Raw genomic sequence first — 72,089 nt, forward strand, 5'->3', positions numbered from 1 at the left:
GGCATGGGTTTCTACCAGCTGAGCAAGTGTTACTTATCCTCCACTTCCTGAATAAAATACAATTCTTTTGTGTGATGGGAAATTTTTTTTCTTTCTTTTAAAACCTGCTTTTCGCAATATCATATCATAATTTTGATTGATTTCTATCCTTCTTTGATCTCAAGTTTCAGGCTCTCACAGTCAGTGTTATCTGAATTTTGAGTCGTATAAATGATTATTTCTATACAGTTTCAAATCCAGGTTATTTTCCTAATTATTGCTTGATTGATTTGAGAAACACATTATTTAACTTCTTGGCATTTCAAACCCTTTAATAAACTGTGGGAAAAATCACATTTACAGTGCCTACTTGCTTAGGCATAAAAATTACATGAATATGTGTCATTCAGTTGGCACAATGCCAGGCACATAATTGGCATTTGAGAGGTGGCCGATCATCATTGTCCCTGTCATCATCACTGTCACCACCATCACCATCGTCATCACCACCCGCAGGTGCTCCAGCAGAGGAGAGGCTCAGACATACCTAGTAGAGCAAGCAAGGAGATTCTTAAACTCTATTACCCGTTCATATTCTGTGTTCTTTTTCTTTTCCAATATAACAGAATTTTAAATGTAACACCACAGAAAAACCAGTTTGGGAAATTAATGGGATACTCTGCATAAAATTATAATAGTTCTGAAAACATGGGTAGTACAAAAGAAAGGGAATTTAAAGGGACCTTACCAGGCAGAGTGCTGCCTGCTCTCCAGGTGTACAACGTGCTCTTCTTACTGCAAAACTCAACAACCTCAGGGTCTTATTACATGTTTTCACCTCGGAAATAACCTTCTTGATTACTTTGACCCCACCTTTGAGGAACAATGGGGATTCCAATGTTTATCTTGATTTACAAACTGACTGTTGCTATGCAGCTTGTTTTCTAAGTGCTTAGCTTACTGGTCCAATAAGCCGTGAAAAGGGATGAGTTTTTTAAGCATACCTTTTCTTGTGCTTAGAAGTAAAGTAGTCAAACATGGCAGAACTGCAGAAGCAAAAAGATGCCCATGTTACTGCTCAACGCTCATCAGACTGTGACCTGAGTGAAAAACCAACACTGATATTTGGAAGTTGTCTCTACTGTAGCTACTTTTATTTGACCTGACATAGAAATTAGTTCTTTGAGGAGCGAAGCTAATGTAACAAATCATAAAACTATGGCATTGGCTTATGTGTCTGGAGGTGGTTAGAAACGAATCTGATATTGGAAGCCAAAAATGTGGTGCTACATGTTATTCAATGGCAAAATGTTTGCAGTAATGGTTGTCCATGGTATCTTTAGGGGCAGACCAAAGGTTGGTCATTTGTTGATTTGCCCACGGTATTTCAGTAGACGTATGTTCAGGAAAAACTTTCTGGGTGACAGGCCAGAAATGAAGAAAATGAAAAAGAAAAAAATACAGCCCAGAAATTCAAAACCCTGTTGAATTAGAAAACTCACCACTTGTAAGTCCTAAAGAGTAAGAGATGAGATTAGCAGTGGTTTAGAACAACAAGTCCAATTTCAGTTGACAGTTACAACCGAGAAAAGAGACAGAAGTTGTATTCTTCCGACCTGTGTGCCAAGGAACCTCATGGTAGCTGTATTATGTTAGGGGGAAAAGCAGTAATTTAATCAGTCCAGAAAATTTCTTCTAGAAAAGGACCTTACTGAGATCTGTAGGACATGGAAATGATTGGACGACTGAATTATATCAGGCGCCTAATAAGTTTTTGAGCGAATTGAGAACTAAACAATCTATGTGCCAAAACGAAAAAGAATGATTTCCAAGATTACTAACGACTTTCCAGACCACCTTTCCCCACATTCCACCCTACCAAATCAGATATGGTCAGTACACGTGACTAAAAGGGAATATCCACTCTGAGATGGGTACAAGGCCCCCACAGAATAATGGATAAAGGAAGCTTTCTCAGAGAATAGTGTCAGATCCTAAGAGAGCCAAGGGGGAGAAGGAACACAGAGATGCTCAAACATTGTTACTCTGTTGTATGATGGTTATTCTTTCATGCTTTCCCTCCGGGTTTATTGAGGTATAATTGACAAACTAAATTGTACATATTTACGGTGTATAATGTGATGATTTGACATATGTGTACTTTCTGCAGTGATTCCCACCATCGGTCACTTAGTACATTAATCACTTCATCAGTAACAATGTAGAGTGTGTATTTCTCTGTGTTTTTGTGTTTGTGTGTGTGTGTGTGTGTGTGTGTGTGTGAGACGAGAATGCTTAAGGTCTAATTTCTCAGCAAGATTCAAGTACACAACTGAGTGTTATTAGCTAGACCACCATGCTGTACTGTAGACTCTGAGAACTCATTCATCATATGATTGCAAGCTTGTACCCTTGTCCCAACATCTCCACTTTTGCACCACCCCTTAGACCCTGCTGACCACCATTCTACTCTCTGTTTCTGTGACATCTGTGAGTTTGCACACACATTCCTAAATAAACAATGGTGCAAAGAAGAAATAACAAACAAATAGAAAAAACTTGAGATGAATGAAAATGAAAAGAAAACATACAAGAACTTTCGGGATAAATGTACTGCAGCACCAAGAGAGCAACCTATGGCTGGAGATATCTATATTACAAAGGATGATCTCAAATCAGTAACCTGATAGACATGTATGTATGTGTGTGGGTTTATGAAAATTGAAAACACGTAACACTAACTACAGCAATATATAAGCAGTGATTATTTTTGGCCGTTTAATAGACATGCTCATTTTTTAAGAGCTTTATGTTTTCCCCATTATGTATTAAAGGATATAGCTTCATTTTTATAACAATGTATCATATTATTTAAAAAATATATAGTAGTCAGTGAAGATATGGCTGAGCTGCAGGGAACGTTTACGTCCTGGCCTTCTGGCACATGCCTAGCTGATGACTCTTTCACAGGTTTCAAGTTTCTCCTCTTTCTCTTCCTCTCCTCCTCATTCCGCTCTTTTTCCTGCTGTCCCATTATAAAACCCCATTCCTAAGAAGCTTCCTGATTATTTGGCCAAGACAAATTACTAGGCCAGTTCTTCTTTCTGACTGCAGGAAGAATTATGAAAGATATGAAAGGACTATTCCTAAATGCATGGGCAATATGTCAAAGTACCAAATTGGACGGTTAAGTGGTAGATATTGGCGGTGAAGATATTATGGCAGGGTGAGGGTTCTGGAACGTGAACAGGAAGACAGAGAATAAACAGTGAACATTTTGTTCAAATTACTGTCTTCAAGGACCTAAAACATTCTTGGAATGAGTAGAACAAAGCAAATATATCAGATGTGCCCTAAGTTCACATTTCATCCGGATGTCAGACCTTTAGTGCTTTGCTTCTCTCTCCCCTCCCAACGTCACTCTGAATCATTTATATGTGATGCTGTGAGTCTTAAATGGTATCTTATATCTAGTTATTTTTCACACAATTGAAACCTGGTATTTACTTATAGAATACAAGAGATTTATTTCCTGATAAAGGAATTTTATGCATAAGACAGCCGTCTAGGGAAGAGTTTGCGTCAGGTGAGATGGGACATCCTGATTCCATTAAGCATGTGTTCCCACATTCTGCAGTATGATAAAGTGAGATTCGCAGCTCTATTCCTAAAGCAGACAGGGGCCTTCACCAACCACGACCCATCACAAGACTCTTCAGTGCCCAAGGGGACAGCATAGAAAAGTGTAGTGTTCGTGTCCAGGATAGAAGGGAGGAACTGTAGAAAAACTGTTGACAGCTAAAGCACTGAAAAGGCAGAAATGAAATCTTTGGAGGACATGCTAAAGCACTGGGCGCTGAAGTTCAGTCATTTGCTAAAAGCTCATGATATCTGTCATAATTCCACACCCCACGTGTCATATTACATTTATATGTTTGGCTTTAACTTCACTTCCTAATAACTTTGAAAATTTTTATTTTAATTGGCCATAGTTAATCATGTACATGAAATGACAGATGAAATATTCAAATGATATATTACAATATGTATGTACATATATACATAGAGAAATAGGTGACAGAAAGAGGGACAAGGACAGAGAGAGAGAGATTAAAATGTCTGGAACACGCAACGTCTGCAGAGCTGAAACTCTGCTGGAAGTCCACCTGAAAGGGGAATAATCTTTTACCTGGGGGAGCGTCAGCCTTGTTCTATTCAGGCCGTCAGTGGATTGGATGAGAACTTCCCACCTTGTAGAGGGCAACCGCCATCATTCAGGCCACTGATTTAAATAATACTCTCATCCAAAATCATCCTTTCAGAAACACGCAGATAATGTTTGACCAGAAAACTGGGGACCTGGGCCAGTGCATCTGACCCATAAATAAACCATCAAACCTTCCTTCCAGCACACTGACAAATTGTATGAAGAAAGTCGAGCAGGAAATAGGTTTATTTGACATATGCTCCACCGTGACCAAAATGGAAAATACAAAAAGTAGGTTAAAAATATAACAAAATTATTAGTAACGATTAAGAAGTTGTATATGAATGGCAATGAATTTCAGTGACTGCATTTTTAATGAAGTGATTTCAACTTTCTCTTGAATTTGATGTGAAACAACATGTGTTTAAATAATTCATAAGTATTAAAAACATATAAAATTAGTTGCGTGAATGGCATTGCATAATAGATTGGGTTTCCCAATAATTTCAAAGTGACAGGAAGCCAGAAAATTTGAACAACCCTCTGAGGTTTCTTCAAAAATTGAAGATATCCAAAGAGTTCAGTTGGAAGAAATTAGTTTGGAGCAAGTTTTATGTCACTTTTGGGAGGTATGAGTAAAAAGCTTCACTTCTGTTGTCAGTCTAGGGTCTGAGTTGCCAGCTCCTCTGAGTTATGGTAGGGGATGCAATGGGCCAGTGAATTCCTTGTGGCAGGAAGTAAAACAGATTTATAGAGGTCACAGGAATCTGACCTGCTGGATGGTCTTTATTTGAAGGAGCAAACAGTGAAAGGAGGACCATAGTGGTCAACACTTTACTACACGTTTCTAAGTATCATGATAGGAAATCATATGAGGTGATCTGCAAATTTCCCTCAGTCCATTTTCGAAGAAGAAAGGAGATTTTGTTTGGCAAGCCATGAATCAAGGGGAAATGAATTGCAAGAAAGACTCGAGGTAAAGAGACATGTGTCACCAGGTAGCGAGGCCCTTTTCAAACCAGTATGTACAACAAAATGGCCCCCAGATCAATGCAACTAGGCAGGCCGTCTTAGAAGTCAAGGATCGTGAAAGATAGAAAAGGGTCATCTTCCCCAATCAAGGAATGGAACTTTTCACTACAAGTTAGAGAACACTCCAAGCGCTCCCACTGCCAGAAACCACAGAAACTGAGAGCTAAGACAGGGACTCTGTGAGTCATGAGAACCTCGTCCAGTGAGGAGATCCTGGAACAGGATATTTCCTGTTTTCAGAGTCTCTGCCAAGCCATTTATGAGTGGATTTGCATTTTGGTTGGGAAATGATTGGACCGGGCCAGTTTTGGTAGCTCCGCTTCCCCCTGGGTGGGGCAGCAAGCCCCAATAAAAAGGTCCTCTGCTGCACGACAGCTGTCCTCTTGCTACTCGAGTTCTGATTGATTTTGGAGAACCTGGTGAGTCTGATTCTTCAGTTCAACTTTGTTCTCGGATTCCCGAATGTTGACTTTATGCTGGAGACAGCAAGTTTGATGGGTCCAAAGTTATGATCATGTGTATAATGCCACTTAGTAGATGGGAACTTGGAATCTGGGCACAATGTTATATTGTATTTACTAGATTTCTGATACCTCGTTTGATTTCCTCTATTGAGAAAGAAATTAACAGGAAGTTTTGACGTGAATGGATAAAGAGCAAAGTATTTACTTTTTTCTATGCCTTCCTCTAGGACTTCTGCTGTGATTTCAGAGGCATTTATCTTAGAAGGTGTGAGGCCCTTACATTCATCCTGAATGCCCTTTGCTCTGTGCATAAGTCACCTTGTCAGGACCTAATGAGAGAAAATGGTGATAGAAATTGCTTGTGAGCTTGCCCAGGATTCTAGAACTTGTGATGGCCTTTTTTGAAGATGTCATTTTCAAAAAAAAAAAAAAGAGAGAGAGAGAGAAAGAAAGAAAGAAACCAAAAGAGAAAACATCGCTTGTTTCTTTAAAACAAAGATATTTTCTTTGGAAAAGTTGTATGAGAAAAGAGAAGGTTTTGTCTGGGCTGATGAAACGATTTTCTGAAGAGCGAGAGAGAAGTCAGAAATTCATTAAAAGCTATTAAAGAGATTAAAGCACTTACTTAGAGATTGGTGAGATACTATCTGTTGTTATTCCACAAGCTTTTGCTCTTTTCTCTATAGGAATTCCTTCTTGTGAACACGGTCATATACTTTCTTTCAGATATTAAGACTCCAGAAAGATGTCTTCTCAATATCAGCAGTGCAAGCAGCCCTGCCAGCCACCGCCAGTGTGCCTACCTAAGTGCCCTGACCCTTGCCCACCTGCCAAGTGTCCAGACCCTTGCCCACCTCTAAAGTGCCCTGACCCATGCCCACCTGCCAAGTGTCCAGACCCTTGCCCACCTATAAAGTGCCCTGACCCATGCCTGCCTCAGCAGTGCAAGCAGAAATGCCCTCCTGGGCCACCTGCCCATCATTGCTAGCAGAAGTGCCCACCCAAGAGCATGTAAGAGCTTGAGCTTTTATCTGCATCTGGAAAGGATAAGGACAATCGGCTCAACTAGTTCCAGAGCTCCACCTTCACCTTCTCTTCAAAGCCTATCATGGATACGGAAGAAGCTTCTCCACCCTTCAGCCTCAATATGCCTGTGGTGATTCCTGACAGACAGAGGCTTCCTATCTGAGGCTGCTATACTGCTTCCCTCTGGGTGGTGCCCGAGAAAGCATCACAGAGCCTCAGTAGAAAGAGCAGCAGCTCTCCTCCTGGGCGCCCTCTGAGGATTCTCTCCCTGTCTTCTCTGTCGGTCGGTCACCTGGGCATGGGTTTCTACCAGCTGAGCAAGTGTTACTTATCCTCCACTTCCTGAATAAAATACAATTCTTTTGTGTGATGGGAATTTTTTTTTCTTTCTTTTAAAACCTGCTTTTCGCAATATCATATCATAATTTTGGTTGATTTCTATCCTTCTTTGATCTCAAGTTTCAGGCTCTCACAGTCAGTGTTATCTGAATTTTGCGTCGTATAAATGATTATTTCTATACAGTTTCAAATCCAGGTTATTTTCCTAATTATTGCTTGATTGATTTGAGGAACACATTATTTAACTTCTTGGCATTTCAAACCCTTTAATAAACTGTGGGAAAAATCACATTTACACTGCCTACTTGCTTAGGCATAAAAATTACATGAATATGTGTCATTCAGTTGGCACAATGCCAGGCACGTAATTGGCATTTGAGAGGTGGCCGATCATCATTGTCCCTGTCATCATCACTGTCACCACCATCACCATCGTCATCACCACCCGCAGGTGCTCCAGCAGAGGAGAGGCTCAGACATACCTAGTAGAGCAAGCAAGGAGATTCTTAAACTCTATTACCCGTTCATATTCTGTGTTCTTTTTCTTTTCCAATATAACAGAATTTTAAATGTAACACCACAGAAAAACCAGTTTGGGAAATTAATGGGATACTCTGCATAAAATTATAATAGTTCTGAAAACATGGGTAGTACAAAAGAAAGGGAATTTAAAGGGACCTTACCAGGCAGAGTGCTGCCTGCTCTCCAGGTGTACAACGTGCTCTTCTTACTGCAAAACTCAACAACCTCAGGGTCTTATTACATGTTTTCACCTCGGAAATAACCTTCTTGATTACTTTGACCCCACCTTTGAGGAACAATGGGGATTCCAATGTTTATCTTGATTTACACAATGACTGTTGCTATGCAGCTTGTTTTCTAAGTGCTTAGCTTACTGGTCCAATAAGCCGTGATAAGGGATGAGTTTTTTAAGCATACCTTTTCTTGTGCTTAGAAGTAAAGGAGTCAAACATGGCAGAAATGCAGCAGCAAAAAAATGCCCATGTTACTGCTCAATGCTCATCAGACTGTGACTTGAGTGAAAAACCAACACTGATATTTGGGAGTTGTCTCTACTGTAGCTACTCTTATTTGACCTGACATAGAAATTAGTTCTTTGAGGAGCGAAGCTCCTGTAACAAATCATAAAACTATGGCATTGGCTTATGTGTCTGGAGGTGGTTGGAAAGGAATCTGATATTGGAAGCCAAAAATGTGGTGCTACATGTTATTCAATGGCAAAATGTTTGCAGTAATGGTTGTCCATGGTATCTTTAGAGGCACACCAAAGGTTGGTCATTTGTTGATTTGCCCACGGTATTTTAGTAGACGTATGTTCAGGAAAAACTTTCTGGGTGACAGGCCAGAAATGAAGAAAATGAAAAAGATAAAAATACAGCCCAGTAATTCAAAACCTTGTTGAATTAGAAAACTCACCACTTGTAAGTCCTAAAGAGTAAGAGATGAGATTAGCAGTGGTTTAGAACTACAAGTCCAATTTCAGTTGACAGTTACAACAGAGAAAAGAGACAGAAGTTGTATTCTTCCCACCTGTGTGCCAAGGAACCTCATGGTAGCTGTATTATGTTAGGGGGAAAAGCAGTAATTTAATCAGTCCAGAAAATTTCTTCTACAAAAGGACCTTACTGAGATCTGTAGGACATGGAAATGATTGGACGACTGAATTATATCAGGCGCCTAATAAGTTTTTGAGCGAATTGAGAACTAAACAATCTATGTGCCAAAAAGAAAAAGAATGATTTCCAAGATTACTAACGACTTTCCAGACCACCTTTCCCCACTTTCCACCCTACCAAATCAGATATGGTCAGTACACGTGACTAAAAGGGAATATCCACTCTGAGATGGGTACAAGGCCCCCACAGAATAATGGATAAAGGAAGCTTTCTCAGAGAATAGTATCAGATCCTAAGAGAGCCAAGGAGGAGAAGGAACACAGAGATGCTCAAACATTGTTACTCTGTTGTATGATGGTTATTCTTTCATGCTTTCCCTCCGGGTTTATTGAGGTATAATTGACAAACTAAATTGTATATATTTACGGTGTATAATGTGATGATTTGACATATGTGTACTTTCTGCAGTGATTCCCACCATCGGTCACTTAGTACATTAATCACTTCATCAGTAACAATGTAAAGTTTGTATTTCTGTGTGTGTGTGTGTGAGAGAGAGAGAGACGAGAATGCTTAAGGTCTAATTTCTCAGCAAGATTCAAGTACACAACTGAGTGTTATTAGCTAGATCACTGTGCTGTACTGTAGACTCTGAGAACTCATTCATCATATGATTGCAAGCTTGTACCCTTGTCCCAACATCTGCACTTTTGCACAACCCCTTAGACCCTGCTGACCACCATTCTACTCTCTGTTTCTGTGACATCTGTGAGTTTGCACACACATTCCTAAATAAACAATGGTACAAAGAAGAAATAACAAACAAATAGAAAAAACTTGAGATGAATGAAAATGAAAAGAAAACATACAAGAACTTTCGGGATAAATGTACTGCAGCACCAAGAGAGCAACCTATGGCTGGAGATATCTATATTACAAAGGATGATCTCAAATCAGTAACCTGATAGACATGTATGTATGTGTGTGGGTTTATGAAAATTGAAAAGACGTAACACTAACTACAGCAACATATAAGCAGTGATGATTTTTGGCCGTTTAATAGACATGCTCATTTTTTAACAGCTTTATGTTTTCCCCATTATATATTAAATGATATAGCTTCATTTTTATAACAATGTATCATATTATTTAAAAAATATATAGTAGTCAGTGAAGATGTGGCTGAGCTGCAGGGAACGTTTACGTCCTGGCCTTCTGGCACATGCCTAGCTGATGACTCTTTCACAGGTTTCAAGTGTCTCCTCTTTCTCTTCCTCTCCTCCTCATTCCGCTCTTCTTCCTGCTGTCCCATTATAAAACCCCATTCCTAAGAAGCTTCCTGATTATTTGGCCAAGACAAATTACTGGGCCAGTTCTTCTTTCTGACTGAAGGAAGAATTATGAAAGATATGAAAGGACTATTCCTAAATGCATGGGCAATATGTCAAAGTACCAAATTGGACGGTTAAGGAGTAGATATTGGCAGTGAAGATATTATGGCAGGGTGAGGGTTCTGGAACGTGAACAGGAAGACAGAGAATAAACAGTGAACATTTTTTTTCAAATTACTGTCTTCAAGGACCTAAAACATTCTTGGAATGAGTAGAACAAAGCAAATATATCAGATGTGCCCTCAGTTCACATTTCATCCGGATGTCAGACCTTTAGTGCTTTGCTTCTCTCTCCCCTCCCAACATCACTCTGAATCATTTATATGTGATGCTGTGAGTCTTAAATGGTATCTTATATCTAGTTATTTTTCACACAATTGAAACCTGGTATTTACTTATAGAATACAAGAGATTTATTTCCTGATAAAGGAATTTTAAGCATAAGACAGCCGTCTAGGGAAGAGTTTGCGTCAGGTGAGATGGGACATCCTGATTCCATTAAACATGTGTTCCCACATTCTGCAGTATGATAAAGTGAGATTCGCAGCTCTATTCCTAAAGCAGACAGGGGACTTCCCCAACCATGGCCCATCACAAGACTCTTCAGTGCCCAAGGGGACAGCATAGAAAAGTGTAGTGTTCGTGTCCAGGAGAGAAGGGAGCAAATGTAGAAAAACTGTTGACAGCTAAAGCACTGAAAAGGCAGAAATGAAATCTTTGGAGGACATGCTAAAGCACTGGGCGCTGAAGTTCAGTCATTTGCTAAAAGCTCATGATATCTGTCATAATTCCACACCCCACGTGTCATATTACATTTATATGTTTGGCTTTAACTTCACTTCCTAATAACTTTGAAAATTTTTATTTTAATTGGCCATAGTTAATCATGTACATGAAATGACAGATGAAATATTCAAATGATATATTACAATATGTATGTACATATATACATAGAGAAATAGGTGACAGAAAGAGGGACAAGGACAGAGAGAGAGAGATTAAAATGTCTGGAACACGCAACGTCTGCAGAGCTGAAACTCTGCTGGAAGTCCACCTGAAAGGGGAATAATCTTTTACCTGGGGGAGCGTCAGCCTTGTTCTATTCAGGCCGTCAGTGGATTGGATGAGAACTTCCCACCTTGTAGAGGGCAACCGCCATCATTCAGGCCACTGATTTAAATAATACTCTCATCCAAAATCATCCTTTCACAAACACGCAGATAATGTTTGACCAGAAAACTGGGGACCTGGGCCAGTGCATCTGACCCATAAATAAACCATCAAACCTTCCTTCCAGCACACTGACAAATTGTATGAAGAAAGTCGAGCAGGAAATAGGTTTATTTGACATATGCTCCACCGTGACCAAAATGGAAAATACAAAAAGTAGGTTTAAAATATAACAAAATTATTAGTAACGATTAAGAAGTTGTATATGAATGGCAATGAATTTCAGTGACTGCATTTTTAATGAAGTGATTTCAACTTTCTCTTGAATTTGATGTGAAACAACATGTGTTTAAATAATTCATAAGTATTAAAAACATATAAAATTAGTTGCGTGAATGGCATTGCATAATAGATTGGGTTTCCCAATAATTTCAAAGTGACAGGAAGCCAGAAAATTTGAACAACCCTCTGAGGTTTCTTCAAAAATTGAAGATATCCAAAGAGTTCAGTTGGAAGAAATTAGTTTGGAGCAAGTTTTATGTCACTTTTGGGAGGTATGAGCAAAAAGCTTCACTTCTGTTGTCAGTCTAGGGTCTGAGTTGCCAGCTCCTCTGAGTTATGGTAGGGGATGCAACGGGCCAGTGAATTCCTTGTGGCAGGAAGTAAAACAGATTTATAGAGGTCACAGGAATCTGACCTGCTGGATGGTCTTTATTTGAAAGAGCAAACAGTGAAAGGAGGACCATAGTGGTCAACACTTTACTACACGTTTCTAAGTATCATGATAGGAAATCATATGAGGTGATCTGCAAATTTCCCTCAGTCCATTTTCGAAGAAGAAAGGAGATTTTGTTTGGCAAGCCATGAATCAAGGGGAAATGAATTGCAAGAAAGACTCGAGGTAAAGAGACATGTGTCACCAGGTAGCGAGGCCCTTTTCAAACCAGTATGTACAACAAAATGGCCCCCAGATCAATGCAACTAGGCAGGCAGTCTTAGAAGTCAAGGATCGTGAAAGATAGAAAAGGGTCATCTTCCCCAATCAAGGAATGGAACTTTTCACTACAAGTTAGAGAACACTCCAAGTGCTCCCACTGCCAGAAACCACAGAAACTGAGAGCTAAGACAGGGACTCTGTGAGTCATGAGAACCTCGTCCAGTGAGGAGATCCTGGAACAGGATATTTCCTGTTTTCAGAGTCTCTGCCAAGCCATTTATGAGTGGATTTGCATTTTGGTTGGGAAATGATTGGACCGGGCCAGTTTTGGTAGCTCCGCTTCCCCCTGGGTGGGGCAGCAAGCCCCAATAAAAAGGTCCTCTGCTGCACGACAGCTGTCCTCTTGCTACTCGAGTTCCGATTGATTTTGGAGAACCTGGTGAGTCTGATTCTTCAGTTCAACTTTGTTCTCGGATCCCCTAATGTTGACTTTATGCTGGAGACAGCAAGTTTGATGGGTCCAAAGTTATGATCATGTGTATAATGCTACTTAGTAGATGGGAACTTGGAATCTGGGCACAATGTTATATTGTATTTACTAGATTTCTGATACCTCGTTTGATTTCCTCTATTGAGAAAGAAATTAACAGGAAGTTTTGACATGAAGGGATAAAGAGCAAAGTATTTACTTTTTTCTATGCCTTTCTCTTGGACTTCTGCTGTGATTTCAGAGGCATTTATCTTAGAAGGTGTGAGGCCCTTACATTCATCCTGAATGCCCTTTGCTCTGTGCATAAGTCACCTTGTCAGGACCTAATGAGAGAAAATGGTGATAGAAATTGCTTGTGAGCTTGCCCAGGATTCTAGAACTTGTGATGGCCTTTTTTGAAGATGTCATTTTCAAAAAAAAAAAAAAAAAAGAGAGAGAGAGAGAAAGAAAGAAAGAAACCAAAAGAGAAAACATCGCTTGTTTCTTTAAAACAAAGATATTTTCTTTGGAAAAGTTGTATGAGAAAAGAGAAGGTTTTGTCTGGGCTGATGAAACGATTTTCTGAAGAGCGAGAGAGAAGTCAGAAATTCATTAAAAGCTATTAAAGAGATTAAAGCACTTACTTAGAGATTGGTGAGATACTATCTGTTGTTATTCCACAAGCTTTTGCTCTTTTCTCTATAGGAATTCCTTCTTGTGAACACGGTCATATACTTTCTTTCAGATATTAAGACTCCAGAAAGATGTCTTCTCAATATCAGCAGTGCAAGCAGCCCTGCCAGCCACCACCAGTGTGCCTACCTAAGTGCCCTGACCCTTGCCCACCTGCCAAGTGTCCAGACCCTTGCCCACCTATCAAGTGCCCTGACCCATGCCCACCTGCCAAGTGTCCAGACCCTTGCCCACCTATAAAGTGCCCTGACCCATGCCTGCCTCAGCAGTGCAAGCAGAAATGCCCTCCTGGGCCCCCTGCCCATCATTGCTAGCAGAAGTGCCCACCCAAGAGCATGTAAGAGCTTGAGCTTTTATCTGCATCTGGAAAGGATAAGGACAATCGGCTCAAGTAGTTCCAGAGCTCCACCTTCACCTTCTCTTCAAAGCCTATCATGGATACGGAAGAAGCTTCTCCACCCTTCAGCCTCAATATGCCTGTGGTGATTCCTGACAGACAGAGGCTTCCTATCTGAGGCTGCTATACTGCTTCCCTCTGGCTGGTGCCCGAGAAAGCATCACAGAGCCTCAGTAGAAAGAGCAGCAGCTCTCCTCCTGGGCGCCCTCTGAGGATTCTCTCCCTGTCTTCTCTGTCGGTCGGTCACCTGGGCATGGGTTTCTACCAGCTGAGCAAGTGTTACTTATCCTCCACTTCCTGAATAAAATACAATTCTTTTGTGTGATGGGAATTTTTTTTTCTTTCTTTTAAAACCTGCTTTTCGCAATATCATATCATAATTTTGGTTGATTTCTATCCTTCTTTGATCTCAAGTTTCAGGCTCTCACAGTCAGTGTTATCTGAATTTTGAGTCGTATAAATGATTATTTCTATACAGTTTCAAATCCAGGTTATTTTCCTAATTATTGCTTGATTGATTTGAGGAACACATTATTTAACTTCTTGGCATTTCAAACCCTTTAATAAACTGTGGGAAAAATCACATTTACAGTGCCTACTTGCTTAGGCATAAAAATTACATGAATATGTGTCATTCAGTTGGCACAATGCCAGGCACGTAATTGGCATTTGAGAGGTGGCCGATCATCATTGTCCCTGTCATCATCACTGTCACCACCATCACCATCGTCATCACCACCCGCAGGTGCTCCAGCAGAGGAGAGGCTCAGACATACCTAGTAGAGCAAGCAAGGAGATTCTTAAACTCTATTACCCGTTCATATTCTGTGTTCTTTTTCTTTTCCAATATAACAGAATTTTAAATGTAACACCACAGAAAAACCAGTTTGGGAAATTAATGGGATACTCTGCATAAAATTATAATAGTTCTGAAAACATGGGTAGTACAAAAGAAAGGGAATTTAAAGGGACCTTACCAGGCAGAGTGCTGCCTGCTCTCCAGGTGTACAACGTGCTCTTCTTACTGCAAAACTCAACAACCTCAGGGTCTTATTACATGTTTTCACCTCGGAAATAACCTTCTTGATTACTTTGACCCCACCTTTGAGGAACAATGGGGATTCCAATGTTTATCTTGATTTACACAATGACTGTTGCTATGCAGCTTGTTTTCTAAGTGCTTAGCTTACTGGTCCAATAAGCCGTGATAAGGGATGAGTTTTTTAAGCATACCTTTTCTTGTGCTTAGAAGTAAAGGAGTCAAACATGGCAGAAATGCAGCAGCAAAAAAATGCCCATGTTACTGCTCAATGCTCATCAGACTGTGACTTGAGTGAAAAACCAACACTGATATTTGGGAGTTGTCTCTACTGTAGCTACTCTTATTTGACCTGACATAGAAATTAGTTCTTTGAGGAGCGAAGCTCCTGTAACAAATCATAAAACTATGGCATTGGCTTATGTGTCTGGAGGTGGTTGGAAAGGAATCTGATATTGGAAGCCAAAAATGTGGTGCTACATGTTATTCAATGGCAAAATGTTTGCAGTAATGGTTGTCCATGGTATCTTTAGAGGCACACCAAAGGTTGGTCATTTGTTGATTTGCCCACGGTATTTTAGTAGACGTATGTTCAGGAAAAACTTTCTGGGTGACAGGCCAGAAATGAAGAAAATGAAAAAGATAAAAATACAGCCCAGAAATTCAAAACCTTGTTGAATTAGAAAACTCACCACTTGTAAGTCCTAAAGAGTAAGAGATGAGATTAGCAGTGGTTTAGAACTACAAGTCCAATTTCAGTTGACAGTTACAACAGAGAAAAGAGACAGAAGTTGTATTCTTCCCACCTGTGTGCCAAGGAACCTCATGGTAGCTGTATTATGTTAGGGGGAAAAGCAGTAATTTAATCAGTCCAGAAAATTTCTTCTACAAAAGGACCTTACTGAGATCTGTAGGACATGGAAATGATTGGACGACTGAATTATATCAGGCGCCTAATAAGTTTTTGAGCGAATTGAGAACTAAACAATCTATGTGCCAAAAAGAAAAAGAATGATTTCCAAGATTACTAACGACTTTCCAGACCACCTTTCCCCACTTTCCACCCTACCAAATCAGATATGGTCAGTACACGTGACTAAAAGGGAATATCCACTCTGAGATGGGTACAAGGCCCCCACAGAATAATGGATAAAGGAAGCTTTCTCAGAGAATAGTATCAGATCCTAAGAGAGCCAAGGAGGAGAAGGAACACAGAGATGCTCAAACATTGTTACTCTGTTGTATGATGGTTATTCTTTCATGCTTTCCCTCCGGGTTTATTGAGGTATAATTGACAAACTAAATTGTACATATTTACGGTGTATAATGTGATGATTTGACATATGTGTACTTTCTGCAGTGATTCCCACCATCGGTCACTTAGTACATTAATCACTTCATCAGTAACAATGTAAAGTGTGTATTTCTGTGTGTGTGTGTGTGAGAGAGAGAGAGACGAGAATGCTTAAGGTCTAATTTCTCAGCAAGATTCAAGTACACAACTGAGTGTTATTAGCTAGATCACTGTGCTGTACTGTAGACTCTGAGAACTCATTCATCATATGATTGCAAGCTTGTACCCTTGTCCCAACATCTGCACTTTTGCACAACCCCTTAGACCCTGCTGACCACCATTCTACTCTCTGTTTCTGTGACATCTGTGAGTTTGCACACACATTCCTAAATAAACAATGGTACAAAGAAGAAATAACAAACAAATAGAAAAAACTTGAGATGAATGAAAATGAAAAGAAAACATACAAGAACTTTCGGGATAAATGTACTGCAGCACCAAGAGAGCAACCTATGGCTGGAGATATCTATATTACAAAGGATGATCTCAAATCAGTAACCTGATAGACATGTATGTATGTGTGTGGGTTTATGAAAATTGAAAAGACGTAACACTAACTACAGCAACATATAAGCAGTGATGATTTTTGGCCGTTTAATAGACATGCTCATTTTTTAACAGTTTTATGTTTTCCCCATTATATATTAAATGATATAGCTTCATTTTTATAACAATGTATCATATTATTTAAAAAATATATAGTAGTCAGTGAAGATGTGGCTGAGCTGCAGGGAACGTTTACGTCCTGGCCTTCTGGCACATGCCTAGCTGATGACTCTTTCACAGGTTTCAAGTGTCTCCTCTTTCTCTTCCTCTCCTCCTCATTCCGCTCTTCTTCCTGCTGTCCCATTATAAAACCCCATTCCTAAGAAGCTTCCTGATTATTTGGCCAAGACAAATTACTGGGCCAGTTCTTCTTTCTGACTGAAGGAAGAATTATGAAAGATATGAAAGGACTATTCCTAAATGCATGGGCAATATGTCAAAGTACCAAATTGGACGGTTAAGGAGTAGATATTGGCGGTGAAGATATTATGGCAGGGTGAGGGTTCTGGAACGTGAACAGGAAGACAGAGAATAAACAGTGAACATTTTTTTTCAAATTACTGTCTTCAAGGACCTAAAACATTCTTGGAATGAGTAGAACAAAGCAAATATATCAGATGTGCCCTCAGTTCACATTTCATCCGGATGTCAGACCTTTAGTGCTTTGCTTCTCTCTCCCCTCCCAACATCACTCTGAATCATTTATATGTGATGCTGTGAGTCTTAAATGGTATCTTATATCTAGTTATTTTTCACACAATTGAAACCTGGTATTTACTTATAGAATACAAGAGATTTATTTCCTGATAAAGGAATTTTAAGCATAAGACAGCCGTCTAGGGAAGAGTTTGTGTCAGGTGAGATGGGACATCCTGATTCCATTAAACATGTGTTCCCACATTCTGCAGTATGATAAAGTGAGATTCGCAGCTCTATTCCTAAAGCAGACAGGGGCCTTCCCCAACCATGGCCCATCACAAGACTCTTCAGTGCCCAAGGGGACAGCATAGAAAAGTGTAGTGTTCGTGTCCAGGAGAGAAGGGAGCAAATGTAGAAAAACTGTTGACAGCTAAAGCACTGAAAAGGCAGAAATGAAATCTTTGGAGGACATGCTAAAGCACTGGGCGCTGAAGTTCAGTCATTTGCTAAAAGCTCATGATATCTGTCATAATTCCACACCCCACGTGTCATATTACATTTATATGTTTGGCTTTAACTTCACTTCCTAATAACTTTGAAAATTTTTATTTTAATTGGCCATAGTTAATCATGTACATGAAATGACAGATGAAATATTCAAATGATATATTACAATATGTATGTACATATATACATAGAGAAATAGGTGACAGAAAGAGGGACAAGGACAGAGAGAGAGAGATTAAAATGTCTGGAACACGCAACGTCTGCAGAGCTGAAACTCTGCTGGAAGTCCACCTGAAAGGGGAATAATCTTTTACCTGGGGGAGCGTCAGCCTTGTTCTATTCAGGCCGTCAGTGGATTGGATGAGAACTTCCCACCTTGTAGAGGGCAACCGCCATCATTCAGGCCACTGATTTAAATAATACTCTCATCCAAAATCATCCTTTCACAAACACGCAGATAATGTTTGACCAGAAAACTGGGGACCTGGGCCAGTGCATCTGACCCATAAATAAACCATCAAACCTTCCTTCCAGCACACTGACAAATTGTATGAAGAAAGTCGAGCAGGAAATAGGTTTATTTGACATATGCTCCACCGTGACCAAAATGGAAAATACAAAAAGTAGGTTTAAAATATAACAAAATTATTAGTAACGATTAAGAAGTTGTATATGAATGGCAATGAATTTCAGTGACTGCATTTTTAATGAAGTGATTTCAACTTTCTCTTGAATTTGATGTGAAACAACATGTGTTTAAATAATTCATAAGTATTAAAAACATAAAATTAGTTGCGTGAATGGCATTGCATAATAGATTGGGTTTCCCAATAATTTCAAAGTGACAGGAAGCCAGAAAATTTGAACAACCCTCTGAGGTTTCTTCAAAAATTGAAGATATCCAAAGAGTTCAGTTGGAAGAAATTAGTTTGGAGCAAGTTTTATGTCACTTTTGGGAGGTATGAGCAAAAAGCTTCACTTCTGTTGTCAGTCTAGGGTCTGAGTTGCCAGCTCCTCTGAGTTATGGTAGGGGATGCAACGGGCCAGTGAATTCCTTGTGGCAGGAAGTAAAACAGATTTATAGAGGTCACAGGAATCTGACCTGCTGGATGGTCTTTATTTGAAAGAGCAAACAGTGAAAGGAGGACCATAGTGGTCAACACTTTACTACACGTTTCTAAGTATCATGATAGGAAATCATATGAGGTGATCTGCAAATTTCCCTCAGTCCATTTTCGAAGAAGAAAGGAGATTTTGTTTGGCAAGCCATGAATCAAGGGGAAATGAATTGCAAGAAAGACTCGAGGTAAAGAGACATGTGTCACCAGGTAGCGAGGCCCTTTTCAAACCAGTATGTACAACAAAATGGCCCCCAGATCAATGCAACTAGGCAGGCAGTCTTAGAAGTCAAGGATCGTGAAAGATAGAAAAGGGTCATCTTCCCCAATCAAGGAATGGAACTTTTCACTACAAGTTAGAGAACACTCCAAGCGCTCCCACTGCCAGAAACCACAGAAACTGAGAGCTAAGACAGGGACTCTGTGAGTCATGAGAACCTCGTCCAGTGAGGAGATCCTGGAACAGGATATTTCCTGTTTTCAGAGTCTCTGCCAAGCCATTTATGAGTGGATTTGCATTTTGGTTGGGAAATGATTGGACCGGGCCAGTTTTGGTAGCTCTGCTTCCCCCTGGGTGGGGCAGCAAGCCCCAATAAAAAGGTCCTCTGCTGCACGACAGCTGTCCTCTTGCTACTCGAGTTCCGATTGATTTTGGAGAACCTGGTGAGTCTGATTCTTCAGTTCAACTTTGTTCTCGGATTCCCGAATGTTGACTTTATGCTGGAGACAGCAAGTTTGATGGGTCCAAAGTTATGATCATGTGTATAATGCTACTTAGTAGATGGGAACTTGGAATCTGGGCACAATGTTATATTGTATTTACTAGATTTCTGATACCTCGTTTGATTTCCTCTATTGAGAAAGAAATTAACAGGAAGTTTTGACGTGAAGGGATAAAGAGCAAAGTATTTACTTTTTTCTATGCCTTCCTCTAGGACTTCTGCTGTGATTTCAGAGGCATTTATCTTAGAAGGTGTGAGGCCCTTACATTCATCCTGAATGCCCTTTGCTCTGTGCATAAGTCAACTTGTCAGGACCTAATGAGAGAAAATGGTGATAGAAATTGCTTGTGAGCTTGCCCAGGATTCTAGAACTTGTGATGGCCTTTTTTGAAGATGTCATTTTCAAAAAAAAAAAAAAGAGAGAGAGAGAGAAAGAAAGAAAGAAACCAAAAGAGAAAACATCGCTTGTTTCTTTAAAACAAAGATATTTTCTTTGGAAAAGTTGTATGAGAAAAGAGAAGGTTTTGTCTGGGCTGATGAAACGATTTTCTGAAGAGCGAGAGAGAAGTCAGAAATTCATTAAAAGCTATTAAAGAGATTAAAGCACTTACTTAGAGATTGGTGAGATACTATCTGTTGTTATTCCACAAGCTTTTGCTCTTTTCTCTATAGGAATTCCTTCTTGTGAACACGGTCATATACTTTCTTTCAGATATTAAGACTCCAGAAAGATGTCTTCTCAATATCAGCAGTGCAAACAGCCCTGCCAGCCACCACCAGTGTGCCTACCTAAGTGCCCTGACCCTTGCCCACCTGCCAAGTGTCCAGACCCTTGCCCACCTATAAAGTGCCCTGACCCATGCCCACCTGCCAAGTGTCCAGACCCTTGCCCACCTATAAAGTGCCCTGACCCATGCCTGCCTCAGCAGTGCAAGCAGAAATGCCCTCCTGGGCCCCCTGCCCATCATTGCTAGCAGAAGTGCCCACCCAAGAGCATGTAAGAGCTTGAGCTTTTATCTGCATGTGGAAAGGATAAGGACAATCGGCTCAACTAGTTCCAGAGCTCCACCTTCACCTTCTCTTCAAAGCCTATCATGGATACGGAAGAAGCTTCTCCACCCTTCAGCCTCAATATGCCTGTGGTGATTCCTGACAGACAGAGGCTTCCTATCTGAGGCTGCTATACTGCTTCCCTCTGGGTGGTGCCCGAGAAAGCATCACAGAGCCTCAGTAGAAAGAGCAGCAGCTCTCCTCCTGGGCGCCCTCTGAGGATTCTCTCCCTGTCTTCTCTGTCGGTCGGTCACCTGGGCATGGGTTTCTACCAGCTGAGCAAGTGTTACTTATCCTCCACTTCCTGAATAAAATACAATTCTTTTGTGTGATGGGAATTTTTTTTTCTTTCTTTTAAAACCTGCTTTTCGCAATATCATATCATAATTTTGGTTGATTTCTATCCTTCTTTGATCTCAAGTTTCAGGCTCTCACAGTCAGTGTTATCTGAATTTTGCGTCGTATAAATGATTATTTCTATACAGTTTCAAATCCAGGTTATTTTCCTAATTATTGCTTGATTGATTTGAGGAACACATTACTTAACTTCTTGGCATTTCAAACCCTTTAATAAACTGTGGGAAAAATCACATTTACAGTGCCTACTTGCTTAGGCATAAAAATTACATGAATATGTGTCATTCAGTTGGCACAATGCCAGGCACGTAATTGGCATTTGAGAGGTGGCCGATCATCATTGTCCCTGTCATCATCACTGTCACCACCATCACCATCGTCATCACCACCCGCAGGTGCTCCAGCAGAGGAGAGGCTCAGACATACCTAGTAGAGCAAGCAAGGAGATTCTTAAACTCTATTACCCGTTCATATTCTGTGTTCTTTTTCTTTTCCAATATAACAGAATTTTAAATGTAACACCACAGAAAAACCAGTTTGGGAAATTAATGGGATACTCTGCATAAAATTATAATAGTTCTGAAAACATGGGTAGTACAAAAGAAAGGGAATTTAAAGGGACCTTACCAGGCAGAGTGCTGCCTGCTCTCCAGGTGTACAACGTGCTCTTCTTACTGCAAAACTCAACAACCTCAGGGTCTTATTACATGTTTTCACCTCGGAAATAACCTTCTTGATTACTTTGACCCCACCTTTGAGGAACAATGGGGATTCCAATGTTTATCTTGATTTACACAATGACTGTTGCTATGCAGCTTGTTTTCTAAGTGCTTAGCTTACTGGTCCAATAAGCCGTGATAAGGGATGAGTTTTTTAAGCATACCTTTTCTTGTGCTTAGAAGTAAAGGAGTCAAACATGGCAGAAATGCAGCAGCAAAAAAATGCCCATGTTACTGCTCAATGCTCATCAGACTGTGACTTGAGTGAAAAACCAACACTGATATTTGGGAGTTGTCTCTACTGTAGCTACTCTTATTTGACCTGACATAGAAATTAGTTCTTTGAGGAGCGAAGCTCCTGTAACAAATCATAAAACTATGGCATTGGCTTATGTGTCTGGAGGTGGTTGGAAAGGAATCTGATATTGGAAGCCAAAAATGTGGTGCTACATGTTATTCAATGGCAAAATGTTTGCAGTAATGGTTGTCCATGGTATCTTTAGAGGCACACCAAAGGTTGGTCATTTGTTGATTTGCCCACGGTATTTTAGTAGACGTATGTTCAGGAAAAACTTTCTGGGTGACAGGCCAGAAATGAAGAAAATGAAAAAGATAAAAATACAGCCCAGAAATTCAAAACCTTGTTGAATTAGAAAACTCACCACTTGTAAGTCCTAAAGAGTAAGAGATGAGATTAGCAGTGGTTTAGAACTACAAGTCCAATTTCAGTTGACAGTTACAACAGAGAAAAGAGACAGAAGTTGTATTCTTCCCACCTGTGTGCCAAGGAACCTCATGGTAGCTGTATTATGTTAGGGGGAAAAGCAGTAATTTAATCAGTCCAGAAAATTTCTTCTACAAAAGGACCTTACTGAGATCTGTAGGACATGGAAATGATTGGACGACTGAATTATATCAGGCGCCTAATAAGTTTTTGAGCGAATTGAGAACTAAACAATCTATGTGCCAAAAAGAAAAAGAATGATTTCCAAGATTACTAACGACTTTCCAGACCACCTTTCCCCACTTTCCACCCTACCAAATCAGATATGGTCAGTACACGTGACTAAAAGGGAATATCCACTCTGAGATGGGTACAAGGCCCCCACAGAATAATGGATAAAGGAAGCTTTCTCAGAGAATAGTATCAGATCCTAAGAGAGCCAAGGAGGAGAAGGAACACAGAGATGCTCAAACATTGTTACTCTGTTGTATGATGGTTATTCTTTCATGCTTTCCCTCCGGGTTTATTGAGGTATAATTGACAAACTAAATTGTACATATTTACGGTGTATAATGTGATGATTTGACATATGTGTACTTTCTGCAGTGATTCCCACCATCGGTCACTTAGTACATTAATCACTTCATCAGTAACAATGTAAAGTGTGTATTTCTGTGTGTGTGTGTGTGAGAGAGAGAGAGACGAGAATGCTTAAGGTCTAATTTCTCAGCAAGATTCAAGTACACAACTGAGTGTTATTAGCTAGATCACTGTGCTGTACTGTAGACTCTGAGAACTCATTCATCATATGATTGCAAGCTTGTACCCTTGTCCCAACATCTGCACTTTTGCACAACCCCTTAGACCCTGCTGACCACCATTCTACTCTCTGTTTCTGTGACATCTGTGAGTTTGCACACACATTCCTAAATAAACAATGGTACAAAGAAGAAATAACAAACAAATAGAAAAAACTTGAGATGAATGAAAATGAAAAGAAAACATACAAGAACTTTCGGGATAAATGTACTGCAGCACCAAGAGAGCAACCTATGGCTGGAGATATCTATATTACAAAGGATGATCTCAAATCAGTAACCTGATAGACATGTATGTATGTGTGTGGGTTTATGAAAATTGAAAAGACGTAACACTAACTACAGCAACATATAAGCAGTGATGATTTTTGGCCGTTTAATAGACATGCTCATTTTTTAACAGTTTTATGTTTTCCCCATTATATATTAAATGATATAGCTTCATTTTTATAACAATGTATCATATTATTTAAAAAATATATAGTAGTCAGTGAAGATGTGGCTGAGCTGCAGGGAACGTTTACGTCCTGGCCTTCTGGCACATGCCTAGCTGATGACTCTTTCACAGGTTTCAAGTGTCTCCTCTTTCTCTTCCTCTCCTCCTCATTCCGCTCTTCTTCCTGCTGTCCCATTATAAAACCCCATTCCTAAGAAGCTTCCTGATTATTTGGCCAAGACAAATTACTGGGCCAGTTCTTCTTTCTGACTGAAGGAAGAATTATGAAAGATATGAAAGGACTATTCCTAAATGCATGGGCAATATGTCAAAGTACCAAATTGGACGGTTAAGGAGTAGATATTGGCGGTGAAGATATTATGGCAGGGTGAGGGTTCTGGAACGTGAACAGGAAGACAGAGAATAAACAGTGAACATTTTTTTTCAAATTACTGTCTTCAAGGACCTAAAACATTCTTGGAATGAGTAGAACAAAGCAAATATATCAGATGTGCCCTCAGTTCACATTTCATCCGGATGTCAGACCTTTAGTGCTTTGCTTCTCTCTCCCCTCCCAACATCACTCTGAATCATTTATATGTGATGCTGTGAGTCTTAAATGGTATCTTATATCTAGTTATTTTTCACACAATTGAAACCTGGTATTTACTTATAGAATACAAGAGATTTATTTCCTGATAAAGGAATTTTAAGCATAAGACAGCCGTCTAGGGAAGAGTTTGCGTCAGGTGAGATGGGACATCCTGATTCCATTAAACATGTGTTCCCACATTCTGCAGTATGATAAAGTGAGATTCGCAGCTCTATTCCTAAAGCAGACAGGGGCCTTCCCCAACCATGGCCCATCACAAGACTCTTCAGTGCCCAAGGGGACAGCATAGAAAAGTGTAGTGTTCGTGTCCAGGAGAGAAGGGAGCAAATGTAGAAAAACTGTTGACAGCTAAAGCACTGAAAAGGCAGAAATGAAATCTTTGGAGGACATGCTAAAGCACTGGGCGCTGAAGTTCAGTCATTTGCTAAAAGCTCATGATATCTGTCATAATTCCACACCCCACGTGTCATATTACATTTATATGTTTGGCTTTAACTTCACTTCCTAATAACTTTGAAAATTTTTATTTTAATTGGCCATAGTTAATCATGTACATGAAATGACAGATGAAATATTCAAATGATATATTACAATATGTATGTACATATATACATAGAGAAATAGGTGACAGAAAGAGGGACAAGGACAGAGAGAGAGAGATTAAAATGTCTGGAACACGCAACGTCTGCAGAGCTGAAACTCTGCTGGAAGTCCACCTGAAAGGGGAATAATCTTTTACCTGGGGGAGCGTCAGCCTTGTTCTATTCAGGCCGTCAGTGGATTGGATGAGAACTTCCCACCTTGTAGAGGGCAACCGCCATCATTCAGGCCACTGATTTAAATAATACTCTCATCCAAAATCATCCTTTCACAAACACGCAGATAATGTTTGACCAGAAAACTGGGGACCTGGGCCAGTGCATCTGACCCATAAATAAACCATCAAACCTTCCTTCCAGCACACTGACAAATTGTATGAAGAAAGTCGAGCAGGAAATAGGTTTATTTGACATATGCTCCACCGTGACCAAAATGGAAAATACAAAAAGTAGGTTTAAAATATAACAAAATTATTAGTAACGATTAAGAAGTTGTATATGAATGGCAATGAATTTCAGTGACTGCATTTTTAATGAAGTGATTTCAACTTTCTCTTGAATTTGATGTGAAACAACATGTGTTTAAATAATTCATAAGTATTAAAAACATAAAATTAGTTGCGTGAATGGCATTGCATAATAGATTGGGTTTCCCAATAATTTCAAAGTGACAGGAAGCCAGAAAATTTGAACAACCCTCTGAGGTTTCTTCAAAAATTGAAGATATCCAAAGAGTTCAGTTGGAAGAAATTAGTTTGGAGCAAGTTTTATGTCACTTTTGGGAGGTATGAGCAAAAAGCTTCACTTCTGTTGTCAGTCTAGGGTCTGAGTTGCCAGCTCCTCTGAGTTATGGTAGGGGATGCAACGGGCCAGTGAATTCCTTGTGGCAGGAAGTAAAACAGATTTATAGAGGTCACAGGAATCTGACCTGCTGGATGGTCTTTATTTGAAAGAGCAAACAGTGAAAGGAGGACCATAGTGGTCAACACTTTACTACACGTTTCTAAGTATCATGATAGGAAATCATATGAGGTGATCTGCAAATTTCCCTCAGTCCATTTTCGAAGAAGAAAGGAGATTTTGTTTGGCAAGCCATGAATCAAGGGGAAATGAATTGCAAGAAAGACTCGAGGTAAAGAGACATGTGTCACCAGGTAGCGAGGCCCTTTTCAAACCAGTATGTACAACAAAATGGCCCCCAGATCAATGCAACTAGGCAGGCAGTCTTAGAAGTCAAGGATCGTGAAAGATAGAAAAGGGTCATCTTCCCCAATCAAGGAATGGAACTTTTCACTACAAGTTAGAGAACACTCCAAGCGCTCCCACTGCCAGAAACCACAGAAACTGAGAGCTAAGACAGGGACTCTGTGAGTCATGAGAACCTCGTCCAGTGAGGAGATCCTGGAACAGGATATTTCCTGTTTTCAGAGTCTCTGCCAAGCCATTTATGAGTGGATTTGCATTTTGGTTGGGAAATGATTGGACCGGGCCAGTTTTGGTAGCTCTGCTTCCCCCTGGGTGGGGCAGCAAGCCCCAATAAAAAGGTCCTCTGCTGCACGACAGCTGTCCTCTTGCTACTCGAGTTCCGATTGATTTTGGAGAACCTGGTGAGTCTGATTCTTCAGTTCAACTTTGTTCTCGGATTCCCGAATGTTGACTTTATGCTGGAGACAGCAAGTTTGATGGGTCCAAAGTTATGATCATGTGTATAATGCTACTTAGTAGATGGGAACTTGGAATCTGGGCACAATGTTATATTGTATTTACTAGATTTCTGATACCTCGTTTGATTTCCTCTATTGAGAAAGAAATTAACAGGAAGTTTTGACGTGAAGGGATAAAGAGCAAAGTATTTACTTTTTTCTATGCCTTCCTCTAGGACTTCTGCTGTGATTTCAGAGGCATTTATCTTAGAAGGTGTGAGGCCCTTACATTCATCCTGAATGCCCTTTGCTCTGTGCATAAGTCAACTTGTCAGGACCTAATGAGAGAAAATGGTGATAGAAATTGCTTGTGAGCTTGCCCAGGATTCTAGAACTTGTGATGGCCTTTTTTGAAGATGTCATTTTCAAAAAAAAAAAAAAGAGAGAGAGAGAGAAAGAAAGAAAGAAACCAAAAGAGAAAACATCGCTTGTTTCTTTAAAACAAAGATATTTTCTTTGGAAAAGTTGTATGAGAAAAGAGAAGGTTTTGTCTGGGCTGATGAAACGATTTTCTGAAGAGCGAGAGAGAAGTCAGAAATTCATTAAAAGCTATTAAAGAGATTAAAGCACTTACTTAGAGATTGGTGAGATACTATCTGTTGTTATTCCACAAGCTTTTGCTCTTTTCTCTATAGGAATTCCTTCTTGTGAACACGGTCATATACTTTCTTTCAGATATTAAGACTCCAGAAAGATGTCTTCTCAATATCAGCAGTGCAAACAGCCCTGCCAGCCACCACCAGTGTGCCTACCTAAGTGCCCTGACCCTTGCCCACCTGCCAAGTGTCCAGACCCTTGCCCACCTATAAAGTGCCCTGACCCATGCCCACCTGCCAAGTGTCCAGACCCTTGCCCACCTATAAAGTGCCCTGACCCATGCCTGCCTCAGCAGTGCAAGCAGAAATGCCCTCCTGGGCCCCCTGCCCATCATTGCTAGCAGAAGTGCCCACCCAAGAGCATGTAAGAGCTTGAGCTTTTATCTGCATGTGGAAAGGATAAGGACAATCGGCTCAACTAGTTCCAGAGCTCCACCTTCACCTTCTCTTCAAAGCCTATCATGGATACGGAAGAAGCTTCTCCACCCTTCAGCCTCAATATGCCTGTGGTGATTCCTGACAGACAGAGGCTTCCTATCTGAGGCTGCTATACTGCTTCCCTCTGGGTGGTGCCCGAGAAAGCATCACAGAGCCTCAGTAGAAAGAGCAGCAGCTCTCCTCCTGGGCGCCCTCTGAGGATTCTCTCCCTGTCTTCTCTGTCGGTCGGTCACCTGGGCATGGGTTTCTACCAGCTGAGCAAGTGTTACTTATCCTCCACTTCCTGAATAAAATACAATTCTTTTGTGTGATGGGAATTTTTTTTTCTTTCTTTTAAAACCTGCTTTTCGCAATATCATATCATAATTTTGGTTGATTTCTATCCTTCTTTGATCTCAAGTTTCAGGCTCTCACAGTCAGTGTTATCTGAATTTTGCGTCGTATAAATGATTATTTCTATACAGTTTCAAATCCAGGTTATTTTCCTAATTATTGCTTGATTGATTTGAGGAACACATTACTTAACTTCTTGGCATTTCAAACCCTTTAATAAACTGTGGGAAAAATCACATTTACAGTGCCTACTTGCTTAGGCATAAAAATTACATGAATATGTGTCATTCAGTTGGCACAATGCCAGGCACGTAATTGGCATTTGAGAGGTGGCCGATCATCATTGTCCCTGTCATCATCACTGTCACCACCATCACCATCGTCATCACCACCCGCAGGTGCTCCAGCAGAGGAGAGGCTCAGACATACCTAGTAGAGCAAGCAAGGAGATTCTTAAACTCTATTACCCGTTCATATTCTGTGTTCTTTTTCTTTTCTAATATAACAGAATTTTAAATGTAACACCACAGAAAAACCAGTTTGGGAAATTAATGGGATACTCTGCATAAAATTATAATAGTTCTGAAAACATGGGTAGTACAAAAGAAAGGGAATTTAAAGGGACCTTACCAGGCAGAGTGCTGCCTGCTCTCCAGGTGTACAACGTGCTCTTCTTACTGCAAAACTCAACAACCTCAGGGTCTTATTACATGTTTTCACCTCGGAAATAACCTTCTTGATTACTTTGACCCCACCTTTGAGGAACAATGGGGATTCCAATGTTTATCTTGATTTACACAATGACTGTTGCTATGCAGCTTGTTTTCTAAGTGCTTAGCTTACTGGTCCAATAAGCCGTGATAAGGGATGAGTTTTTTAAGCATACCTTTTCTTGTGCTTAGAAGTAAAGGAGTCAAACATGGCAGAAATGCAGCAGCAAAAAAATGCCCATGTTACTGCTCAATGCTCATCAGACTGTGACTTGAGTGAAAAACCAACACTGATATTTGGGAGTTGTCTCTACTGTAGCTACTCTTATTTGACCTGACATAGAAATTAGTTCTTTGAGGAGCGAAGCTCCTGTAACAAATCATAAAACTATGGCATTGGCTTATGTGTCTGGAGGTGGTTGGAAAGGAATCTGATATTGGAAGCCAAAAATGTGGTGCTACATGTTATTCAATGGCAAAATGTTTGCAGTAATGGTTGTCCATGGTATCTTTAGAGGCACACCAAAGGTTGGTCATTTGTTGATTTGCCCACGGTATTTTAGTAGACGTATGTTCAGGAAAAACTTTCTGGGTGACAGGCCAGAAATGAAGAAAATGAAAAAGATAAAAATACAGCCCAGAAATTCAAAACCTTGTTGAATTAGAAAACTCACCACTTGTAAGTCCTAAAGAGTAAGAGATGAGATTAGCAGTGGTTTAGAACTACAAGTCCAATTTCAGTTGACAGTTACAACAGAGAAAAGAGACAGAAGTTGTATTCTTCCCACCTGTGTGCCAAGGAACCTCATGGTAGCTGTATTATGTTAGGGGGAAAAGCAGTAATTTAATCAGTCCAGAAAATTTCTTCTACAAAAGGACCTTACTGAGATCTGTAGGACATGGAAATGATTGGACGACTGAATTATATCAGGCGCCTAATAAGTTTTTGAGCGAATTGAGAACTAAACAATCTATGTGCCAAAAAGAAAAAGAATGATTTCCAAGATTACTAACGACTTTCCAGACCACCTTTCCCCACTTTCCACCCTACCAAATCAGATATGGTCAGTACACGTGACTAAAAGGGAATATCCACTCTGAGATGGGTACAAGGCCCCCACAGAATAATGGATAAAGGAAGCTTTCTCAGAGAATAGTATCAGATCCTAAGAGAGCCAAGGAGGAGAAGGAACACAGAGATGCTCAAACATTGTTACTCTGTTGTATGATGGTTATTCTTTCATGCTTTCCCTCCGGGTTTATTGAGGTATAATTGACAAACTAAATTGTACATATTTACGGTGTATAATGTGATGATTTGACATATGTGTACTTTCTGCAGTGATTCCCACCATCGGTCACTTAGTACATTAATCACTTCATCAGTAACAATGTAAAGTGTGTATTTCTGTGTGTGTGTGTGTGAGAGAGAGAGAGACGAGAATGCTTAAGGTCTAATTTCTCAGCAAGATTCAAGTACACAACTGAGTGTTATTAGCTAGATCACTGTGCTGTACTGTAGACTCTGAGAACTCATTCATCATATGATTGCAAGCTTGTACCCTTGTCCCAACATCTGCACTTTTGCACAACCCCTTAGACCCTGCTGACCACCATTCTACTCTCTGTTTCTGTGACATCTGTGAGTTTGCACACACATTCCTAAATAAACAATGGTACAAAGAAGAAATAACAAACAAATAGAAAAAACTTGAGATGAATGAAAATGAAAAGAAAACATACAAGAACTTTCGGGATAAATGTACTGCAGCACCAAGAGAGCAACCTATGGCTGGAGATATCTATATTACAAAGGATGATCTCAAATCAGTAACCTGATAGACATGTATGTATGTGTGTGGGTTTATGAAAATTGAAAAGACGTAACACTAACTACAGCAACATATAAGCAGTGATGATTTTTGGCCGTTTAATAGACATGCTCATTTTTTAACAGTTTTATGTTTTCCCCATTATATATTAAATGATATAGCTTCATTTTTATAACAATGTATCATATTATTTAAAAAATATATAGTAGTCAGTGAAGATGTGGCTGAGCTGCAGGGAACGTTTACGTCCTGGCCTTCTGGCACATGCCTAGCTGATGACTCTTTCACAGGTTTCAAGTGTCTCCTCTTTCTCTTCCTCTCCTCCTCATTCCGCTCTTCTTCCTGCTGTCCCATTATAAAACCCCATTCCTAAGAAGCTTCCTGATTATTTGGCCAAGACAAATTACTGGGCCAGTTCTTCTTTCTGACTGAAGGAAGAATTATGAAAGATATGAAAGGACTATTCCTAAATGCATGGGCAATATGTCAAAGTACCAAATTGGACGGTTAAGGAGTAGATATTGGCGGTGAAGATATTATGGCAGGGTGAGGGTTCTGGAACGTGAACAGGAAGACAGAGAATAAACAGTGAACATTTTTTTTTCAAATTACTGTCTTCAAGGACCTAAAACATTCTTGGAATGAGTAGAACAAAGCAAATATATCAGATGTGCCCTCAGTTCACATTTCATCCGGATGTCAGACCTTTAGTGCTTTGCTTCTCTCTCCCCTCCCAACATCACTCTGAATCATTTATATGTGATGCTGTGAGTCTTAAATGGTATCTTATATCTAGTTATTTTTCACACAATTGAAACCTGGTATTTACTTATAGAATACAAGAGATTTATTTCCTGATAAAGGAATTTTAAGCATAAGACAGCCGTCTAGGGAAGAGTTTGCGTCAGGTGAGATGGGACATCCTGATTCCATTAAACATGTGTTCCCACATTCTGCAGTATGATAAAGTGAGATTCGCAGCTCTATTCCTAAAGCAGACAGGGGCCTTCCCCAACCATGGCCCATCACAAGACTCTTCAGTGCCCAAGGGGACAGCATAGAAAAGTGTAGTGTTCGTGTCCAGGAGAGAAGGGAGCAAATGTAGAAAAACTGTTGACAGCTAAAGCACTGAAAAGGCAGAAATGAAATCTTTGGAGGACATGCTAAAGCACTGGGCGCTGAAGTTCAGTCATTTGCTAAAAGCTCATGATATCTGTCATAATTCCACACCCCACGTGTCATATTACATTTATATGTTTGGCTTTAACTTCACTTCCTAATAACTTTGAAAATTTTTATTTTAATTGGCCATAGTTAATCATGTACATGAAATGACAGATGAAATATTCAAATGATATATTACAATATGTATGTACATATATACATAGAGAAATAGGTGACAGAAAGAGGGACAAGGACAGAGAGAGAGAGATTAAAATGTCTGGAACACGCAACGTCTGCAGAGCTGAAACTCTGCTGGAAGTCCACCTGAAAGGGGAATAATCTTTTACCTGGGGGAGCGTCAGCCTTGTTCTATTCAGGCCGTCAGTGGATTGGATGAGAACTTCCCACCTTGTAGAGGGCAACCGCCATCATTCAGGCCACTGATTTAAATAATACTCTCATCCAAAATCATCCTTTCACAAACACGCAGATAATGTTTGACCAGAAAACTGGGGACCTGGGCCAGTGCATCTGACCCATAAATAAACCATCAAACCTTCCTTCCAGCACACTGACAAATTGTATGAAGAAAGTCGAGCAGGAAATAGGTTTATTTGACATATGCTCCACCGTGACCAAAATGGAAAATACAAAAAGTAGGTTTAAAATATAACAAAATTATTAGTAACGATTAAGAAGTTGTATATGAATGGCAATGAATTTCAGTGACTGCATTTTTAATGAAGTGATTTCAACTTTCTCTTGAATTTGATGTGAAACAACATGTGTTTAAATAATTCATAAGTATTAAAAACATATAAAATTAGTTGCGTGAATGGCATTGCATAATAGATTGGGTTTCCCAATAATTTCAAAGTGACAGGAAGCCAGAAAATTTGAACAACCCTCTGAGGTTTCTTCAAAAATTGAAGATATCCAAAGAGTTCAGTTGGAAGAAATTAGTTTGGAGCAAGTTTTATGTCACTTTTGGGAGGTATGAGCAAAAAGCTTCACTTCTGTTGTCAGTCTAGGGTCTGAGTTGCCAGCTCATCAGAGTTATGGTAGGGGATGCAACGGGCCAGTGAATTCCTTGTGGCAGGAAGTAAAACAGATTTATAGAGGTCACAGGAATCTGACCTGCTGGATGTTCTTTATTTGAAGGAGCAAACAGTGAAAGGAGGACCAGAGTGGTCAACACTTTACTACACGTTTCTAAGTATCATGATAGGAAATCATATGAGGTGATCTGCAAATTTCCCTCAGTCCATTTTCGAAGAAGAAAGGAGATTTTGTTTGGCAAGCCATGAATCAAGGGGAAATGAATTGCAAGAAAGACTCGAGGTAAAGAGACATGTGTCACCAGGTAGCGAGGCCCTTTTCAAACCAGTATGTACAACAAAATGGCCCCCAGATCAATGCAACTAGGCAGGCAGTCTTAGAAGTCAAGGATCGTGAAAGATAGAAAAGGGTCATCTTCCCCAATCAAGGAATGGAACTTTTCACTACAAGTTAGAGAACACTCCAAGCGCTCCCACTGCCAGAAACCACAGAAACTGAGAGCTAAGACAGGGACTCTGTGAGTCATGAGAACCTCGTCCAGTGAGGAGATCCTGGAACAGGATATTTCCTGTTTTCAGAGTCTCTGCCAAGCCATTTATGAGTGGATTTGCATTTTGGTTGGGAAATGATTGGACCGGGCCAGTTTTGGTAGCTCTGCTTCCCCCTGGGTGGGGCAGCAAGCCCCAATAAAAAGGTCCTCTGCTGCACGACAGCTGTCCTCTTGCTACTCGAGTTCCGATTGATTTTGGAGAACCTGGTGAGTCTGATTCTTCAGTTCAACTTTGTTCTCGGATTCCCGAATGTTGACTTTATGCTGGAGACAGCAAGTTTGATGGGTCCAAAGTTATGATCATGTGTATAATGCTACTTAGTAGATGGGAACTTGGAATCTGGGCACAATGTTATATTGTATTTACTAGATTTCTGATACCTCGTTTGATTTCCTCTATTGAGAAAGAAATTAACAGGAAGTTTTGACGTGAAGGGATAAAGAGCAAAGTATTTACTTTTTTCTATGCCTTCCTCTAGGACTTCTGCTGTGATTTCAGAGGCATTTATCTTAGAAGGTGTGAGGCCCTTACATTCATCCTGAATGCCCTTTGCTCTGTGCATAAGTCAACTTGTCAGGACCTAATGAGAGAAAATGGTGATAGAAATTGCTTGTGAGCTTGCCCAGGATTCTAGAACTTGTGATGGCCTTTTTTGAAGATGTCATTTTCAAAAAAAAAAAAAAGAGAGAGAGAGAGAAAGAAAGAAAGAAACCAAAAGAGAAAACATCGCTTGTTTCTTTAAAACAAAGATATTTTCTTTGGAAAAGTTGTATGAGAAAAGAGAAGGTTTTGTCTGGGCTGATGAAACGATTTTCTGAAGAGCGAGAGAGAAGTCAGAAATTCATTAAAAGCTATTAAAGAGATTAAAGCACTTACTTAGAGATTGGTGAGATACTATCTGTTGTTATTCCACAAGCTTTTGCTCTTTTCTCTATAGGAATTCCTTCTTGTGAACACGGTCATATACTTTCTTTCAGATATTAAGACTCCAGAAAGATGTCTTCTCAATATCAGCAGTGCAAGCAGCCCTGCCAGCCACCGCCAGTGTGCCTACCTAAGTGCCCTGACCCTTGCCCACCTGCCAAGTGTCCAGACCCTTGCCCACCTATAAAGTGCCCTGACCCATGCCCACCTGCCAAGTGTCCAGACCCTTGCCCACCTATAAAGTGCCCTGACCCATGCCTGCCTCAGCAGTGCAAGCAGAAATGCCCTCCTGGGCCCCCTGCCCATCATTGCTAGCAGAAGTGCCCACCCAAGAGCATGTAAGAGCTTGAGCTTTTATCTGCATGTGGAAAGGATAAGGACAATCGGCTCAACTAGTTCCAGAGCTCCACCTTCACCTTCTCTTCAAAGCCTATCATGGATACGGAAGAAGCTTCTCCACCCTTCAGCCTCAATATGCGTGTGGTGATTCCTGACAGACAGAGGCTTCCTATCTGAGGCTGCTATACTGCTTCCCTCTGGGTGGTGCCCGAGAAAGCATCACAGAGCCTCAGTAGAAAGAGCAGCAGCTCTCCTCCTGGGCGCCCTCTGAGGATTCTCTCCCTGTCTTCTCTGTCGGTCGGTCACCTGGGCATGGGTTTCTACCAGCTGAGCAAGTGTTACTTATCCTCCACTTCCTGAATAAAATACAATTCTTTTGTGTGATGGGAAATTTTTTTTCTTTCTTTTAAAACCTGCTTTTCGCAATATCATATCATAATTTTGGTTGATTTCTATCCTTCTTTGATCTCAAGTTTCAGGCTCTCACAGTCAGTGTTATCTGAATTTTGAGTCGTATAAATGATTATTTCTATACAGTTTCAAATCCAGGTTATTTTCCTAATTATTGCTTGATTGATTTGAGGAACACATTACTTAACTTCTTGGCATTTCAAACCCTTTAATAAACTGTGGGAAAAATCACATTTACAGTGCCTACTTGCTTAGGCATAAAAATTACATGAATATGTGTCATTCAGTTGGCACAATGCCAGGCACGTAATTGGCATTTGAGAGGTGGCCGATCATCATTGTCCCTGTCATCATCACTGTCACCACCATCACCATCGTCATCACCACCCGCAGGTGCTCCAGCAGAGGAGAGGCTCAGACATACCTAGTAGAGCAAGCAAGGAGATTCTTAAACTCTATTACCCGTTCATATTCTGTGTTCTTTTTCTTTTCCAATATAACAGAATTTTAAATGTAACACCACAGAAAAACCAGTTTGGGAAATTAATGGGATACTCTGCATAAAATTATAATAGTTCTGAAAACATGGGTAGTACAAAAGAAAGGGAATTTAAAGGGACCTTACCAGGCAGAGTGCTGCCTGCTCTCCAGGTGTACAACGTGCTCTTCTTACTGCAAAACTCAACAACCTCAGGGTCTTATTACATGTTTTCACCTCGGAAATAACCTTCTTGATTACTTTGACCCCACCTTTGAGGAACAATGGGGATTCCAATGTTTATCTTGATTTACACAATGACTGTTGCTATGCAGCTTGTTTTCTAAGTGCTTAGCTTACTGGTCCAATAAGCCGTGATAAGGGATGAGTTTTTTAAGCATACCTTTTCTTGTGCTTAGAAGTAAAGGAGTCAAACATGGCAGAAATGCAGCAGCAAAAAAATGCCCATGTTACTGCTCAATGCTCATCAGACTGTGACTTGAGTGAAAAACCAACACTGATATTTGGGAGTTGTCTCTACTGTAGCTACTCTTATTTGACCTGACATAGAAATTAGTTCTTTGAGGAGCGAAGCTCCTGTAACAAATCATAAAACTATGGCATTGGCTTATGTGTCTGGAGGTGGTTGGAAAGGAATCTGATATTGGAAGCCAAAAATGTGGTGCTACATGTTATTCAATGGCAAAATGTTTGCAGTAATGGTTGTCCATGGTATCTTTAGAGGCACACCAAAGGTTGGTCATTTGTTGATTTGCCCACGGTATTTTAGTAGACGTATGTTCAGGAAAAACTTTCTGGGTGACAGGCCAGAAATGAAGAAAATGAAAAAGATAAAAATACAGCCCAGAAATTCAAAACCTTGTTGAATTAGAAAACTCACCACTTGTAAGTCCTAAAGAGTAAGAGATGAGATTAGCAGTGGTTTAGAACTACAAGTCCAATTTCAGTTGACAGTTACAACAGAGAAAAGAGACAGAAGTTGTATTCTTCCCACCTGTGTGCCAAGGAACCTCATGGTAGCTGTATTATGTTAGGGGGAAAAGCAGTAATTTAATCAGTCCAGAAAATTTCTTCTACAAAAGGACCTTACTGAGATCTGTAGGACATGGAAATGATTGGACGACTGAATTATATCAGGCGCCTAATAAGTTTTTGAGCGAATTGAGAACTAAACAATCTATGTGCCAAAAAGAAAAAGAATGATTTCCAAGATTACTAACGACTTTCCAGACCACCTTTCCCCACTTTCCACCCTACCAAATCAGATATGGTCAGTACACGTGACTAAAAGGGAATATCCACTCTGAGATGGGTACAAGGCCCCCACAGAATAATGGATAAAGGAAGCTTTCTCAGAGAATAGTATCAGATCCTAAGAGAGCCAAGGAGGAGAAGGAACACAGAGATGCTCAAACATTGTTACTCTGTTGTATGATGGTTATTCTTTCATGCTTTCCCTCCGGGTTTATTGAGGTATAATTGACAAACTAAATTGTACATATTTACGGTGTATAATGTGATGATTTGACATATGTGTACTTTCTGCAGTGATTCCCACCATCGGTCACTTAGTACATTAATCACTTCATCAGTAACAATGTAAAGTGTGTATTTCTGTGTGTGTGTGTGTGAGAGAGAGAGAGACGAGAATGCTTAAGGTCTAATTTCTCAGCAAGATTCAAGTACACAACTGAGCGTTATTAGCTAGATCACTGTGCTGTACTGTAGACTCTGAGAACTCATTCATCACATGATTGCAAGCTTGTACCCTTGTCCCAACATCTGCACTTTTGCACAACCCCTTAGACCCTGCTGACCACCATTCTACTCTCTGTTTCTGTGACATCTGTGAGTTTGCACACACATTCCTAAATAAACAATGGTACAAAGAAGAAATAACAAACAAATAGAAAAAACTTGAGATGAATGAAAATGAAAAGAAAACATACAAGAACTTTCGGGATAAATGTACTGCAGCACCAAGAGAGCAACCTATGGCTGGAGATATCTATATTACAAAGGATGATCTCAAATCAGTAACCTGATAGACATGTATGTATGTGTGTGGGTTTATGAAAATTGAAAAGACGTAACACTAACTACAGCAACATATAAGCAGTGATGATTTTTGGCCGTTTAATAGACATGCTCATTTTTTAACAGTTTTATGTTTTCCCCATTATATATTAAATGATATAGCTTCATTTTTATAACAATGTATCATATTATTTAAAAAATATATAGTAGTCAGTGAAGATGTGGCTGAGCTGCAGGGAACGTTTACGTCCTGGCCTTCTGGCACATGCCTAGCTGATGACTCTTTCACAGGTTTCAAGTGTCTCCTCTTTCTCTTCCTCTCCTCCTCATTCCGCTCTTCTTCCTGCTGTCCCATTATAAAACCCCATTCCTAAGAAGCTTCCTGATTATTTGGCCAAGACAAATTACTGGGCCAGTTCTTCTTTCTGACTGAAGGAAGAATTATGAAAGATATGAAAGGACTATTCCTAAATGCATGGGCAATATGTCAAAGTACCAAATTGGACGGTTAAGGAGTAGATATTGGCGGTGAAGATATTATGGCAGGGTGAGGGTTCTGGAACGTGAACAGGAAGACAGAGAATAAACAGTGAACATTTTTTTTCAAATTACTGTCTTCAAGGACCTAAAACATTCTTGGAATGAGTAGAACAAAGCAAATATATCAGATGTGCCCTCAGTTCACATTTCATCCGGATGTCAGACCTTTAGTGCTTTGCTTCTCTCTCCCCTCCCAACATCACTCTGAATCATTTATATGTGATGCTGTGAGTCTTAAATGGTATCTTATATCTAGTTATTTTTCACACAATTGAAACCTGGTATTTACTTATAGAATACAAGAGATTTATTTCCTGATAAAGGAATTTTAAGCATAAGACAGCCGTCTAGGGAAGAGTTTGCGTCAGGTGAGATGGGACATCCTGATTCCATTAAACATGTGTTCCCACATTCTGCAGTATGATAAAGTGAGATTCGCAGCTCTATTCCTAAAGCAGACAGGGGCCTTCCCCAACCATGGCCCATCACAAGACTCTTCAGTGCCCAAGGGGACAGCATAGAAAAGTGTAGTGTTCGTGTCCAGGAGAGAAGGGAGCAAATGTAGAAAAACTGTTGACAGCTAAAGCACTGAAAAGGCAGAAATGAAATCTTTGGAGGACATGCTAAAGCACTGGGCGCTGAAGTTCAGTCATTTGCTAAAAGCTCATGATATCTGTCATAATTCCACACCCCACGTGTCATATTACATTTATATGTTTGGCTTTAACTTCACTTCCTAATAACTTTGAAAATTTTTATTTTAATTGGCCATAGTTAATCATGTACATGAAATGACAGATGAAATATTCAAATGATATATTACAATATGTATGTACATATATACATAGAGAACTATGTTACAGAAAGAGGGACAAGGACAGAGAGAGAGAGATTAAAATGTCTGGAACACGCAACGTCTGCAGAGCTGAAACTCTGCTGGAAGTCCACCTGAAAGGGGAATAATCTTTTACCTGGGGGAGCGTCAGCCTTGTTCTATTCAGGCCGTCAGTGGATTGGATGAGAACTTCCCACCTTGTAGAGGGCAACCGCCATCATTCAGGCCACTGATTTAAATAATACTCTCATCCAAAATCATCCTCTCACAAACACGCAGATAATGTTTGACCAGAAAACTGGGGACCTGGGCCAGTGCATCTGACCCATAAATAAACCATCAAACCTTCCTTCCAGCACACTGACAAATTGTATGAAGAAAGTCGAGCAGGAAATAGGTTTATTTGACATATGCTCCACCGTGACCAAAATGGAAAATACAAAAAGTAGGTTTAAAATATAACAAAATTATTAGTAACGATTAAGAAGTTGTATATGAATGGCAATGAATTTCAGTGACTGCATTTTTAATGAAGTGATTTCAACTTTCTCTTGAATTTGATGTGAAACAACATGTGTTTAAATAATTCATAAGTATTAAAAACATATAAAATTAGTTGCGTGAATGGCATTGCATAATAGATTGGGTTTCCCAATAATTTCAAAGTGACAGGAAGCCAGAAAATTTGAACAACCCTCTGAGGTTTCTTCAAAAATTGAAGATATCCAAAGAGTTCAGTTGGAAGAAATTAGTTTGGAGCAAGTTTTATGTCACTTTTGGGAGGTATGAGCAAAAAGCTTCACTTCTGTTGTCAGTCTAGGGTCTGAGTTGCCAGCTCATCAGAGTTATGGTAGGGGATGCAACGGGCCAGTGAATTCCTTGTGGCAGGAAGTAAAACAGATTTATAGAGGTCACAGGAATCTGACCTGCTGGATGTTCTTTATTTGAAGGAGCAAACAGTGAAAGGAGGACCAGAGTGGTCAACACTTTACTACACGTTTCTAAGTATCATGATAGGAAATCATATGAGGTGATCTGCAAATTTCCCTCAGTCCATTTTCGAAGAAGAAAGGAGATTTTGTTTGGCAAGCCATGAATCAAGGGGAAATGAATTGCAAGAAAGACTCGAGGTAAAGAGACATGTGTCACCAGGTAGCGAGGCCCTTTTCAAACCAGTATGTACAACAAAATGGCCCCCAGATCAATGCAACTAGGCAGGCAGTCTTAGAAGTCAAGGATCGTGAAAGATAGAAAAGGGTCATCTTCCCCAATCAAGGAATGGAACTTTTCACTACAAGTTAGAGAACACTCCAAGCGCTCCCACTGCCAGAAACCACAGAAACTGAGAGCTAAGACAGGGACTCTGTGAGTCATGAGAACCTCGTCCAGTGAGGAGATCCTGGAACAGGATATTTCCTGTTTTCAGAGTCTCTGCCAAGCCATTTATGAGTGGATTTGCATTTTGGTTGGGAAATGATTGGACCGGGCCAGTTTTGGTAGCTCTGCTTCCCCCTGGGTGGGGCAGCAAGCCCCAATAAAAAGGTCCTCTGCTGCACGACAGCTGTCCTCTTGCTACTCGAGTTCCGATTGATTTTGGAGAACCTGGTGAGTCTGATTCTTCAGTTCAACTTTGTTCTCGGATTCCCGAATGTTGACTTTATGCTGGAGACAGCAAGTTTGATGGGTCCAAAGTTATGATCATGTGTATAATGCTACTTAGTAGATGGGAACTTGGAATCTGGGCACAATGTTATATTGTATTTACTAGATTTCTGATACCTCGTTTGATTTCCTCTATTGAGAAAGAAATTAACAGGAAGTTTTGACGTGAAGGGATAAAGAGCAAAGTATTTACTTTTTTCTATGCCTTCCTCTAGGACTTCTGCTGTGATTTCAGAGGCATTTATCTTAGAAGGTGTGAGGCCCTTACATTCATCCTGAATGCCCTTTGCTCTGTGCATAAGTCAACTTGTCAGGACCTAATGAGAGAAAATGGTGATAGAAATTGCTTGTGAGCTTGCCCAGGATTCTAGAACTTGTGATGGCCTTTTTTGAAGATGTCATTTTCAAAAAAAAAAAAAAGAGAGAGAGAGAGAAAGAAAGAAAGAAACCAAAAGAGAAAACATCGCTTGTTTCTTTAAAACAAAGATATTTTCTTTGGAAAAGTTGTATGAGAAAAGAGAAGGTTTTGTCTGGGCTGATGAAACGATTTTCTGAAGAGCGAGAGAGAAGTCAGAAATTCATTAAAAGCTATTAAAGAGATTAAAGCACTTACTTAGAGATTGGTGAGATACTATCTGTTGTTATTCCACAAGCTTTTGCTCTTTTCTCTATAGGAATTCCTTCTTGTGAACACGGTCATATACTTTCTTTCAGATATTAAGACTCCAGAAAGATGTCTTCTCAATATCAGCAGTGCAAGCAGCCCTGCCAGCCACCGCCAGTGTGCCTACCTAAGTGCCCTGACCCTTGCCCACCTGCCAAGTGTCCAGACCCTTGCCCACCTATAAAGTGCCCTGACCCATGCCCACCTGCCAAGTGTCCAGACCCTTGCCCACCTATAAAGTGCCCTGACCCATGCCTGCCTCAGCAGTGCAAGCAGAAATGCCCTCCTGGGCCCCCTGCCCATCATTGCTAGCAGAAGTGCCCACCCAAGAGCATGTAAGAGCTTGAGCTTTTATCTGCATGTGGAAAGGATAAGGACAATCGGCTCAACTAGTTCCAGAGCTCCACCTTCACCTTCTCTTCAAAGCCTATCATGGATACGGAAGAAGCTTCTCCACCCTTCAGCCTCAATATGCGTGTGGTGATTCCTGACAGACAGAGGCTTCCTATCTGAGGCTGCTATACTGCTTCCCTCTGGGTGGTGCCCGAGAAAGCATCACAGAGCCTCAGTAGAAAGAGCAGCAGCTCTCCTCCTGGGCGCCCTCTGAGGATTCTCTCCCTGTCTTCTCTGTCGGTCGGTCACCTGGGCATGGGTTTCTACCAGCTGAGCAAGTGTTACTTATCCTCCACTTCCTGAATAAAATACAATTCTTTTGTGTGATGGGAAATTTTTTTTCTTTCTTTTAAAACCTGCTTTTCGCAATATCATATCATAATTTTGGTTGATTTCTATCCTTCTTTGATCTCAAGTTTCAGGCTCTCACAGTCAGTGTTATCTGAATTTTGAGTCGTATAAATGATTATTTCTATACAGTTTCAAATCCAGGTTATTTTCCTAATTATTGCTTGATTGATTTGAGGAACACATTACTTAACTTCTTGGCATTTCAAACCCTTTAATAAACTGTGGGAAAAATCACATTTACAGTGCCTACTTGCTTAGGCATAAAAATTACATGAATATGTGTCATTCAGTTGGCACAATGCCAGGCACGTAATTGGCATTTGAGAGGTGGCCGATCATCATTGTCCCTGTCATCATCACTGTCACCACCATCACCATCGTCATCACCACCCGCAGGTGCTCCAGCAGAGGAGAGGCTCAGACATACCTAGTAGAGCAAGCAAGGAGATTCTTAAACTCTATTACCCGTTCATATTCTGTGTTCTTTTTCTTTTCCAATATAACAGAATTTTAAATGTAACACCACAGAAAAACCAGTTTGGGAAATTAATGGGATACTCTGCATAAAATTATAATAGTTCTGAAAACATGGGTAGTACAAAAGAAAGGGAATTTAAAGGGACCTTACCAGGCAGAGTGCTGCCTGCTCTCCAGGTGTACAACGTGCTCTTCTTACTGCAAAACTCAACAACCTCAGGGTCTTATTACATGTTTTCACCTCGGAAATAACCTTCTTGATTACTTTGACCCCACCTTTGAGGAACAATGGGGATTCCAATGTTTATCTTGATTTACACAATGACTGTTGCTATGCAGCTTGTTTTCTAAGTGCTTAGCTTACTGGTCCAATAAGCCGTGATAAGGGATGAGTTTTTTAAGCATACCTTTTCTTGTGCTTAGAAGTAAAGGAGTCAAACATGGCAGAAATGCAGCAGCAAAAAAATGCCCATGTTACTGCTCAATGCTCATCAGACTGTGACTTGAGTGAAAAACCAACACTGATATTTGGGAGTTGTCTCTACTGTAGCTACTCTTATTTGACCTGACATAGAAATTAGTTCTTTGAGGAGCGAAGCTCCTGTAACAAATCATAAAACTATGGCATTGGCTTATGTGTCTGGAGGTGGTTGGAAAGGAATCTGATATTGGAAGCCAAAAATGTGGTGCTACATGTTATTCAATGGCAAAATGTTTGCAGTAATGGTTGTCCATGGTATCTTTAGAGGCACACCAAAGGTTGGTCATTTGTTGATTTGCCCACGGTATTTTAGTAGACGTATGTTCAGGAAAAACTTTCTGGGTGACAGGCCAGAAATGAAGAAAATGAAAAAGATAAAAATACAGCCCAGAAATTCAAAACCTTGTTGAATTAGAAAACTCACCACTTGTAAGTCCTAAAGAGTAAGAGATGAGATTAGCAGTGGTTTAGAACTACAAGTCCAATTTCAGTTGACAGTTACAACAGAGAAAAGAGACAGAAGTTGTATTCTTCCCACCTGTGTGCCAAGGAACCTCATGGTAGCTGTATTATGTTAGGGGGAAAAGCAGTAATTTAATCAGTCCAGAAAATTTCTTCTACAAAAGGACCTTACTGAGATCTGTAGAACATGGAAATGATTGGACGACTGAATTATATCAGGCGCCTAATAAGTTTTTGAGCGAATTGAGAACTAAACAATCTATGTGCCAAAAAGAAAAAGAATGATTTCCAAGATTACTAACGACTTTCCAGACCACCTTTCCCCACTTTCCACCCTACCAAATCAGATATGGTCAGTACACGTGACTAAAAGGGAATATCCACTCTGAGATGGGTACAAGGCCCCCACAGAATAATGGATAAAGGAAGCTTTCTCAGAGAATAGTATCAGATCCTAAGAGAGCCAAGGAGGAGAAGGAACACAGAGATGCTCAAACATTGTTACTCTGTTGTATGATGGTTATTCTTTCATGCTTTCCCTCCGGGTTTATTGAGGTATAATTGACAAACTAAATTGTACATATTTACGGTGTATAATGTGATGATTTGACATATGTGTACTTTCTGCAGTGATTCCCACCATCGGTCACTTAGTACATTAATCACTTCATCAGTAACAATGTAAAGTGTGTATTTCTGTGTGTGTGTGTGTGAGAGAGAGAGAGACGAGAATGCTTAAGGTCTAATTTCTCAGCAAGATTCAAGTACACAACTGAGCGTTATTAGCTAGATCACTGTGCTGTACTGTAGACTCTGAGAACTCATTCATCACATGATTGCAAGCTTGTACCCTTGTCCCAACATCTGCACTTTTGCACAACCCCTTAGACCCTGCTGACCACCATTCTACTCTCTGTTTCTGTGACATCTGTGAGTTTGCACACACATTCCTAAATAAACAATGGTACAAAGAAGAAATAACAAACAAATAGAAAAAACTTGAGATGAATGAAAATGAAAAGAAAACATACAAGAACTTTCGGGATAAATGTACTGCAGCACCAAGAGAGCAACCTATGGCTGGAGATATCTATATTACAAAGGATGATCTCAAATCAGTAACCTGATAGACATGTATGTATGTGTGTGGGTTTATGAAAATTGAAAAGACGTAACACTAACTACAGCAACATATAAGCAGTGATGATTTTTGGCCGTTTAATAGACATGCTCATTTTTTAACAGTTTTATGTTTTCCCCATTATATATTAAATGATATAGCTTCATTTTTATAACAATGTATCATATTATTTAAAAAATATATAGTAGTCAGTGAAGATGTGGCTGAGCTGCAGGGAACGTTTACGTCCTGGCCTTCTGGCACATGCCTAGCTGATGACTCTTTCACAGGTTTCAAGTGTCTCCTCTTTCTCTTCCTCTCCTCCTCATTCCGCTCTTCTTCCTGCTGTCCCATTATAAAACCCCATTCCTAAGAAGCTTCCTGATTATTTGGCCAAGACAAATTACTGGGCCAGTTCTTCTTTCTGACTGAAGGAAGAATTATGAAAGATATGAAAGGACTATTCCTAAATGCATGGGCAATATGTCAAAGTACCAAATTGGACGGTTAAGGAGTAGATATTGGCGGTGAAGATATTATGGCAGGGTGAGGGTTCTGGAACGTGAACAGGAAGACAGAGAATAAACAGTGAACATTTTTTTTCAAATTACTGTCTTCAAGGACCTAAAACATTCTTGGAATGAGTAGAACAAAGCAAATATATCAGATGTGCCCTCAGTTCACATTTCATCCGGATGTCAGACCTTTAGTGCTTTGCTTCTCTCTCCCCTCCCAACATCACTCTGAATCATTTATATGTGATGCTGTGAGTCTTAAATGGTATCTTATATCTAGTTATTTTTCACACAATTGAAACCTGGTATTTACTTATAGAATACAAGAGATTTATTTCCTGATAAAGGAATTTTAAGCATAAGACAGCCGTCTAGGGAAGAGTTTGCGTCAGGTGAGATGGGACATCCTGATTCCATTAAACATGTGTTCCCACATTCTGCAGTATGATAAAGTGAGATTCGCAGCTCTATTCCTAAAGCAGACAGGGGCCTTCCCCAACCATGGCCCATCACAAGACTCTTCAGTGCCCAAGGGGACAGCATAGAAAAGTGTAGTGTTCGTGTCCAGGAGAGAAGGGAGCAAATGTAGAAAAACTGTTGACAGCTAAAGCACTGAAAAGGCAGAAATGAAATCTTTGGAGGACATGCTAAAGCACTGGGCGCTGAAGTTCAGTCATTTGCTAAAAGCTCATGATATCTGTCATAATTCCACACCCCACGTGTCATATTACATTTATATGTTTGGCTTTAACTTCACTTCCTAATAACTTTGAAAATTTTTATTTTAATTGGCCATAGTTAATCATGTACATGAAATGACAGATGAAATATTCAAATGATATATTACAATATGTATGTACATATATACATAGAGAACTATGTTACAGAAAGAGGGACAAGGACAGAGAGAGAGAGATTAAAATGTCTGGAACACGCAACGTCTGCAGAGCTGAAACTCTGCTGGAAGTCCACCTGAAAGGGGAATAATCTTTTACCTGGGGGAGCGTCAGCCTTGTTCTATTCAGGCCGTCAGTGGATTGGATGAGAACTTCCCACCTTGTAGAGGGCAACCGCCATCATTCAGGCCACTGATTTAAATAATACTCTCATCCAAAATCATCCTCTCACAAACACGCAGATAATGTTTGACCAGAAAACTGGGGACCTGGGCCAGTGCATCTGACCCATAAATAAACCATCAAACCTTCCTTCCAGCACACTGACAAATTGTATGAAGAAAGTCGAGCAGGAAATAGGTTTATTTGACATATGCTCCACCGTGACCAAAATGGAAAATACAAAAAGTAGGTTTAAAATATAACAAAATTATTAGTAACGATTAAGAAGTTGTATATGAATGGCAATGAATTTCAGTGACTGCATTTTTAATGAAGTGATTTCAACTTTCTCTTGAATTTGATGTGAAACAACATGTGTTTAAATAATTCATAAGTATTAAAAACATATAAAATTAGTTGCGTGAATGGCATTGCATAATAGATTGGGTTTCCCAATAATTTCAAAGTGACAGGAAGCCAGAAAATTTGAACAACCCTCTGAGGTTTCTTCAAAAATTGAAGATATCCAAAGAGTTCAGTTGGAAGAAATTAGTTTGGAGCAAGTTTTATGTCACTTTTGGGAGGTATGAGCAAAAAGCTTCACTTCTGTTGTCAGTCTAGGGTCTGAGTTGCCAGCTCATCAGAGTTATGGTAGGGGATGCAACGGGCCAGTGAATTCCTTGTGGCAGGAAGTAAAACAGATTTATAGAGGTCACAGGAATCTGACCTGCTGGATGTTCTTTATTTGAAGGAGCAAACAGTGAAAGGAGGACCAGAGTGGTCAACACTTTACTACACGTTTCTAAGTATCATGATAGGAAATCATATGAGGTGATCTGCAAATTTCCCTCAGTCCATTTTCGAAGAAGAAAGGAGATTTTGTTTGGCAAGCCATGAATCAAGGGGAAATGAATTGCAAGAAAGACTCGAGGTAAAGAGACATGTGTCACCAGGTAGCGAGGCCCTTTTCAAACCAGTATGTACAACAAAATGGCCCCCAGATCAATGCAACTAGGCAGGCAGTCTTAGAAGTCAAGGATCGTGAAAGATAGAAAAGGGTCATCTTCCCCAATCAAGGAATGGAACTTTTCACTACAAGTTAGAGAACACTCCAAGCGCTCCCACTGCCAGAAACCACAGAAACTGAGAGCTAAGACAGGGACTCTGTGAGTCATGAGAACCTCGTCCAGTGAGGAGATCCTGGAACAGGATATTTCCTGTTTTCAGAGTCTCTGCCAAGCCATTTATGAGTGGATTTGCATTTTGGTTGGGAAATGATTGGACCGGGCCAGTTTTGGTAGCTCTGCTTCCCCCTGGGTGGGGCAGCAAGCCCCAATAAAAAGGTCCTCTGCTGCACGACAGCTGTCCTCTTGCTACTCGAGTTCCGATTGATTTTGGAGAACCTGGTGAGTCTGATTCTTCAGTTCAACTTTGTTCTCGGATTCCCGAATGTTGACTTTATGCTGGAGACAGCAAGTTTGATGGGTCCAAAGTTATGATCATGTGTATAATGCTACTTAGTAGATGGGAACTTGGAATCTGGGCACAATGTTATATTGTATTTACTAGATTTCTGATACCTCGTTTGATTTCCTCTATTGAGAAAGAAATTAACAGGAAGTTTTGACGTGAAGGGATAAAGAGCAAAGTATTTACTTTTTTCTATGCCTTCCTCTAGGACTTCTGCTGTGATTTCAGAGGCATTTATCTTAGAAGGTGTGAGGCCCTTACATTCATCCTGAATGCCCTTTGCTCTGTGCATAAGTCAACTTGTCAGGACCTAATGAGAGAAAATGGTGATAGAAATTGCTTGTGAGCTTGCCCAGGATTCTAGAACTTGTGATGGCCTTTTTTGAAGATGTCATTTTCAAAAAAAAAAAAAAGAGAGAGAGAGAGAAAGAAAGAAAGAAACCAAAAGAGAAAACATCGCTTGTTTCTTTAAAACAAAGATATTTTCTTTGGAAAAGTTGTATGAGAAAAGAGAAGGTTTTGTCTGGGCTGATGAAACGATTTTCTGAAGAGCGAGAGAGAAGTCAGAAATTCATTAAAAGCTATTAAAGAGATTAAAGCACTTACTTAGAGATTGGTGAGATACTATCTGTTGTTATTCCACAAGCTTTTGCTCTTTTCTCTATAGGAATTCCTTCTTGTGAACACGGTCATATACTTTCTTTCAGATATTAAGACTCCAGAAAGATGTCTTCTCAATATCAGCAGTGCAAGCAGCCCTGCCAGCCACCGCCAGTGTGCCTACCTAAGTGCCCTGACCCTTGCCCACCTGCCAAGTGTCCAGACCCTTGCCCACCTATAAAGTGCCCTGACCCATGCCCACCTGCCAAGTGTCCAGACCCTTGCCCACCTATAAAGTGCCCTGACCCATGCCTGCCTCAGCAGTGCAAGCAGAAATGCCCTCCTGGGCCCCCTGCCCATCATTGCTAGCAGAAGTGCCCACCCAAGAGCATGTAAGAGCTTGAGCTTTTATCTGCATGTGGAAAGGATAAGGACAATTGGCTCAACTAGTTCCAGAGCTCCACCTTCACCTTCTCTTCAAAGCCTATCATGGATACGGAAGAAGCTTCTCCACCCTTCAGCCTCAATATGCGTGTGGTGATTCCTGACAGACAGAGGCTTCCTATCTGAGGCTGCTATACTGCTTCCCTCTGGGTGGTGCCCGAGAAAGCATCACAGAGCCTCAGTAGAAAGAGCAGCAGCTCTCCTCCTGGGCGCCCTCTGAGGATTCTCTCCCTGTCTTCTCTGTCGGTCGGTCACCTGGGCATGGGTTTCTACCAGCTGAGCAAGTGTTACTTATCCTCCACTTCCTGAATAAAATACAATTCTTTTGTGTGATGGGAAATTTTTTTTCTTTCTTTTAAAACCTGCTTTTCGCAATATCATATCATAATTTTGGTTGATTTCTATCCTTCTTTGATCTCAAGTTTCAGGCTCTCACAGTCAGTGTTATCTGAATTTTGAGTCGTATAAATGATTATTTCTATACAGTTTCAAATCCAGGTTATTTTCCTAATTATTGCTTGATTGATTTGAGGAACACATTACTTAACTTCTTGGCATTTCAAACCCTTTAATAAACTGTGGGAAAAATCACATTTACAGTGCCTACTTGCTTAGGCATAAAAATTACATGAATATGTGTCATTCAGTTGGCACAATGCCAGGCACGTAATTGGCATTTGAGAGGTGGCCGATCATCATTGTCCCTGTCATCATCACTGTCACCACCATCACCATCGTCATCACCACCCGCAGGTGCTCCAGCAGAGGAGAGGCTCAGACATACCTAGTAGAGCAAGCAAGGAGATTCTTAAACTCTATTACCCGTTCATATTCTGTGTTCTTTTTCTTTTCCAATATAACAGAATTTTAAATGTAACACCACAGAAAAACCAGTTTGGGAAATTAATGGGATACTCTGCATAAAATTATAATAGTTCTGAAAACATGGGTAGTACAAAAGAAAGGGAATTTAAAGGGACCTTACCAGGCAGAGTGCTGCCTGCTCTCCAGGTGTACAACGTGCTCTTCTTACTGCAAAACTCAACAACCTCAGGGTCTTATTACATGTTTTCACCTCGGAAATAACCTTCTTGATTACTTTGACCCCACCTTTGAGGAACAATGGGGATTCCAATGTTTATCTTGATTTACACAATGACTGTTGCTATGCAGCTTGTTTTCTAAGTGCTTAGCTTACTGGTCCAATAAGCCGTGATAAGGGATGAGTTTTTTAAGCATACCTTTTCTTGTGCTTAGAAGTAAAGGAGTCAAACATGGCAGAAATGCAGCAGCAAAAAAATGCCCATGTTACTGCTCAATGCTCATCAGACTGTGACTTGAGTGAAAAACCAACACTGATATTTGGGAGTTGTCTCTACTGTAGCTACTCTTATTTGACCTGACATAGAAATTAGTTCTTTGAGGAGCGAAGCTCCTGTAACAAATCATAAAACTATGGCATTGGCTTATGTGTCTGGAGGTGGTTGGAAAGGAATCTGATATTGGAAGCCAAAAATGTGGTGCTACATGTTATTCAATGGCAAAATGTTTGCAGTAATGGTTGTCCATGGTATCTTTAGAGGCACACCAAAGGTTGGTCATTTGTTGATTTGCCCACGGTATTTTAGTAGACGTATGTTCAGGAAAAACTTTCTGGGTGACAGGCCAGAAATGAAGAAAATGAAAAAGATAAAAATACAGCCCAGAAATTCAAAACCTTGTTGAATTAGAAAACTCACCACTTGTAAGTCCTAAAGAGTAAGAGATGAGATTAGCAGTGGTTTAGAACTACAAGTCCAATTTCAGTTGACAGTTACAACAGAGAAAAGAGACAGAAGTTGTATTCTTCCCACCTGTGTGCCAAGGAACCTCATGGTAGCTGTATTATGTTAGGGGGAAAAGCAGTAATTTAATCAGTCCAGAAAATTTCTTCTACAAAAGGACCTTACTGAGATCTGTAGGACATGGAAATGATTGGACGACTGAATTATATCAGGCGCCTAATAAGTTTTTGAGCGAATTGAGAACTAAACAATCTATGTGCCAAAAAGAAAAAGAATGATTTCCAAGATTACTAACGACTTTCCAGACCACCTTTCCCCACTTTCCACCCTACCAAATCAGATATGGTCAGTACACGTGACTAAAAGGGAATATCCACTCTGAGATGGGTACAAGGCCCCCACAGAATAATGGATAAAGGAAGCTTTCTCAGAGAATAGTATCAGATCCTAAGAGAGCCAAGGAGGAGAAGGAACACAGAGATGCTCAAACATTGTTACTCTGTTGTATGATGGTTATTCTTTCATGCTTTCCCTCCGGGTTTATTGAGGTATAATTGACAAACTAAATTGTACATATTTACGGTGTATAATGTGATGATTTGACATATGTGTACTTTCTGCAGTGATTCCCACCATCGGTCACTTAGTACATTAATCACTTCATCAGTAACAATGTAAAGTGTGTATTTCTGTGTGTGTGTGTGTGAGAGAGAGAGAGACGAGAATGCTTAAGGTCTAATTTCTCAGCAAGATTCAAGTACACAACTGAGTGTTATTAGCTAGATCACTGTGCTGTACTGTAGACTCTGAGAACTCATTCATCATATGATTGCAAGCTTGTACCCTTGTCCCAACATCTGCACTTTTGCACAACCCCTTAGACCCTGCTGACCACCATTCTACTCTCTGTTTCTGTGACATCTGTGAGTTTGCACACACATTCCTAAATAAACAATGGTACAAAGAAGAAATAACAAACAAATAGAAAAAACTTGAGATGAATGAAAATGAAAAGAAAACATACAAGAACTTTCGGGATAAATGTACTGCAGCACCAAGAGAGCAACCTATGGCTGGAGATATCTATATTACAAAGGATGATCTCAAATCAGTAACCTGATAGACATGTATGTATGTGTGTGGGTTTATGAAAATTGAAAAGACGTAACACTAACTACAGCAACATATAAGCAGTGATGATTTTTGGCCGTTTAATAGACATGCTCATTTTTTAACAGTTTTATGTTTTCCCCATTATATATTAAATGATATAGCTTCATTTTTATAACAATGTATCATATTATTTAAAAAATATATAGTAGTCAGTGAAGATGTGGCTGAGCTGCAGGGAACGTTTACGTCCTGGCCTTCTGGCACATGCCTAGCTGATGACTCTTTCACAGGTTTCAAGTGTCTCCTCTTTCTCTTCCTCTCCTCCTCATTCCGCTCTTCTTCCTGCTGTCCCATTATAAAACCCCATTCCTAAGAAGCTTCCTGATTATTTGGCCAAGACAAATTACTGGGCCAGTTCTTCTTTCTGACTGAAGGAAGAATTATGAAAGATATGAAAGGACTATTCCTAAATGCATGGGCAATATGTCAAAGTACCAAATTGGACGGTTAAGGAGTAGATATTGGCGGTGAAGATATTATGGCAGGGTGAGGGTTCTGGAACGTGAACAGGAAGACAGAGAATAAACAGTGAACATTTTTTTTCAAATTACTGTCTTCAAGGACCTAAAACATTCTTGGAATGAGTAGAACAAAGCAAATATATCAGATGTGCCCTCAGTTCACATTTCATCCGGATGTCAGACCTTTAGTGCTTTGCTTCTCTCTCCCCTCCCAACATCACTCTGAATCATTTATATGTGATGCTGTGAGTCTTAAATGGTATCTTATATCTAGTTATTTTTCACACAATTGAAACCTGGTATTTACTTATAGAATACAAGAGATTTATTTCCTGATAAAGGAATTTTAAGCATAAGACAGCCGTCTAGGGAAGAGTTTGCGTCAGGTGAGATGGGACATCCTGATTCCATTAAACATGTGTTCCCACATTCTGCAGTATGATAAAGTGAGATTCGCAGCTCTATTCCTAAAGCAGACAGGGGCCTTCCCCAACCATGGCCCATCACAAGACTCTTCAGTGCCCAAGGGGACAGCATAGAAAAGTGTAGTGTTCGTGTCCAGGAGAGAAGGGAGCAAATGTAGAAAAACTGTTGACAGCTAAAGCACTGAAAAGGCAGAAATGAAATCTTTGGAGGACATGCTAAAGCACTGGGCGCTGAAGTTCAGTCATTTGCTAAAAGCTCATGATATCTGTCATAATTCCACACCCCACGTGTCATATTACATTTATATGTTTGGCTTTAACTTCACTTCCTAATAACTTTGAAAATTTTTATTTTAATTGGCCATAGTTAATCATGTACATGAAATGACAGATGAAATATTCAAATGATATATTACAATATGTATGTACATATATACATAGAGAACTATGTTACAGAAAGAGGGACAAGGACAGAGAGAGAGAGATTAAAATGTCTGGAACACGCAACGTCTGCAGAGCTGAAACTCTGCTGGAAGTCCACCTGAAAGGGGAATAATCTTTTACCTGGGGGAGCGTCAGCCTTGTTCTATTCAGGCCGTCAGTGGATTGGATGAGAACTTCCCACCTTGTAGAGGGCAACCGCCATCATTCAGGCCACTGATTTAAATAATACTCTCATCGAAAATCATCCTTTCAGAAACACGCAGATAATGTTTGACCAGAAAACTGGGGACCTGGGCCAGTGCATCTGACCCATAAATAAACCATCAAACCTTCCTTCCAGCACACTGACAAATTGTATGAAGAAAGTCGAGCAGGAAATAGGTTTATTTGACATATGCTCCACCGTGACCAAAATGGAAAATACAAAAAGTAGGTTTAAAATATAACAAAATTATTAGTAACGATTAAGAAGTTGTATATGAATGGCAATGAATTTCAGTGACTGCATTTTTAATGAAGTGATTTCAACTTTCTCTTGAATTTGATGTGAAACAACATGTGTTTAAATAATTCATAAGTATTAAAAACATATAAAATTAGTTGCGTGAATGGCATTGCATAATAGATTGGGTTTCCCAATAATTTCAAAGTGACAGGAAGCCAGAAAATTTGAACAACCCTCTGAGGTTTCTTCAAAAATTGAAGATATCCAAAGAGTTCAGTTGGAAGAAATTAGTTTGGAGCAAGTTTTATGTCACTTTTGGGAGGTATGAGCAAAAAGCTTCACTTCTGTTGTCAGTCTAGGGTCTGAGTTGCCAGCTCATCAGAGTTATGGTAGGGGATGCAACGGGCCAGTGAATTCCTTGTGGCAGGAAGTAAAACAGATTTATAGAGGTCACAGGAATCTGACCTGCTGGATGTTCTTTATTTGAAGGAGCAAACAGTGAAAGGAGGACCAGAGTGGTCAACACTTTACTACACGTTTCTAAGTATCATGATAGGAAATCATATGAGGTGATCTGCAAATTTCCCTCAGTCCATTTTCGAAGAAGAAAGGAGATTTTGTTTGGCAAGCCATGAATCAAGGGGAAATGAATTGCAAGAAAGACTCGAGGTAAAGAGACATGTGTCACCAGGTAGCGAGGCCCTTTTCAAACCAGTATGTACAACAAAATGGCCCCCAGATCAATGCAACTAGGCAGGCAGTCTTAGAAGTCAAGGATCGTGAAAGATAGAAAAGGGTCATCTTCCCCAATCAAGGAATGGAACTTTTCACTACAAGTTAGAGAACACTCCAAGCGCTCCCACTGCCAGAAACCACAGAAACTGAGAGCTAAGACAGGGACTCTGTGAGTCATGAGAACCTCGTCCAGTGAGGAGATCCTGGAACAGGATATTTCCTGTTTTCAGAGTCTCTGCCAAGCCATTTATGAGTGGATTTGCATTTTGGTTGGGAAATGATTGGACCGGGCCAGTTTTGGTAGCTCTGCTTCCCCCTGGGTGGGGCAGCAAGCCCCAATAAAAAGGTCCTCTGCTGCACGACAGCTGTCCTCTTGCTACTCGAGTTCCGATTGATTTTGGAGAACCTGGTGAGTCTGATTCTTCAGTTCAACTTTGTTCTCGGATTCCCGAATGTTGACTTTATGCTGGAGACAGCAAGTTTGATGGGTCCAAAGTTATGATCATGTGTATAATGCTACTTAGTAGATGGGAACTTGGAATCTGGGCACAATGTTATATTGTATTTACTAGATTTCTGATACCTCGTTTGATTTCCTCTATTGAGAAAGAAATTAACAGGAAGTTTTGACATGAAGGGATAAAGAGCAAAGTATTTACTTTTTTCTATGCCTTCCTCTAGGACTTCTGCTGTGATTTCAGAGGCATTTATCTTAGAAGGTGTGAGGCCCTTACATTCATCCTGAATGCCCTTTGCTCTGTGCATAAGTCAACTTGTCAGGACCTAATGAGAGAAAATGGTGATAGAAATTGCTTGTGAGCTTGCCCAGGATTCTAGAACTTGTGATGGCCTTTTTTGAAGATGTCATTTTCAAAAAAAAAAAAAAAGAGAGAGAGAGAGAAAGAAAGAAAGAAACCAAAAGAGAAAACATCGCTTGTTTCTTTAAAACAAAGATATTTTCTTTGGAAAAGTTGTATGAGAAAAGAGAAGGTTTTGTCTGGGCTGATGAAACGATTTTCTGAAGAGCGAGAGAGAAGTCAGAAATTCATTAAAAGCTATTAAAGAGATTAAAGCACTTACTTAGAGATTGGTGAGATACTATCTGTTGTTATTCCACAAGCTTTTGCTCTTTTCTCTATAGGAATTCCTTCTTGTGAACACGGTCATATACTTTCTTTCAGATATTAAGACTCCAGAAAGATGTCTTCTCAATATCAGCAGTGCAAGCAGCCCTGCCAGCCACCGCCAGTGTGCCTACCTAAGTGCCCTGACCCTTGCCCACCTGCCAAGTGTCCAGACCCTTGCCCACCTATAAAGTGCCCTGACCCATGCCCACCTGCCAAGTGTCCAGACCCTTGCCCACCTATAAAGTGCCCTGACCCATGCCTGCCTCAGCAGTGCAAGCAGAAATGCCCTCCTGGGCCCCCTGCCCATCATTGCTAGCAGAAGTGCCCACCCAAGAGCATGTAAGAGCTTGAGCTTTTATCTGCATGTGGAAAGGATAAGGACAATCGGCTCAACTAGTTCCAGAGCTCCACCTTCACCTTCTCTTCAAAGCCTATCATGGATACGGAAGAAGCTTCTCCACCCTTCAGCCTCAATATGCGTGTGGTGATTCCTGACAGACAGAGGCTTCCTATCTGAGGCTGCTATACTGCTTCCCTCTGGGTGGTGCCCGAGAAAGCATCACAGAGCCTCAGTAGAAAGAGCAGCAGCTCTCCTCCTGGGCGCCCTCTGAGGATTCTCTCCCTGTCTTCTCTGTCGGTCGGTCACCTGGGCATGGGTTTCTACCAGCTGAGCAAGTGTTACTTATCCTCCACTTCCTGAATAAAATACAATTCTTTTGTGTGATGGGAAATTTTTTTTCTTTCTTTTAAAACCTGCTTTTCGCAATATCATATCATAATTTTGGTTGATTTCTATCCTTCTTTGATCTCAAGTTTCAGGCTCTCACAGTCAGTGTTATCTGAATTTTGAGTCGTATAAATGATTATTTCTATACAGTTTCAAATCCAGGTTATTTTCCTAATTATTGCTTGATTGATTTGAGGAACACATTACTTAACTTCTTGGCATTTCAAACCCTTTAATAAACTGTGGGAAAAATCACATTTACAGTGCCTACTTGCTTAGGCATAAAAATTACATGAATATGTGTCATTCAGTTGGCACAATGCCAGGCACGTAATTGGCATTTGAGAGGTGGCCGATCATCATTGTCCCTGTCATCATCACTGTCACCACCATCACCATCGTCATCACCACCCGCAGGTGCTCCAGCAGAGGAGAGGCTCAGACATACCTAGTAGAGCAAGCAAGGAGATTCTTAAACTCTATTACCCGTTCATATTCTGTGTTCTTTTTCTTTTCCAATATAACAGAATTTTAAATGTAACACCACAGAAAAACCAGTTTGGGAAATTAATGGGATACTCTGCATAAAATTATAATAGTTCTGAAAACATGGGTAGTACAAAAGAAAGGGAATTTAAAGGGACCTTACCAGGCAGAGTGCTGCCTGCTCTCCAGGTGTACAACGTGCTCTTCTTACTGCAAAACTCAACAACCTCAGGGTCTTATTACATGTTTTCACCTCGGAAATAACCTTCTTGATTACTTTGACCCCACCTTTGAGGAACAATGGGGATTCCAATGTTTATCTTGATTTACACAATGACTGTTGCTATGCAGCTTGTTTTCTAAGTGCTTAGCTTACTGGTCCAATAAGCCGTGATAAGGGATGAGTTTTTTAAGCATACCTTTTCTTGTGCTTAGAAGTAAAGGAGTCAAACATGGCAGAAATGCAGCAGCAAAAAAATGCCCATGTTACTGCTCAATGCTCATCAGACTGTGACTTGAGTGAAAAACCAACACTGATATTTGGGAGTTGTCTCTACTGTAGCTACTCTTATTTGACCTGACATAGAAATTAGTTCTTTGAGGAGCGAAGCTCCTGTAACAAATCATAAAACTATGGCATTGGCTTATGTGTCTGGAGGTGGTTGGAAAGGAATCTGATATTGGAAGCCAAAAATGTGGTGCTACATGTTATTCAATGGCAAAATGTTTGCAGTAATGGTTGTCCATGGTATCTTTAGAGGCACACCAAAGGTTGGTCATTTGTTGATTTGCCCACGGTATTTTAGTAGACGTATGTTCAGGAAAAACTTTCTGGGTGACAGGCCAGAAATGAAGAAAATGAAAAAGATAAAAATACAGCCCAGAAATTCAAAACCTTGTTGAATTAGAAAACTCACCACTTGTAAGTCCTAAAGAGTAAGAGATGAGATTAGCAGTGGTTTAGAACTACAAGTCCAATTTCAGTTGACAGTTACAACAGAGAAAAGAGACAGAAGTTGTATTCTTCCCACCTGTGTGCCAAGGAACCTCATGGTAGCTGTATTATGTTAGGGGGAAAAGCAGTAATTTAATCAGTCCAGAAAATTTCTTCTACAAAAGGACCTTACTGAGATCTGTAGGACATGGAAATGATTGGACGACTGAATTATATCAGGCGCCTAATAAGTTTTTGAGCGAATTGAGAACTAAACAATCTATGTGCCAAAAAGAAAAAGAATGATTTCCAAGATTACTAACGACTTTCCAGACCACCTTTCCCCACTTTCCACCCTACCAAATCAGATATGGTCAGTACACGTGACTAAAAGGGAATATCCACTCTGAGATGGGTACAAGGCCCCCACAGAATAATGGATAAAGGAAGCTTTCTCAGAGAATAGTATCAGATCCTAAGAGAGCCAAGGAGGAGAAGGAACACAGAGATGCTCAAACATTGTTACTCTGTTGTATGATGGTTATTCTTTCATGCTTTCCCTCCGGGTTTATTGAGGTATAATTGACAAACTAAATTGTACATATTTACGGTGTATAATGTGATGATTTGACATATGTGTACTTTCTGCAGTGATTCCCACCATCGGTCACTTAGTACATTAATCACTTCATCAGTAACAATGTAAAGTGTGTATTTCTGTGTGTGTGTGTGTGAGAGAGAGAGAGACGAGAATGCTTAAGGTCTAATTTCTCAGCAAGATTCAAGTACACAACTGAGTGTTATTAGCTAGATCACTGTGCTGTACTGTAGACTCTGAGAACTCATTCATCATATGATTGCAAGCTTGTACCCTTGTCCCAACATCTGCACTTTTGCACAACCCCTTAGACCCTGCTGACCACCATTCTACTCTCTGTTTCTGTGACATCTGTGAGTTTGCACACACATTCCTAAATAAACAATGGTACAAAGAAGAAATAACAAACAAATAGAAAAAACTTGAGATGAATGAAAATGAAAAGAAAACATACAAGAACTTTCGGGATAAATGTACTGCAGCACCAAGAGAGCAACCTATGGCTGGAGATATCTATATTACAAAGGATGATCTCAAATCAGTAACCTGATAGACATGTATGTATGTGTGTGGGTTTATGAAAATTGAAAAGACGTAACACTAACTACAGCAACATATAAGCAGTGATGATTTTTGGCCGTTTAATAGACATGCTCATTTTTTAACAGTTTTATGTTTTCCCCATTATATATTAAATGATATAGCTTCATTTTTATAACAATGTATCATATTATTTAAAAAATATATAGTAGTCAGTGAAGATGTGGCTGAGCTGCAGGGAACGTTTACGTCCTGGCCTTCTGGCACATGCCTAGCTGATGACTCTTTCACAGGTTTCAAGTGTCTCCTCTTTCTCTTCCTCTCCTCCTCATTCCGCTCTTCTTCCTGCTGTCCCATTATAAAACCCCATTCCTAAGAAGCTTCCTGATTATTTGGCCAAGACAAATTACTGGGCCAGTTCTTCTTTCTGACTGAAGGAAGAATTATGAAAGATATGAAAGGACTATTCCTAAATGCATGGGCAATATGTCAAAGTACCAAATTGGACGGTTAAGGAGTAGATATTGGCGGTGAAGATATTATGGCAGGGTGAGGGTTCTGGAACGTGAACAGGAAGACAGAGAATAAACAGTGAACATTTTTTTTCAAATTACTGTCTTCAAGGACCTAAAACATTCTTGGAATGAGTAGAACAAAGCAAATATATCAGATGTGCCCTCAGTTCACATTTCATCCGGATGTCAGACCTTTAGTGCTTTGCTTCTCTCTCCCCTCCCAACATCACTCTGAATCATTTATATGTGATGCTGTGAGTCTTAAATGGTATCTTATATCTAGTTATTTTTCACACAATTGAAACCTGGTATTTACTTATAGAATACAAGAGATTTATTTCCTGATAAAGGAATTTTAAGCATAAGACAGCCGTCTAGGGAAGAGTTTGCGTCAGGTGAGATGGGACATCCTGATTCCATTAAACATGTGTTCCCACATTCTGCAGTATGATAAAGTGAGATTCGCAGCTCTATTCCTAAAGCAGACAGGGGCCTTCCCCAACCATGGCCCATCACAAGACTCTTCAGTGCCCAAGGGGACAGCATAGAAAAGTGTAGTGTTCGTGTCCAGGAGAGAAGGGAGCAAATGTAGAAAAACTGTTGACAGCTAAAGCACTGAAAAGGCAGAAATGAAATCTTTGGAGGACATGCTAAAGCACTGGGCGCTGAAGTTCAGTCATTTGCTAAAAGCTCATGATATCTGTCATAATTCCACACCCCACGTGTCATATTACATTTATATGTTTGGCTTTAACTTCACTTCCTAATAACTTTGAAAATTTTTATTTTAATTGGCCATAGTTAATCATGTACATGAAATGACAGATGAAATATTCAAATGATATATTACAATATGTATGTACATATATACATAGAGAAATAGGTGACAGAAAGAGGGACAAGGACAGAGAGAGAGAGATTAAAATGTCTGGAACACGCAACGTCTGCAGAGCTGAAACTCTGCTGGAAGTCCACCTGAAAGGGGAATAATCTTTTACCTGGGGGAGCGTCAGCCTTGTTCTATTCAGGCCGTCAGTGGATTGGATGAGAACTTCCCACCTTGTAGAGGGCAACCGCCATCATTCAGGCCACTGATTTAAATAATACTCTCATCGAAAATCATCCTTTCAGAAACACGCAGATAATGTTTGACCAGAAAACTGGGGACCTGGGCCAGTGCATCTGACCCATAAATAAACCATCAAACCTTCCTTCCAGCACACTGACAAATTGTATGAAGAAAGTCGAGCAGGAAATAGGTTTATTTGACATATGCTCCACCGTGACCAAAATGGAAAATACAAAAAGTAGGTTTAAAATATAACAAAATTATTAGTAACGATTAAGAAGTTGTATATGAATGGCAATGAATTTCAGTGACTGCATTTTTAATGAAGTGATTTCAACTTTCTCTTGAATTTGATGTGAAACAACATGTGTTTAAATAATTCATAAGTATTAAAAACATATAAAATTAGTTGCGTGAATGGCATTGCATAATAGATTGGGTTTCCCAATAATTTCAAAGTGACAGGAAGCCAGAAAATTTGAACAACCCTCTGAGGTTTCTTCAAAAATTGAAGATATCCAAAGAGTTCAGTTGGAAGAAATTAGTTTGGAGCAAGTTTTATGTCACTTTTGGGAGGTATGAGCAAAAAGCTTCACTTCTGTTGTCAGTCTAGGGTCTGAGTTGCCAGCTCATCAGAGTTATGGTAGGGGATGCAACGGGCCAGTGAATTCCTTGTGGCAGGAAGTAAAACAGATTTATAGAGGTCACAGGAATCTGACCTGCTGGATGTTCTTTATTTGAAGGAGCAAACAGTGAAAGGAGGACCAGAGTGGTCAACACTTTACTACACGTTTCTAAGTATCATGATAGGAAATCATATGAGGTGATCTGCAAATTTCCCTCAGTCCATTTTCGAAGAAGAAAGGAGATTTTGTTTGGCAAGCCATGAATCAAGGGGAAATGAATTGCAAGAAAGACTCGAGGTAAAGAGACATGTGTCACCAGGTAGCGAGGCCCTTTTCAAACCAGTATGTACAACAAAATGGCCCCCAGATCAATGCAACTAGGCAGGCAGTCTTAGAAGTCAAGGATCGTGAAAGATAGAAAAGGGTCATCTTCCCCAATCAAGGAATGGAACTTTTCACTACAAGTTAGAGAACACTCCAAGCGCTCCCACTGCCAGAAACCACAGAAACTGAGAGCTAAGACAGGGACTCTGTGAGTCATGAGAACCTCGTCCAGTGAGGAGATCCTGGAACAGGATATTTCCTGTTTTCAGAGTCTCTGCCAAGCCATTTATGAGTGGATTTGCATTTTGGTTGGGAAATGATTGGACCGGGCCAGTTTTGGTAGCTCTGCTTCCCCCTGGGTGGGGCAGCAAGCCCCAATAAAAAGGTCCTCTGCTGCACGACAGCTGTCCTCTTGCTACTCGAGTTCCGATTGATTTTGGAGAACCTGGTGAGTCTGATTCTTCAGTTCAACTTTGTTCTCGGATTCCCGAATGTTGACTTTATGCTGGAGACAGCAAGTTTGATGGGTCCAAAGTTATGATCATGTGTATAATGCTACTTAGTAGATGGGAACTTGGAATCTGGGCACAATGTTATATTGTATTTACTAGATTTCTGATACCTCGTTTGATTTCCTCTATTGAGAAAGAAATTAACAGGAAGTTTTGACGTGAAGGGATAAAGAGCAAAGTATTTACTTTTTTCTATGCCTTCCTCTAGGACTTCTGCTGTGATTTCAGAGGCATTTATCTTAGAAGGTGTGAGGCCCTTACATTCATCCTGAATGCCCTTTGCTCTGTGCATAAGTCAACTTGTCAGGACCTAATGAGAGAAAATGGTGATAGAAATTGCTTGTGAGCTTGCCCAGGATTCTAGAACTTGTGATGGCCTTTTTTGAAGATGTCATTTTCAAAAAAAAAAAAAAGAGAGAGAGAGAGAAAGAAAGAAAGAAACCAAAAGAGAAAACATCGCTTGTTTCTTTAAAACAAAGATATTTTCTTTGGAAAAATTGTATGAGAAAAGAGAAGGTTTTGTCTGGGCTGATGAAACGATTTTCTGAAGAGCGAGAGAGAAGTCAGAAATTCATTAAAAGCTATTAAAGAGATTAAAGCACTTACTTAGAGATTGGTGAGATACTATCTGTTGTTATTCCACAAGCTTTTGCTCTTTTCTCTATAGGAATTCCTTCTTGTGAACACGGTCATATACTTTCTTTCAGATATTAAGACTCCAGAAAGATGTCTTCTCAATATCAGCAGTGCAAGCAGCCCTGCCAGCCACCGCCAGTGTACCTACCTAAGTGCCCTGACCCTTGCCCACCTGCCAAGTGCCCAGACCCTTGCCCACCTATAAAGTGCCCTGACCCATGCCCACCTGCCAAGTGTCCAGGCCCTTGCCCACGTATAAAGTGCCCTGACCCATGCCCACCTGCCAAGTGTCCATACCCTTGCCCATCTATAAAGTGCCCTGACTCATGCCCACCTGCCAAGTGTCCAGACCCTTGCCCACCTATAAAGTGCCCTGACCCATGCCTGCCTCAGCAGTGCAAGCAGAACTGCACTCCTGGGCCTCCTGCCCATCATTGCTAGCAGAAGTGCCCACCCAAGAGCATGTAAGAGCTTGAGCTTTTATCTGCATCTGGAAAAGGTAAGGACAATCGGCTCAACTAGTTCCAGAGCTCCACCTTCACCTTCTCTTCAAAGCCTATCATGGATACGGAAGAAGCTTCTCCACCCTTCAGCCTCAATATGCCTGTGGTGATTCCTGACAGACAGAGGCTTCCTATCTGAGGCTGCTATACTGCTTCCCTCTGGGTGGTGCCCGAGAAAGCATCACAGAGCCTCAGTAGAAAGAGCAGCAGCTCTCCTCCTGGGCGCCCTCTGAGGATTCTCTCCCTGTCTTCTCTGTCGGTCGGTCACCTGGGCATGGGTTTCTACCAGCTGAGCAAGTGTTACTTATCCTCCACTTCCTGAATAAAATACAATTCTTTTGTGTGATGGGAAATTTTTTTTCTTTCTTTTAAAACCTGCTTTTCGCAATATCATATCATAATTTTGGTTGATTTCTATCCTTCTTTGATCTCAAGTTTCAGGCTCTCACAGTCAGTGTTATCTGAATTTTGAGTCGTATAAATGATTATTTCTATACAGTTTCAAATCCAGGTTATTTTCCTAATTATTGCTTGATTGATTTGAGGAACACATTATTTAACTTCTTGGCATTTCAAACCCTTTAATAAACTGTGGGAAAAATCACATTTACAGTGCCTACTTGCTTAGGCATAAAAATTACATGAATATGTGTCATTCAGTTGGCACAATGCCAGGCACGTAATTGGCATTTGAGAGGTGGCCGATCATCATTGTCCCTGTCATCATCACTGTCACCACCATCACCATCGTCATCACCACCCGCAGGTGCTCCAGCAGAGGAGAGGCTCAGACATACCTAGTAGAGCAAGCGAGGAGATTCTTAAACTCTATTACCCGTTCATATTCTGTGTTCTTTTTCTTTTCCAATATAACAGAATTTTAAATGTAACACCACAGAAAAACCAGTTTGGGAAATTAATGGGATACTCTGCATAAAATTATAATAGTTCTGAAAACATGGGTAGTACAAAAGAAAGGGAATTTAAAGGGACCTTACCAGGCAGAGTGCTGCCTGCTCTCCAGGTGTACAACGTGCTCTTCTTACTGCAAAACTCAACAACCTCAGGGTCTTATTACATGTTTTCACCTCGGAAATAACCTTCTTGACTACTTTGACCCCACCTTTGAGGAACAATGGGGATTCCAATGTTTATCTTGATTTACACAATGACTGTTGCTATGCAGCTTGTTTTCTAAGTGCTTAGCTTACTGGTCCAATAAGCCGTGATAAGGGATGAGTTTTTTAAGCATACCTTTTCTTGTGCTTAGAAGTAAAGGAGTCAAACATGGCAGAAATGCAGCAGCAAAAAAATGCCCATGTTACTGCTCAATGCTCATCAGACTGTGACTTGAGTGAAAAACCAACACTGATATTTGGGAGTTGTCTCTACTGTAGCTACTCTTATTTGACCTGACATAGAAATTAGTTCTTTGAGGAGCGAAGCTCCTGTAACAAATCATAAAGCTATGGCATTGGCTTATGTGTCTGGAGGTGGTTGGAAAGGAATGTGATATTGGAAGCCAAAAATGTGGTGCTACATGTTATTCAATGGCAAAATGTTTGCAGTAATGGTTGTCCATGGTATCTTTAGAGGCACACCAAAGGTTGGTCATTTGTTGATTTGCCCACGGTATTTTAGTAGACGTATGTTCAGGAAAAACTTTCTGGGTGACAGGCCAGAAATGAAGAAAATGAAAAAGATAAAAATACAGCCCAGAAATTCAAAACCTTGTTGAATTAGAAAACTCACCACTTGTAAGTCCTAAAGAGTAAGAGATGAGATTAGCAGTGGTTTAGAACTACAAGTCCAATTTCAGTTGACAGTTACAACAGAGAAAAGAGACAGAAGTTGTATTCTTCCCACCTGTGTGCCAAGGAACCTCATGGTAGCTGTATTATGTTAGGGGGAAAAGCAGTAATTTAATCAGTCCAGAAAATTTCTTCTACAAAAGGACCTTACTGAGATCTGTAGGACATGGAAATGATTGGACGACTGAATTATATCAGGCGCCTAATAAGTTTTTGAGCGAATTGAGAACTAAACAATCTATGTGCCAAAACGAAAAAGAATGATTTCCAAGATTACTAACGACTTTCCAGACCACCTTTCCCCACATTCCCCCCTACCAAATCAGATATGGTCAGTACACGTGACTAAAAGGGAATATCCACTCTGAGATGGGTACAAGGCCCCCACAGAATAATGGATAAAGGAAGCTTTCTCAGAGAATAGTGTCAGATCCTAATAGAGCCAAGGGGGAGAAGGAACACAGAGATGCTCAAACATTGTTACTCTGTTGTATGATGGTTATTCTTTCATGCTTTCCCTCCGGGTTTATTGAGGTATAATTGACAAACTAAATTGTACATATTTACGGTGTATAATGTGATGATTTGACATATGTGTACTTTCTGCAGTGATTCCCACCATCGGTCACTTAGTACATTAATCACTTCATCAGTAACAATGTAGAGTGTGTATTTCTCTGTGTTTTTGTGTTTGTGTGTGTGTGTGTGTGTGTGTGTGAGACGAGAATGCTTAAGGTCTAATTTCTCAGCAAGATTCAAGTACACAACTGAGTGTTATTAGCTAGACCACCACGCTGTACTGTAGACTCTGAGAACTCATTCATCATATGATTGCAACCTTGTACCCTTGTCCCAACATCTCCACTTTTGCACAACCCCTTAGACCCTGCTGACCACCATTCTACTCTCTGTTTCTGTGACATCTGTGAGTTTGCACACACATTCCTAAATAAACAATGGTGCAAAGAAGAAATAACAAACAAATAGAAAAAACTTGTGATGAATGAAAATGAAAAGAAAACATACAAGAACTTTCGGGATAAATGTACTGCAGCACAAAGAGAGCAACCTATGGCTGGAGATATCTATATTACAAAAGATGATCTCAAATCAGTAACCTGATAGACATGTATGTATGTGTGTGGGTTTATGAAAACTGAAAAGACGTAACACTAACTAGAGCAACATATAAGCAGTGATTATTTTTGGCCGTTTAATAGACATGCTCATTTTTTAACAGCTTTATGTTTTCCCCATTATATATTAAATGATATAGCTTCATTTTTATAACAATGTATCATATTATTTAAAAAATATATAGTAGTCAGTGAAGATGTGGCTGAGCTGCAGGGAACGTTTACGTCCTGGCCTTCTGGCACATGCCTAGCTGATGACTCTTTCACAGGTTTCAAGTGTCTCCTCTTTCTCTTCCTCTCCTCCTCATTCCGCTCTTCTTCCTGCTGTCCCATCATAAAACCCCATTCCTTTGAAGCTTCCTGATTATTTGGCCAAGACAAATTACTAGGCCAGTTCTTCTTTCTGACTGCAGGAAGAATTATGAAAGATATGAAAGGACTATTCCTAAATGCATGGGCAATATGTCAAAGTACCAAATTGGACGGTTAAGGGGTAGATATTGGCGGTGAAGATATTATGGCAGGGTGAGGGTTCTGGAACGTGAACAGGAAGACAGAGAATAAACAGTGAACATTTTGTTCAAATTACTGTCTTCAAGGACCTAAAACATTCTTGGAATGAGTAGAACAAAGCAAATATATCAGATGTGCCCTAAGTTCACATTTCATCCGGATGTCCGACCTTTAGTGCTTTGCTTCTCTCTCCCCTCCCAACGTCACTCTGAATCATTTATATGTGATGCTGTGAGTCTTAAATGGTATCTTATATCTAGTTATTTTTCACACAATTGAAACCTGGTATTTACTTATAGAATACAAGAGATTTATTTCCTGATAAAGGAATTTTAAGCATAAGACAGCCGTCTAGGGAAGAGTTTGCGTCAGGTGAGATGGGACATCCTGATTCCATTAAACATGTGTACCCACATTCTGCAGTATGATAAAGTGAGATTCGCAGCTCTGTTCCTAAAGCACACAGGGGCCTTCACCAACCACGACCCATCACAAGACTCTTCAGTGCCCAAGGGGACAGCATAGAAAAGTGTAGTGTTCGTGTCCAGGATAGAAGGGAGGAACTGTAGAAAAACTGTTGACAGCTAAAGCACTGAAAAGGCAGAAATGAAATCTTTGGAGGACATGCTAAAGCACTGGGCACTGAAGTTCAGTCATTTGCTAAAAGCTCATGATATCTGTCATAATTCCACACCCCACGTGTCATATTACATTTATATGTTTGGCTTTAACTTCACTTCCTAATAACTTTGAAAATTTTTATTTTAATTGGCCATAGTTAATCATGTACATGAAATGACAGATGAAATATTCAAATGATATATTACAATATGTATGTACATATATACATAGAGAACTATGTTACAGAAAGAGGGACAAGGACAGAGAGAGAGAGATTAAAATGTCTGGAACACGCAACGTCTGCAGAGCTGAAACTCTGCTGGAAGTCCACCTGAAAGGGGAATAATCTTTTACCTGGGGGAGCGTCAGCCTTGTTCTATTCAGGCCGTCAGTGGATTGGATGAGAACTTCCCACCTTGTAGAGGGCAACCGCCATCATTCAGGCCACTGATTTAAATAATACTCTCATCTAAAATCATCCTTTCACAAACACGCAGATAATGTTTGACCAGAAAACTGGGGACCTGGGCCAGTGCATCTGACCCATAAATAAACCATCAAACCTTCCTTCCAGCACACTGACAAATTGTATGAAGAAAGTCGAGCAGGAAATAGGTTTATTTGACATATGCTCCACCGTGACCAAAATGGAAAATACAAAAAGTAGGTTTAAAATATAACAAAATTATTAGTAACGATTAAGAAGTTGTATATGAATGGCAATGAATTTCAGTGACTGCATTTTTAATGAAGTGATTTCAACTTTCTCTTGAATTTGATGTGAAACAACATGTGTTTAAATAATTCATAAGTATTAAAAACATATAAAATTAGTTGCGTGAATGGCATTGCATAATAGATTGGGTTTCCCAATAATTTCAAAGTGACAGGAAGCCAGAAAATTTGAACAACCCTCTGAGGTTTCTTCAAAAATTGAAGATATCCAAAGAGTTCAGTTGGAAGAAATTAGTTTGGAGCAAGTTTTATGTCACTTTTGGGAGGTATGAGTAAAAAGCTTCACTTCTGTTGTCAGTCTAGGGTCTGAGTTGCCAGCTCCTCTGAGTTATGGTAGGGGATGCAACGGGCCAGTGAATTCCTTGTGGCAGGAAGTAAAACAGATTTATAGAGGTCACAGGAATCTGACCTGCTGGATGTTCTTTATTTGAAGGAGCAAACAGTGAAAGGAGGACCAGAGTGGTCAACACTTTACTACACGTTTCTAAGTATCATGATAGGAAATCATATGAGGTGATCTGCAAATTTCCCTCAGTCCATTTTCGAAGAAGAAAGGAGATTTTGTTTGGCAAGCCATGAATCAAGGGGAAATGAATTGCAAGAAAGACTCGAGGTAAAGAGACATGTGTCACCAGGTAGCGAGGCCCTTTTCAAACCAGTATGTACAACAAAATGGCCCCCAGATCAATGCAACTAGGCAGGCAGTCTTAGAAGTCAAGGATCGTGAAAGATAGAAAAGGGTCATCTTCCCCAATCAAGGAATGGAACTTTTCACTACAAGTTAGAGAACACTCCAAGCGCTCCCACTGCCAGAAACCACAGAAACTGAGAGCTAAGACAGGGACTCTGTGAGTCATGAGAACCTCGTCCAGTGAGGAGATCCTGGAACAGGATATTTCCTGTTTTCAGAGTCTCTGCCAAGCCATTTATGAGTGGATTTGCATTTTGGTTGGGAAATGATTGGACCGGGCCAGTTTTGGTAGCTCCGCTTCCCCCTGGGTGGGGCAGCAAGCCCCAATAAAAGGTCCTCTGCTGCACGACAGCTGTCCTCTTGCTACTCGAGTTCCGATTGATTTTGGAGAACCTGGTGAGTCTGATTCTTCAGTTCAACTTTGTTCTCGGATCCCCGAATGTTGACTTTATGCTGGAGACAGCAAGTTTGATGGGTCCAAAGTTATGATCATGTGTATAATGCTACTTAGTAGATGGGAACTTGGAATCTGGGCACAATGTTATATTGTATTTACTAGATTTCTGATACCTCGTTTGATTTCCTCTATTGAGAAAGAAATTAACAGGAAGTTTTGACATGAAGGGATAAAGAGCAAAGTATTTACTTTTTTCTATGCCTTTCTCTTGGACTTCTGCTGTGATTTCAGAGGCATTTATCTTAGAAGGTGTGAGGCCCTTACATTCATCCTGAATGCCCTTTGCTCTGTGCATAAGTCACCTTGTCAGGACCTAATGAGAGAAAATGGTGATAGAAATTGCTTGTGAGCTTGCCCAGGATTCTAGAACTTGTGATGGCCTTTGTTGAAGATGTCATTTTCAAAAAAAAAAAAAAAAAAGAGAGAGAGAGAGAAAGAAAGAAAGAAACCAAAAGAGAAAACATTGCTTGTTTCTTTAAAACAAAGATATTTTCTTTGGAAAAGTTGTATGAGAAAAGAGAAGGTTTTGTCTGGGCTGATGAAACGATTTTCTGAAGAGCGAGAGAGAAGTCAGAAATTCATTAAAAGCTATTAAAGAGATTAAAGCACTTACTTAGAGATTGGTGAGATACTATCTGTTGTTATTCCACAAGCTTTTGCTCTTTTCTCTATAGGAATTCCTTCTTGTGAACACGGTCATATACTTTCTTTCAGATATTAAGACTCCAGAAAGATGTCTTCTCAATATCAGCAGTGCAAGCAGCCCTGCCAGCCACCACCAGTGTGCCTACCTAAGTGTCCAGACCCTTGCCCACCTATAAAGTGTCCTGACCCATGCCCACCTGCCAAGTGTCCAGACCCTTGCCCACCTATAAAGTGCCCTGACCCATGCCTGCCTCAGCAGTGCAAGCAGAAATGCCCTCCTGGGCCCCCTGCCCATCATTGCTAGCAGAAGTGCCCACCCAAGAGCATGTAAGAGCTTGAGCTTTTATCTGCATCTGGAAAGGATAAGGACAATCGGCTCAACTAGTTCCAGAGCTCCACCTTCACCTTCTCTTCAAAGCCTATCATGGATACGGAAGAAGCTTCTCCACCCTTCAGCCTCAATATGCGTGTGGTGATTCCTGACAGACAGAGGCTTCCTATCTGAGGCTGCTATACTGCTTCCCTCTGGGTGGTGCCCGAGAAAGCATCACAGAGCCTCAGTAGAAAGAGCAGCAGCTCTCCTCCTGGGCGCCCTCTGAGGATTCTCTCCCTGTCTTCTCTGTCGGTCGGTCACCTGGGCATGGGTTTCTACCAGCTGAGCAAGTGTTACTTATCCTCCACTTCCTGAATAAAATACAATTCTTTTGTGTGATGGGAAATTTTTTTTCTTTCTTTTAAAACCTGCTTTTCGCAATATCATATCATAATTTTGGTTGATTTCTATCCTTCTTTGATCTCAAGTTTCAGGCTCTCACAGTCAGTGTTATCTGAATTTTGAGTCGTATAAATGATTATTTCTATACAGTTTCAAATCCAGGTTATTTTCCTAATTATTGCTTGATTGATTTGAGGAACACATTACTTAACTTCTTGGCATTTCAAACCCTTTAATAAACTGTGGGAAAAATCACATTTACAGTGCCTACTTGCTTAGGCATAAAAATTACATGAATATGTGTCATTCAGTTGGCACAATGCCAGGCACGTAATTGGCATTTGAGAGGTGGCCGATCATCATTGTCCCTGTCATCATCACTGTCACCACCATCACCATCGTCATCACCACCCGCAGGTGCTCCAGCAGAGGAGAGGCTCAGACATACCTAGTAGAGCAAGCGAGGAGATTCTTAAACTCTATTACCCGTTCATATTCTGTGTTCTTTTTCTTTTCCAATATAACAGAATTTTAAATGTAACACCACAGAAAAACCAGTTTGGGAAATTAATGGGATACTCTGCATAAAATTATAATAGTTCTGAAAACATGGGTAGTACAAAAGAAAGGGAATTTAAAGGGACCTTACCAGGCAGAGTGCTGCCTGCTCTCCAGGTGTACAACGTGCTCTTCTTACTGCAAAACTCAACAACCTCAGGGTCTTATTACATGTTTTCACCTCGGAAATAACCTTCTTGATTACTTTGACCCCACCTTTGAGGAACAATGGGGATTCCAATGTTTATCTTGATTTACACAATGACTGTTGCTATGCAGCTTGTTTTCTAAGTGCTTAGCTTACTGGTCCAATAAGCCGTGATAAGGGATGAGTTTTTTAAGCATACCTTTTCTTGTGCTTAGAAGTAAAGGAGTCAAACATGGCAGAAATGCAGCAGCAAAAAAATGCCCATGTTACTGCTCAATGCTCATCAGACTGTGACTTGAGTGAAAAACCAACACTGATATTTGGGAGTTGTCTCTACTGTAGCTACTCTTATTTGACCTGACATAGAAATTAGTTCTTTGAGGAGCGAAGCTCCTGTAACAAATCTTAAAACTGTGGCATTGGCTTATGTGTCTGGAGGTGGTTGGAAAGGAATCTGATATTGGAAGCCAAAAATGTGGTGCTACATGTTATTCAATGGCAAAATGTTTGCAGTAATGGTTGTCCATGGTATCTTTAGAGGCACACCAAAGGTTGGTCATTTGTTGATTTGCCCACGGTATTTTAGTAGACGTATGTTCAGGAAAAACTTTCTGGGTGACAGGCCAGAAATGAAGAAAATGAAAAAGATAAAAATACAGCCCAGAAATTCAAAACCTTGTTGAATTAGAAAACTCACCACTTGTAAGTCCTAAAGAGTAAGAGATGAGATTAGCAGTGGTTTAGAACTACAAGTCCAATTTCAGTTGACAGTTACAACAGAGAAAAGAGACAGAAGTTGTATTCTTCCCACCTGTGTGCCAAGGAACCTCATGGTAGCTGTATTATGTTAGGGGGAAAAGCAGTAATTTAATCAGTCCAGAAAATTTCTTCTACAAAAGGACCTTACTGAGATCTGTAGGACATGGAAATGATTGGACGACTGAATTATATCAGGCGCCTAATAAGTTTTTGAGCGAATTGAGAACTAAACAATCTATGTGCCAAAAAGAAAAAGAATGATTTCCAAGATTACTAACGACTTTCCAGACCACCTTTCCCCACTTTCCACCCTACCTAATCAGATATGGTCAGTACACGTGACTAAAAGGGAATATCCACTCTGAGATGGGTACAAGGCCCCCACAGAATAATGGATAAAGGAAGCTTTCTCAGAGAATAGTATCAGATCCTAAGAGAGCCAAGGAGGAGAAGGAACACAGAGATGCTCAAACATTGTTACTCTGTTGTATGATGGTTATTCTTTCATGCTTTCCCTCCGGGTTTATTGAGGTATAATTGACAAACTAAATTGTACATATTTACGGTGTATAATGTGATGATTTGA

Source organism: Balaenoptera ricei, chromosome 1, assembly GCF_028023285.1.
Source record: "Balaenoptera ricei isolate mBalRic1 chromosome 1, mBalRic1.hap2, whole genome shotgun sequence".
Classification (NCBI taxonomy): Eukaryota; Metazoa; Chordata; class Mammalia; order Artiodactyla; family Balaenopteridae; genus Balaenoptera; species Balaenoptera ricei.